Genomic DNA, 52,174 nt, shown 5'->3' on the forward strand with positions numbered 1-52,174 from the left:
GAACAAAGCCCTCACCAAGGTTGGCCTCCCCACCTCCAGGCTCCAGCCCTGCCCCAGCCCTGCTTTTTGCCTCTTCCTCACGCTGGTGGAGAAGCCTGAGGCCCCCTCCCTTAACCCCTGCATGGTTGCCTTTTAAGATTCAGGCTCTGTCTCTAGAAAGGTCAGGGGAGAGCTGCTCAAGGAAACAAAACCCCTCAGAGCTCCCGTGCGTGGGAATCCAAGTGGATGCCAAGAACAGAACGGGGGAATTGGGGTGGTCGGGGGCACAGGGGGGTTGAATGGGGGGGTGAGGGCTGGGGCAGGGCCATGACTCTGCTCTCTGCTCCTCGGCCCTTTATCCTGCTCTGCCTTCTGCAGCTTCTTCAGGCTTGGTGTTTCCTTTCCCTGACCTTGGGTCACCCAGCCCGGCTCAGCCCGGCCCTGTCATTTCCTCTGGTGCTGAGAGTAGCCATTTGGGCTGATTTTTCACTTCTCTATTTGGCACACATTTCCTTTCCCTCGACCTTGGGGTTCCTCGCTGAGCCACTTGTAAGCCAGTCCTGGGTGGACACAGGTGGTCCCTCCAGACTGTGAGCCCTCTAACCAGACGTGGTAGGCCTTGACTGACTAGGGTGGTTAGATTTTTTTCTTTTTTTAGCATTTTAAAAATTGTTAAGATATAAAAATAACATAAACTTCACCATTTTAATTTGTACAGTTCAGAGGTTTTTGGTATATTCAAAATATTGTGCAAATATCACCACTAGCTAATTCCAGAATATTTTCATCACCCCAAAAAGAAACCCCATATCCATTTGCAGTCACTCACCATCTCCTCTCCAACTCCCACGGCCTGGAAACCAGGGGTCTACTTTCTGTCTGCATTTGCTTATTCTGGTCATATCATATACATGGAATCATACAATACGTGGTCTCATGTCTGGCTTCTTTCACTCCATTATCATGTTTCCAAGGTTCATCCATGTTGTAGCATGTGTCAGCACTTCATTTCTTTCTTTTTATTTTATTTTATTTTATTGGGGAATATTGGGGAACAGTGTGTTTCTCCAGGCCCATCAGCTCCAAGTCGTTGTCCTTCAATCTAGTTGTGGAGGGCGCAGCTCACTGGCCCATGTACAAATCGAACTGGCAAATCTGTTGTTCAGAGCTCGCTCTCTAACCAACTGAGCCATCCGGCTGCCCCAGTACTTCATTTCTTTTTATGGAGTAATATTCCATTGTACAGATAGATATACCATATCTTATTTATCCATTCATTAATGGATGGACATTGGGGTTATTTTCGCTATTGTCAATAACGCTGCTATACAAACTTATGTGCAAGTTTTTGTGTGAGCATGTTTTCACTTCTCGGGTGTATACCTACGAGTAGTGAGGGGAGGGGCTTTAGATTTATAAAGGAAGGAAATGCAAGGGACAGGAGGGAAGAGGAGAGGGAGGAGAGACAGAAGGAGAGAAGGACAGAGGGAGAGAGGGAAGGATAGAATGAGGGACCTGGAATGGTGCTTTGGAGCCAGACTGAGGAGTCTAGAGTCTCGCAAAGGAGTTTGGACTTCATCTGTACACTCCAGCAAATCTCTGAAGGTTTCTGAGTAGCAGAGGGACAATATCCAAGCAGCATCTTAGGAAAGGACTGGCGGTGGACAAAGGGCAAAGTGAAGCCAGGAGAGGCAGGAGACCAGAGAAGACACTTTAGGAGCCATCAGGGGACAGAGACTCCCTGCAGCCATGCTCCGTTCCTATGAAAACAGTACCCCAAGAACCACCCCTCTTCTACATTCCTCCCTTGCCTAAACCCAACAGCGCATTGCATCTCCCTGTCCTCAGTAACTAGCCAGGAATAGGCATGACCTAGCAAAATCTAAGCACAATGACTACAAGGCTTGTGCTTGAGTGGTCAAAAAGACACAGCTGCAAGGGTGGAGCTGCTGCAGCCATCTTGCCGCCATGAGGGAAAAACCATCCTGAGTATGGACTAAACCAGAAAACACAGAGCCAAGAGCTGGAAAGAGAGAGGTCAGCGCCAGGCCATGTTGTCTGAACTCTGCTGAAGCTGGCCCCCACCCCCAAACCTAAACCACAAATACCATCTCCACATTTTTTTTTTCTTAAACCAGTTTGAGTTGAATTTTCTGTCACTTACAACCAAAATGATGAGGCCCTGAACAAGGGCAGCAAGACTGGTATGACTGCCAGGGAACAGACAGAGAAAACACAGCTAGGTAGGAAGAAAAGGGAATTAACCTTTCGGAAGACCTACTATGTGCACTTTCATGTAGAGATCACAATTTACCCTCCCAGCAAACCCTGCTGGCAGGCTCCAAGAGGTTCAAGGTTACTGGCCTAAGTAAATGATGGGGCTGGGATTTAAACTCCAAAGCTCTTGTCTCTCCAACCTGCCATGCTGCCCAACTTGGCCACCCACCAAGGACAGACTGTAAGAGGAGTCTCAGGGCCGCCCATGTGTCTGGGAGCACGAGGGAGGTGGGATGGTTTGAGAAGAGGTGCTCCAGGAGGTGTCTGAGTCTGTTGGGACGGGGGGGGGTTAAGGGGGGCACCCAAGTGGGTACAGCCTCCTGTGGGCTGTTGGGATGACAGGCGTAGCCCTCTGGCGAGGAGGGGGAATGGAGAGGTTGATCTGGGAGTCGCCTGCATAAAGCTCATTACGTTAAAAGCTACAGAACTGGGAAGCACTGGGGGGCCAGCTGAGGAGAGGAGAGACCAGAGGTGAAGCTGACATTCCTGGCCTTGCAGTCTGGAGTCACAAAGGTGGCCGTCACTGAGGGACTCAATCATCTGTGCTCAGGCATTTGGGCCCCTCTGTCACCTTGGCCTCTGTCATTTTGGGTTTTCTTTCCCTGAGCGGCCAGGCTTATCTCTGCTCCCTCTGGGGCTGTCCTGGAAATGCCAGGGCCCCAGGGGCCTAGGGACTGGCGTGACCTTGGATCCATCTGGGCCCACGGCCAGCTTCAGCTTCCCCCACCCAGACCCACCCTCCTCCTCAGGCTCCAGGCTTCCGCCTGGCCAGAGCCCGCCTGACAGCTGAGAGCCCTGCAGCTGCCCTGGTCCAGGGGCCTCTCAGAGGTCTCAGGGACAGCTGCTGCTCCGTGACCCCACTGACCCCTGATCCCTGCACACGGCTCCCTGAGAGCCCAGGCGTTTGCCCAGCAGCCTGCGTGGCCCAGGGCCCAGCCGACCCGTCTCCTCTGTCTGCTCCCAACACTCCCAGACCCCCCAGGCCCAGTCAGCAGGCCCCACCCCTGAGGAGTGGGAAAGAGGAGAAGCCTGGTGGCCAAGGGGGACTCCAGGCCCTGCAGCCCTGCAGAGGCAATGGCGGTCCCTGGTCCCGGCACGAAGCAGGGAGCAGTGGGAGGAGCACTGAGCCAGAGGTTAGAAGGCATGGCCATTCTTGATCCCAACAGACTCCCCGCAAGGCCCACTTTCCCCAAGATGACCTAAGTACCCTTCCAGGGTTCTGCCCCTTGGAATATTTTTGGTAACAGTGATTTACCTCTGGGGATCATTGTCAAAAGGCTAGAAATCAGGAGCTGGAGGGCGTGGAGAATTCTTTGCCATGTCCACTCTCATAACCTGTTTGAAATATTGCCATGAGCATAGATTACTTTTTTTTTAACTTCTTTTTATTTAAGTGTGTTTTTCCAGAACCCATCAGCTCCAAGTCAAGTCAATTAGTTGTTTCAATCTAGTTGTGGAGGGTGCAGCTCACAGTGGCCCATGTGAGGATCAAATCAGCAACCTTGTTTTTAAGAGCACCACACTGTAACAAACTGAACTAACCGACCGCCCCTGGATTACTTTCTTTTTTATATAAATTTTATTGAGGAATATTGGGGAACAGTGTGTTTCTCCAGGGCTCATCAGCTCCAAGTTGTTGCCCTTCAATCTAGTTGTGGAGGGCGCAGCTCAGCTCCAAGTCCAGTCGCTGTTTTCCATCTTTAGTTGCTGGGGCACAGCCCACCATCCCATGTGGGAATTGAACCAGCAACCTTGTTGAGAGCTCGCACTTTAACCAGCTGAGCCATCCAGTCGCCCATCCGGAAGTTCAGGGGCAGCTTGTTGTCTTCAATCTAGTTGTGGAGGGTGCAACTCACTGGCCTGGCCCATGTGGGAATCGAACCAGCAACCCTGTTGTTCAGAGCTCACTCTCCAACCAACTGAGCCATCCGGCCGCTCTGGATTACTTTTAAAGAAAGAAAAAAGTATATACACAACTTCTGCACCCCTGTGCACCTCAGCTCTCCATGTCCTGTCACATCAGTAATGCCTTCCCTGAAAGCTGGTCTCACAAGAGCTGCGCTTTGTGCCTCAGAGAAGTTGCTGAGTCCAGGCTCTTCTACTTCTGGAACGCTTGTCTCCCATAACCCCTTTCTGGCTGTCCCCAGCATCTTGCCATTCATTCATTCATTCATTCATTCATTCATTCATTCGTTGGGTACCTACTACCTGGTACGCACTCTGGGGAGACAATGGTTGTCATGGTCCAGTGTGGGGCAGACATGAGTCAAACGACTGTGGCACAGGGAGGACAGGGTCCAGAGTTTCTCCAAGGGTATGACAAGGGAACTTGACATCGACTGGGGATCTCAGAGGCTTCCCTGAGCAGAAGACACCACAACTGAGAGCTGCAGGATGCACAGAGCGAGCACAAGGGGCCTGCCCCTGGGGCCTGGGCGTGGCTGTTGGGCCGACAGTCCAGTGTCTGAAACAGAGGGAATGAAGCGGTGGCTTGAGGCTGGAGAGGCCAGCAGGGGCCCTGCCCAGGCTTTGTGGCACTGAAGCGTGTAAGCAGGGGCACGTGGCCATCAGGTGGGTGTTTTACATCAGTCATGATGTGAGGGGGAGAAGGGGCAGGTGGCACATCATCTTCACCCCCAGAATCTTCCATCTTCCCTGGTGGCCCTACCAATCTCCCCTTCCTCTCCTGCCCCCCCACCGCCCAAGTCATCAGCCTGGACTGGGCCTGACCCCCCTGCTCCTCCCTCCGTGGCCCTTGTCTGTCACCAAATTCCAATCTTTTGACCTCATTATCTCCAACTCCGGCTTTTACACCACAGCTCAGAGTCAAGTTCTGTGTCTCTCCTGAACCAACTGTCCCCAGAGTGTCCTCTACCCCCAGTCAGGCCTCCCTCCAGGTTGCCCTCCCCAAAGCAGACTTCCTAAGTGCAATTCTGCCTCCGATTCATGGAAAAGGCAATTTGAGTGGCCCCGAAGCCTCTGAAAAGACAGTCAAACTCACTTAATCATGAGAGAAACACAAACTGAAACTACACTGAGGTTCCCTTGGCTTTGTTTAGTGTTTACCTGTCAGCCTGGCAAACATCAAAAAAGTGGAGCATGAGGTGCTTCCTGATGAGCCTGAGGCGAAATGGGCTCCATGGTTCGTGCAGGAGGCCTGGTTACCTGGCCCACCTCCTGAGAAGGACAAGCAGACAGAGCTGACCAAAGGACAACTACACATGCCATTTGACCCCCCCAGTCCCTAGGAATTTATTCCGTGAGCTATGCTCACGTGTGGGTGAAACAGCATTTGTCCAAGGTGACTCACTGTGGTACAGCTTGTCATAGGAAAGGGTGAGGAACAACCGAAATCCATCAGCTGTGATTGACTTATGTAAATTATGGCACAACCGTTAAAAAGCAAAACCCAGGACACAGTCTGTGTACTGATATGGAGTGGTCAGAAATATAATGTTAACTGAAAAAACACAGTGTTAACTGAAGAAAGCAAGGTGCAATACAGTGTGACTGCAGAGGCTCAATAAAATGTGGTTTCCTGTGGCCCCTCAGCCTCAACCCTATTGCCCCCAACAAGGGGGCCTGCCCTTCCTCCATCCCTACCAGGGCCTGCAGTACTTTGGGACTCTATCTGTCTAAACATTGCCATTTGTGTGAAAAAGATGGGAAGGGCTTTGCTTGCATTTGCAAAGACTATTACTAGAAGTGTTTATAAGAAACAGATAACACAGGTTGTCTATGGGAAGGAGAACTGGTGCCTGGGGAACAGGGGTAAGAGAAAGACTTTTTGCCTCTTATGACTTCTGGAGTTTGAACCACATGAAAACAATTACCATGTCTATAAAGTAACTTAAATGAAAAAATTCAATTCTGATCATGACACACCTCTACACCAATCCTTGACTCCCTTTCTGTGACATTCAGCAGCAGTCACGAGCTACTGCCTGCCTTGAATTATTCTTTAATGGGAAAGAGTCTCAGTGGCAAGTGACAGAAAGCCAATTCCAACTGGATTAGACAAAAATTGTAATTTGTTGGTCCATACAATGGATGTCTGCTTCAGGCGTGGCTGGATCCAGGAACACAAGCAATGTCATTGAGATTAATTCTCTTTGCTCTGATTTTCTCTGTGCTGGCTTTATTCTCAGACATGATCTTTCCTCGGGGTGGTAGAGCTGGTCACCAGCAGCCCTAGGTTCACATTTTAGCATTTGTAACCCTAAGAGTCCCAGCAAGTCCCCAAGCTGAATTTCATTAGTGTCATATGCCCACCCCTGAACCATCCCTATGACTCAGGTTGGATAGGTCAGGGTCTCAGATCTATTTTTAGAGACCTTCCTCCAGGTCTCAATCACAGGGCTCACTCACACCAGAGACTCTGGAATATTGAGGGCGGTCACCAAATAAGAGGGCTGGATGCTGGGAAAGGAAAACAGTGCTTTCCCCCTCTCCCACGCCATGGTCCACTGGACATCTGTTTTCTGATCACTTGTACTCCTCCTGACCTTTGCCTCTGCCTCTGCCTGCTCCCCCTAGAATATCCTTCCCTTCCTCTACCTGGCAAACTCCTACTCATCCATTACTACCCCGCTCAAATATCACCTCTTCCTTGAAGCCTTCCTAACTCTCCCATCTGTTTCCACAGCTCTAGTAGAACAAATCCTCACTGCTGTTCTTTTTGGTCTTCATTCAATCCCCAGTCACTGACCAAGCCTCATCCATGCTGGTCTGGGATAAATAGAGGTGAATCATAGCCGGCCTCTGCCCTCAAGGATCTCCACTGTGGACAGAATATGCTGTTTTAGAACTGGTTATTTGTTTCACTTAGGACTATCTGTTCCCTAAGAGCTGGGGCCCCAGCCTTGGCCATCTGTGTCTTCTCTAGTCCAGGACAGCCCAGGCACAAGGTAGACGCGAATATGAATTTTCAAAATGAATAATAAGGTGCCTTGAAGGGGGAGGAGAGAAGTGTTGAAAACGGCCTTTGCTGACTCTGTTTCCCAGGTCAAAGGACAGCAGTGCGGCCTGGGCACTCCAAGAGGCCCCAGGGAGGAAGTGCTGGGGCTGGTCCCTGCTAGCACAGGGCTGTCACCACTCTGGAAACCCCCATGGCCCTGGCCTGGAGCCAAAATCCAGACCCAGAGGAAAGTTCCCCCAGGGAGGCCCTGTTACCAAATTCCCAAGGAGGGGTCCAAGGCAGAGGCTGAGGGTAGTTGTGAGGGGACACCCATCTCAAATCCCAGCCTCTGACGGATCAGAGTTCTCTGAAGGGGGGTGAAGAGTGAGGAGGGCAGGGCTGGAGTTGGCGGGAGCCCAGGGAAGGAAGGAAACAAGAAACAATCAAGGAAAAATCCTGGGGTTGGCTCAGGCCACAGAGCCCTGCAGGCTGAGCTCAGGCTGGGATGGAAAAGGCTTCCTGGGGCTGGTGGCGGGTGGTGGAGCTGAGGCACCTCCAGAGAGCTTATCTCTTCTCACTGCCCTCCTCCAAATCCCCCCAAGATTACCTTCCCTTGTGACTTATCCCCAGATTCCTGGTTCCCATCATTCCACCTGCCTCCCAGGGCCCTAGGTTCCTGGTTAAGTCTGGCCATGGAGAGCTGGTTCCAGCATAAGGGACTTTCCCTGCTGGTCCCTCCATCCTCCACAGCTAACCTTGGAAGAGGGGGCTTCTGACTCTCTCCCCTGGGCCCATGAGGGCTGGGCCTGCTGACGTGGATGATTTCCAGGAAGAAGGGGCTGGGAAGGGAAGGAAGGGCTGAGTCAGTCCTTGTGTGGTGCTTACAGGGCCCTGTGTTGGGGGAGCAAACGTGGGTTTGAAGAGGACAGATTGGGCCCATCCCAGGGTGGGGAGAGGATCCAGACTGAGGAGAAGGAAGTTGAATACTTCATTCAGGGTGTTCTCCATTGCAACCTTCCTTTCCTCTAACCCCTCCCAAATGTCCTTCAGGATCCTGCCCCCTCAGCCACCAGAGTGTCCAGGAACGCTTCCAGCAAGAACAGCCCAGGTCCTGGCTGAGACATCAGACCCTGGACATGGAATGCAGGCTGGGGTGATGGTGGGGCCAGTGGGCGGGGCGATTGGCCTGAGTGTCCATTGGGTCAGAAATGCAGGACACCCCAGCTATCCCCTGGCTCAGAAACCCAACCTCCCCGCCCAAACTCAGGCCCTTACACAAAACCTGAGGAGTTGCATAAAAATGCCAGTTTTAGTAAATGAAATCCTGTTTCCTAAACGCTCATTAATTGCAGGGCTCCCATGGTAACTGGGAGTGTGCACAAAGGTCCTATCCATTCAGCAGATCCAGGAGGAGCTGGCAGCAAGCTCCCTAGGGCTTCCTCTGGCCCCAGCCAACTGACATAACCTCATCTGGGAACGGGGAGAATGAACCATCGACCTGAGTGCTTGTGAAGCCCAGAACCCACCCCAAGGCACAAATCACACCTTGGACGTGGGCTTTGTGGGGACCCCTTGCTTTGGCTGAGGGCAGGAGCATACCAAGCAGCATGGGGTGGAAACCTGTCACATCCAGGTGGGCTTAAAACAGTCCCCAGAGCACAGATGGAGATTCCTCTGGCTTTGGTCCCTGGTTGGGAGCCCTGGCCTGGCAGCCAGACTGGACAGGTCACTAGTGATTGAGCGAGGGGAGCAGGGGCTTGGGAAAGGCTGGTGGGGCCATATCAGCCGCTCTCTACCCATCACTCAGTGTTCCCCAATTGTGCCCCCAGAGCCTCTCCAAAGAGCTCTGGAGTTGGTTCCCCACTTTCTGTGGCTTTGGGTGAGTGCCTTTGCTGCTCCAAGCTTCCATTCCTGCAAATTTCTGTTTTTGTCACCAGCTGTGAATGGAGCTCCTGACCCTTCCCATGCCCTTTCCCCCAGTGGAGGACTGTCAGTAAAGGGGCAGAGTATAGGGGGCTGCGCCGCCTCCACATTCCTGAAGGCTCAGGGGGGTTCATCATGAGAGTCATTCCAGGTCAGGTAGCAAGGCCAGCCCGCCCTCCCCCAAAGCTCCGGCTAAATTGTGTCCACATTGCCGCCTGTCATGGCTGTGTGTTCCCATCAACAAAACACACGCAAGTCCCTCATCTTATTTGGGATTCCCTTAACTTCCATTTAACAGGCAGGGAGGTTCAGAAAGGGACCGTCTTTTGCCTGTGGCCACAGAACAAGTAAGCAGCAAACCAGCTCAGCACCTGGCTCAAGGCTCAGGGCCAGTGCTCAGGGCTGGGCAGAGCTGTCCCCCCTCTCCCAGGGCTGTGTTGTGGAGGGAAGGGAAAGCAGGGTTGACAACGACTGGGGGCGAGCATCCTGAGGGGGGAAGAGAGCCCAGAGCCTGCATGTCTTGACATTTTCAGGCCGAGTGGATCACTGTTAGGACCCCAAGCTTCGGTTTCCAACTCTGTAAAGGGGGATCATGATGCTGGCTCTGCCCACCTCACTGGGCTTTCGGGGACAAGCAGTACTTGAGAAGAGCCATAGGCAGGCCTGGGTGGGTGGGTGCCTGGCAGAGCCCAGGTGGCAAGAGGGGGGAGATGTACAACTCTTACCCACCCACATCACAACTTGGCCTATGGCCACCATGTCCCCTCCATCAACTATCCAGGCCAGTTTTCCTCTGGGCCACCAGGCCAGTCCTGGCGGAATCCACCTGATTGATGCTTCCTGGGGAGTTGAGGGAGGGGCCAGGAAAGCTAAAGGTTAAAACCTGAAACTTCCCTGTATTCGTTTTCTATTGCTTCCGTAACCAATTAACACAAACTTGGAGGCTTAAAACAACACAAATTTATTAAGGTGCAGTTCTGTATGTTACAAGTCCATTACGTGTCCCACTGGGCTAAGATCAAGGTGTCAGCAGGGCCATGGTCCTCTGGAAGCCCCAAGGGAGAATGTTTCCTTGTCTTTTCCATCTTCTAGAGGCTGCCTACATTCCTTTGTTTGTGGCCCCTTCCTCCACCTTCCAAGGCACCAACATAGTGTTTCTCTGGCCCATCTTCCATCATCACAGCTCCGCTCTGCCACTCCTCTTCCATTTCCTTCATCCCCCTTTAAGGACCTGTGATATTACATGGAGCCCACTTACATCATTCAGTCAGTTGATTAGCAACAGTAATTTCATCGGCAACCTTAATTATTCTTTGCCACATAACAAAACATATACACGGATCCTGGAGACAAGGCTGTGGATATCTTTCAGGGAGCCATTATTTTGCCTACCCACTCCCCTTCTCCCCATCCTTCCCTGCCTCCTGACTTGGCTGACCCCACCCCGACCCCAGCACCCTTCTCTCCTTCAGGACACCTTCCGGATCTTTCCTCCCTAGGAGTCCCTTCCATATTTACAGCATGGAAGCTTTACCATCCTAGTCACACTGTACTGTCACAGCTGTCACCCCCCAAAAAGCAACGTCCTCTCCCCATTACTATCCAACTTCCTTTGCCCTAGTAAGCTCAAGTATCTGTCGAATAGCTAAATGCAGCAAGGGCACAGTTTCTTTCAATTTATCTACAGTACCCTACGTAGGGCCTGCCCTTCAATAAAGGTTTCTAGGACTGTATACGTGAATGAATGAACGAAGGAACCAATGTTTGGAATGAATCGTAGTATGGGTCCCACCCCTGCCCGGAAGCCACCTAGCCTGACCGCAGATATCAGCGTGCTCAGGGCACTCCCACACACTCAATGCTCTCTCTTCTAGCGGGCAGTAAACTCGTGAAATCTCTCACAGTTGTAATATTTTAACGCAGGCGCCTTCAAGACCTCATTCATTCCCTCAGTAGTCAGTGAATACACTGGTGCAGGCACCTCCCCGACCCAGCCTTCCAAGGAAGGAACGCCCTAGGACGCTCTGAGAATTCTGAAGAATTCGCTCTTCCGGTTGCCATCCTCTCGGCCCTTCTAGAACAGAGAGTTTGGATTCCGACGGGCACAGCTGGAATCCGCGGAGTCCAGCCTAGGCACCTGATGCCGTCTGGCCCGCAGCCTCCCGAGCTTGGGCAGGACACCCGCTGGGCTCCTGGACACCCGCGCGGAGCCGCAGAAGGGGGAGCTTAGGCGGGGGCGGGAGTGGCACGGGCTGTGGGCGGGGCCTAGCTGGGGCGGCTTAGGCATTGGCTCCGTGGGCCGGGGGCGGGGCTTCAGGGGCCAAGGTCTGCACTGTAAGCTCACAGCCGGGTTCGGCTCCCACCGCCGTGCGGTCCAGCTTCGGAGCTTTTGCCGTCAGCTGGTCGGCTGCCTAAGCGCTTCAAGGTGAGTTCGCGCCGGGACTCTGCAGCCTGGCTGCAACTCCAAAGGGGCCCCCGGAGAAGATCATCCCTGTGGCGCCCAGTTCCATCTTGTGCCCTGGCCCGCGTCTCACCTCCACGCAGGTTCTTTCCCGGGAGCCTCGGGCTCCAACGTGTTCCCTGCCGGCGCCTCGGTCCTGGCGGCCACGCCCGCACCCCCTCCGCCTGCGGGGGCCGTGCATCCAGAGCCCGAACTCCCGGGCCCGCTCTCCACCCTGCGCCGGAGCCCCACCCCACCCCCGAGACCGGGGAGCGCACTCCCAGTGTCCTGCGTCTCGGCCCTGGATGGGGGTCGTATTTTTAGCCTATGGTGAGGTGTCCTCCTATCTTTAGCCACGGCCGTGAGCGTCCTGAAACGGATCCGGGCTGGGCTGGGCTGGGCTGGGCTGCGCTCGGGCAGAGGGCGGGGAGGAATCGGCGCCGGAACCCGAGCTGGGGCTGAGGAGCTTGACCCGCGGGAGCCAGAGGCGGGGGCTAGCACGCCCCAGCGCTGGCCTTGCGCCAGATGGACACTCGGACATCGTCCAGGCCGGGAAGCATAGGGGAGGCTCCTCCCAGAGCTTGGAGACGGGGCAGCGTCCCCAATCGCCCCTTTTTCCCCATGATTGTCTGGTTGTGATACCAGAATCCCCCAAGAGAAGAAGATCCCGCAGACAATCCGCAGCTGGTACGCTTACGTGCGGCTCCTTCGGTGCTCCTGCCTGGAACCCGCGGCGCGCTGGAGACTCCGGTGCGCGCCGGGACTCCTCCCGGGCGCGGGGCGATAGAGCAGGCGAGCGCGCCACCTAGCGGCGACGGATCCGCGCGCTGCTCTGCACCGGGACCCCGCGGGACCTTGTGAGACCCCGCAGCCGTGGGAGGGAGATTCTGCGCAGGCGGGTGGGAGGAGGACACCTGGGGCCAGGAACTATTGGCTTTTGGTCTTGTTGGGAGCATTGTCCCCAAACCACCAAAATGCTTGAGGAAAGCCCTACAGCTATTTGCTGAATGAAAGACTCGGGCCAACAGTGACATTGGTGCTGTCACTTGCACTACGGCAGTAGGATCTCCAGTAGCCCTCTAGTGATGGCTTTATTATCAGCCTATTTTATGGATGGGGAAGGTGAGGCCAGAGAGGAACAGTGTATTTCCCAAGATCAGAGTGAGTCCCAATTGGAGATGGATTCAAGGTCAGCCTCCTGTAAGGTCAGGGGGCTGCTCTTTGAACATCTCTGGTAGGGAGTGGCCTAGTATTCCTTGTGACAGAAGGGGCTCTGCCTCCTGGAAGTCATTTTCTTTGAAGGACGCCCTGGGCTCCTGGGTACCAGTCCCCACTCTTCCTTGTAACTAGCTGGGTGACCTCAGCAAAGTTACTTAACATCTCTGAGTTTGAGTTTCTCCCTCTGTAAAAGGTGGTAATGACATCCAGCATGCTGTGTCTGGGAGCATTAAGATGGAAGCTGTGCAAGAGCAGCTGGAGCTCGGGGTCTTCTGGTTGCCAAATTTGAATTCTTGGGGCTTGATGGTTGCAATTCCCAGCTCTCCCCTGGGTGGTTGACACTGGCCCAACCCTTCCCAGCTAGCCTCAGTTCTCCCCACATCTGGAATTGGGCGGTACATCTGGCTCTGAGTGAGACAGCTGTCAGGGACGCCCAATTTGTTGTGGAAACACTCAGGCTGCCTTGGCGCCCCTGTATGATGGGCGGGAGGACCTGGCCCAGGTCCTGAGCACGTCCTACCAGTCAGCCCCATTCTCTCTGAGTGAAAAGGAAGGAAAAACCACCCCAGGACGTCTTGCCTGCCAAGGGGACAGATAGAATGTGTGTCAGCATGCCCCCCACCCCTGGCATGATATGGGCACAAATGTCTGTTAGATGAATGAGTGATGGGACCCCAAGACTTCAAAACACCCAGTGTCTCACCCTCCCTTCCCCCCAGCTCCTTAAAGCTGAGCTGGAATTCTGCCACTGGAGAGAGTCATTCCTTTGTTTCCTGTTAAACTGCAGGTGCTCTGGGAGGGGCAAGATGTCCGGTCTCTGTGGCTCAGCATGACTGACCCGGGGTGTCCGGTCCTGGGGTGGAGTTTCCTGAGTGAGAGCCTGGGCTGGAGGAATGAAGAGAGTTGGGATTCTGCCACTCCTCCTGCATCCTCCTTCCTCCTTCCTGCTCCCTCCTGCCAGCCCTCCGTCTCCCCCCACTCTGCCCAGGATGGAGCAGAGCTGGCAGAAGCAACCTTGCTGCTGCTCGGCCCCTCCCTAGCCAATTTCCCACCTGTTCAGCCTCGGACAGCCTGTAGATGGCAGTGGGAGAGAGTGGGCTCCTCTGGGTCCCTGCTGGGTGACCTTGAACAGGTTTCTTTCTTTGCCTTTTGTGCTCTGATTCTACATCTGTATCCACGTGTCAGGCCAATCCCCCACCGTGGGAACTGAAAGGAGTGCTTGCAAGGCTTCCTTCTTCTGTTAAACCAGTATGACATCCCTCCAGAGTATGTTTATTATTTCCATATTAAAAATATTATTTTTTTCTGATTTCATAAAAAATATGTGCACATAAATAATACTTGCTTATTATTAAGAACTTGAGCTTATAAAAGTATGAATAAGAAAGGCAAAGTCACCGGAAATTCTCCCATCTCGAGAGAACCACCATCAACATTTTGGCAACTATCCTTTCAACTTTACACATCAGTTTACAGTAACGAGACCAAATGTTACAGATAATTTTTACTGAGGACACCTTTCCTCCCTTTCACAGACCCCATACCCTATCCCTGTCCCCCACCCCACCCCCAGTCTAGGTAGCCATACGGGGAAAGGGACGGGAGCTGGTCAATACTTTCAAAAAATAGAATTTTTCTATACTACGTACATTTTTGCATTTTGTTTCTCTCCCTCTGCAATGCCTTGTGGGAATTCCTCCAAAGTGTTTTATGGCTCTACTTTTAAAATGGGGATGATAGGAAGGTGGTTGTGATAATTAAATGAAATGTATTTGCAAAGAATTCAGCCAAATTCCAGACACAGAATAAAGTCCCCTTCCAAAAATATTTGTACCCCACTCCATCTTCCCCTCAGGGGCTGGGGCAGGGAGGGAGACAGAAACTAGCCCCTGCCCGTAAGGAACTCTTAACCAGGAAGAGGAAGAGTAAAGGGAAAGTCCGAAAAGGTGAACTCACATCCAGGTGGGACGTGATTGGGCCAAGCAGAAATATCTGTTGTTTGTCTATCTGCCTAATACCTGTGTGCAACCAGCCCTGTGCCAAGCCTGGGTGGGTGAGACTGGAGCTCTCCATCCTTGGTCAAATGGAGAACTGAGACCAATCTGTGAGACCCCCAGGCAATTTGGCACTTGTCATGTCTTGGGTCACCTTTGATGTGCAACAGGGGAGGGGTAAGCACCCCTGTGATGGTGATGAGCAGAGCTGGGGACCCAGGGCAAGAGATCAGAGCCAGGACTTTGTATGGGACTTCATGCTAGTCACTCAGGTGCTGGGTCCTCAGTTTCCCCACTTGTAAGGGAGCAGCTTGGAGCTGGTGATCCAGGCCCTAAGGTACAGCAAGTCTATGACTGAGCATGTGCTTCTTCCAGGCTCCCTGCAGCAGAGCGGCTCCACTTGGGCTCCCAGGGCTGACAGAGGGGGCCCAGAAGCCAGATGCACGCCTCTGACCTTTGTCCCATCCCTGACTTGTTCCCTTGGTGTTTCAGCTCCTCAGCCCCGGACTGGGGAGAGACACTCAGAAGGACAAGACCAGAGAGCACTGCTGCCTAGGAGATCACCTTTCTGCTTCCAGTTTTCAGAAGAGTGTTCAACCCTTCTGGAAAAGAGTGATTTTTGTTATCTCAACCCTCCGACTTCATTGATAGTTAATCTTTCTTTTTCTAATTCCTTGGACCAACTTTGGTCACGCCCTACATCCTACTCTTAGCCCTTTGGCAAGTTTTTGGTGTCTGGAAACCACCTTCTGGATGTTTCTGATTGAGTGGTGAGAGGCCGTGGTCTCGGCCAGTGGACTGTCCCCAGCCTCGGCGGCCAGGCCTGGGTAGCGAGGTCGCAATGTCCACCAAGGCGCCCATCTATCTGAAGCGCGGCAGCCACAAGGGCAAAAAGGAGAAGCTTCGAGACCTGCTGTCCTCAGACATGATCAGCCCGCCGCTGGGGGACTTCCGCCACACCATTCACATCGGCAGCGGCGGCGGCAGTGACATGTTTGGTGACATCTCCTTCCTGCAGGGCAAGTTTCACCTCCTGCCAGGGACGGCAGTTGAGGGACCTGAGGCGGACGGCACCTTTGACGTCCCCTTCCAGTTTACCCGCACTGCGACCCTGTGTGGGCGGGAGCACCCGGAGGGGCCATCCCCTCTGCTCAAGAATGCCATCTCCCTCCCGGTCATCGGTGGGCCCCAGGCCCTCACCCTGCCCACAACCCAGGCCCCACCCAAACCCCCTCGCCTGCACCTGGAGACCCCTCAGGCCTCCCCACCAGAGGCAGGAAGTGTGGACATCTGGAGAATTCCAGAGGCTGGCTCGGCCCGCAATGGGCTGACCCCTGAATCAGAAACCGAGGAGCCCTTCCTGTCTCACGCCAGCTCCCTGCTCTCCCTGCACGTGGACCTGGGGCCTTCCATCCTGGACGACGTCCTCCAGATCATGGACCAGGAACAGATGCCCACATAGGCCCCCAGGTGGGCCAGGCTGGGCGTCCAGGCTGGTGAATGCCAGAGGCAGGGGGTGGACACGATCCTGGCCTAGAAGTCGGGATCCCAAGGGCCCGCCTGTGTGGTCACTTGCCAGCAATTTCTCACTTTGAGCCTTTGTTTTCCTCCCACCCTCTCCCCATGGGCAGAATATGCCTCATTGCTTTCCCTTAAAACCCGTGAGGACACATGCAGCACTCAGCCCACGGGTTCCTGAGCCTCGTGGGACACCTGGACCCCCACTGCCAACTGCTCCCCCTCCCCTCAGATCCCTCAGACGAAGGCTATGCTGAAATGGACTCCCCTTTCAGTTCCCTTCCGCCTCAGGTCCCTCAGATGCCCTGATCAAGGCGTGGAGGAAGAGGCAGGGCACAGCCAACCAGACTTTTGGTGTCATGTCCTGGACTGGGAGCGTGGCATCAGTGATCAATGTCCCTCTACCCCATCCCCTCCCACATGACCAGGAGTTCTGGTTGCAATAAAACTTGCTGCTCATAGTTGTGCTCCCCACACCCTTATCCCTGAAGGCAGGCCAATCTCTGCCACCTGGGCTGACCCTTGGGGAGACCCCAGCCCGTCTTTCTGCCGAGCGGGCCCTGCCCTTTGGAAGGTTGTACCTGATTCTGAGGGCTGGGGGCTGGGAGGGATCCAACAGTGCTGATCAGCAGACTCATCTCATCAGCGCTGTTTATTGAGCATCTACAGTGCAGCTGGCCTGTTCCAGGGGCTGGGGATGCCAGACGGACGCCATCCCAGCTCTCCTGGGGCTTACATTCTAAGGGGGAAGGATATTAAATTTGTAAGCAAGGAAGATGATTTCCAACGGTGTTGAACTATGAAGAAAATGTGATTGGGAATACCTGGGGCAGGGGTGGGGGTGGTGTCGGGACATTCAGGGATCAGACGTGATTCTGAGCCAAACCTAGGGCTAATAGACATATGCTCAGGCATAAGCAAAGGTACTGAGGCACCAGGGTGAATGACAGAGGAGCCGCTATGTAGTGAAAAGATCTCTAAGTCCTACCTAGCCTGTGTGAGACTCAGTTTCCCCATCTTTCCAATGGAGTCAATGATACCTGCCTTGTAGGGTCGTTGAGAAAACCAGGGATAATGTTTGGTTATGGTGTGTCATGTAAAGGAACTGGGGGCTCAGGAAAGGCAGGACTGGGAAGCTGGGAAAGCATTTTGCAGTCGGAACAGGGTGCTTGCTGGCTGCAGCTGAGGCGATGGGAGCTGCTGAAAGATTTTTAAGCTACAGAGACGTGGTCAGATCCAGGTTTTATTTTTATTTTTTAAAGAGGGCACAGCTCACAATGGCTCATGAAGGGATCGAACCGGCAACCTTGGTGTTAATTAGCACCACGCTCTAACCAACTGAGCTAACTGGCCACCCCAGATCCAGGTTTTAGAAGGGTCGCCAGGGAGGCCAAGTGGAAGATGGACCAGAGATCAAAGAGGAGGAAGCCCTTGCAGGATGAGGAGGACCGGATGGGGACACTGGGGACAGAGAGGAGGGAAAAGCGTAAGATGGGGCTCGTTGCTGGCCTCAGTGGTCCCCTTTTATTCTCAGTTGGTTCTTTTCCATCCTTTTGATGCTCTGAGTCCCAGACCCCACCTCACCCACAATCTTTCCTGCCTCCAAGTAGAGATTTCATACTAGAGGCAGAGGCAGAATTAGACCAGGAGACATTTTGCTGGGCCACACAGCTTTTTTTATGCAGATGACACATTTTTTTATTGTGGTAAAATATATATAACGTGAAATCAATCATCTTAACCATTTTTATGTGTATGATTCAGTGGCATTAATTACATTCACATTATTCAGCAACCACCATCACCATCTATCTCCAGAACGTTTTTCATCTCCCCAAAGTGAAACTCCCTGTCTATTCAACAATAACGACTCATTCTCCCTCCCCCTCGGCCCCTGCAACTGTCTCTGAATTTGACTTCTCTAGGGACTTAATATGAGTGGATTCATACAGTATTTGTCTTTTTGTGACTGGCTTATTTCACTTAGCAGGATATCTTCAAGGTTCATCCATGCTGTATCCTGTACTGAAATCTCCTTCTTTTTAAAGGCTGAATAATACTCCATGGCATATATACATCCCATTTCATTTATCCATTCATCCACCGATGGACACCTGAGTTTCTTCTACCTTTTTGCTGTTGTGAAGAAAGCTGCTGTGAACATGGGTTTGAGTCCTTGCTTCAATGCTTGTGGGCTGGATTGTATCATTCTATGTTTAATTTCTTAAGGAACCACCGTATTGTTTTCTATAGCAGCTGCACCGTCTTACATCCCTACCAAACTTTGTTTTTAATCTGAAAATTTTGCCATCATTTAGAGCAGGGGTGTCCAAACTTTTTTCAACGTTTTTTACCAAGGGCCATATGCGGTAAAATACACAAACAGCTGGGCCACTCACTCGAGGTGAAGTACGTATTGCCTCACCTGGTTTATTTAAGTAAACCAAATATATTTTTGGAATTTGCTGCGGGCCAACTGACAATGGATTGCGAACCGCAGTTGGCCTGCGGGCCGCAGTTTTGACCCCCCTCATTTAGAGATTAGGGGCTTCCCTATCTGTAGTGGGATTTAAACCCAGGTCTGTGAGACCCCAAAGCCTATACTTGACTGCAACCCTCTCCCCCACAGAGGGTGAAGATAAAAGGTGAGGAGCTGAAGGGCCAGCATTTTCTTGCCTGCTGCAGGCTCCCCCTCAGCATTTGGGTGGCTTGTCCCCCACATGCCTGGGAGGGGAAGACAAGGAAAAAGGACCCCTTCCTTAGAGCTTCACCTGGCTGGAAGGCAGCACCTCACCCGAGACCTGAGCTGAAGCCAGAGTAGCCATGAAAGGGGGCCATTCTTGCCCTGCGTCCCCTGGAACTGTTCCCCACTCACCCTGCATCAAGCTCCAGTCCAAAGGCCCTGGGAAAGCACTCGTGGCTGCCATGTTGGGTGGAGAAAGGGAACTAACCAGCAAGAGACCTGAAACATCAGATTAACTTAGGATACCTGCTTACACCTGGGATGGAGAGAAACTTTCCCTCTTTAGCTTGTTCAGTGGTGTTCAGGCACCATGTCCTACAAACACCACCCACAAAAAGGAATGCCCCCAAATAGGAAAAGTTGAATAAAGTGACAAACGTCCCTACAGTCTACTGTTTTACATGCCCAACACTCATGATGTCCTTACTCTGTATTAACTCTTTAAAAATAGTATGTATCCTCCCTAGTAGAACGCATCTATTCCTGTCAAGAATACAGTCACTTTTTCCAAAGAGCGACAACTCAAAATCTTGTCAATTACTCCATCTACTTCCAAGTCCAAGATTTCTAGATGACGTCCATTCCTCCTGCCATTCCTTTACAAGCCCATCTCAATATTTTGTAAACTATGAACTGTGCTGTAAAGTTCATTACCACCAATACACCCTATAGACAAGAGTGGAGGGAAAGAATAGTGGAAAAATTAAAATACTATATAAAATATATACTTGATATGTGAAGAAAGCGACAGACTTTTTCTCCAACAAAGCTGTAACTGGTAGCAATCAATTCCCTCTTTCATTACCCAGCTTATGTTCCTTTGACCTCAGCCTCTATCGGCTGTTCAGGGATTTTTACCGGGTGACATGTTGCAGACCCTCATTTTTAAAGAATCTGATCCCTTAGTGAATCTCCCCGTATAGAATTGACTTTTTCCCCAAAACTTTTTATTTTGAAAAACTTCAAAACTACAGAAACATTGAAAGATTAGTATAATGTATATCCATCTACCTTCATCTAGATTTGCCAATTATGACCATTTTGCCTCATTTGCTTTATCTCTGCATACAAGTTGTTTCCTGACCTTTTGAAAGTAAGTTGCTGACATTGTGATACTTCATTCCAAATACTCTAGCATGTATTTCCATTAAGTCTTTAGCTAGCTTGGGCTTTATTGGGCTTCTTAAACCTCTGGCTTCATGTATTTATTTTTGGGAAATTATCATTTTCTCTTTAAATATTGCCTCTGCCCCTTTCTCTCTCCTTACCCTCTGAGACTCCAATTAAATGTACCTTAGATCTCTCTATATATCCTCTATGCTTCTACTCTAATCCTGTATTTTCTGTTCTTTTGTCTTTCTGTGATGTACTAAGGATAACTTCTTCCTACCTATTCATTGGTTCTCTCTTCAGTTCTGTGTAATATGCTTTTTAACCAACTCGTTTTCTTTGGGTTATTGTATTTTTCAGTTCAAGAAGTTCTACGTGATTCTTTAAAAATTCTGTTGTAGAAATTCTTAATAGGTGCTTGTACCCTGCAGATATTTTTATGCTTGCCTTCACCTTCTTTAAACACAGTAAGCAGTGTTATTTTATGGTTATTATCAGATAATTCCAGTTATCTTAAATCTTTGTGGATCATATTGTGTTTTCTGTGGTGTGTATCAGTTCTCGTGCAAGGTTTCTTTGTGTGCCTGATTACCTTTGACTCCAGACTGGATATCATATCTGAAAAAATAGTTTTAGAAATAATTTGAGGGGGGTGGGGGGTGGGAGATGAGGGTAAGGGGGATCAAATATATGGTGATGGAAGGAGAACTGACTCTGGGTGATGAACACACAATGGGATTTATAGATGATGTAATACAGAATTGTACACCTGAAAAAAAAAAAGAAAAGAAATAATTTGAGGCCTTGGATGGCAGTACATTCCTTCAGAAAGAATATTGCTTGGTACTAAATATGCTTGCTTTTGCCAAGTGACTAGGAGCATTATAAGGATGGGTCCAAGTTCAACCCAAGTTTAATCCAAGTTCAAGGCTTGAGTTTTCCTGAACCATCCAGATAATATGATTCTGGGATACTAGCCCATAGAAATAGGAGTCCCATCTTAATGTGTGTGTGTGTGTGTGTGTGTGTGTGTGTGTGTGTGTGTTCGTGGTGGTGGGATATCTGACTTACCTCAGGCAGGCTCTGGGTTTTGATTTTTGATCCTCCCACCAAAGACAGCTCAGTTTCACAGTTATAGCTTCCAGATCAGTAAATGTCTTCAGGACAAAAATTGCTTTGAATTCTGGGCTTACTTCTTTGGATTTTAGCCTCCTAAATGTTGGCCCAGTAATTTTTCATTATATTATTAGCTTTTGAATGGTTTTAAGATTTTTTTTTCATTTTCTCTGATATTTAGTCTGCCTTAGCGGGAAGGTTGGAGTTAAATACCTAACCAGGAGCCTGTCTCCCATTAACTACCTGAATGTAACATTAAGAAGACCCCCTAGGTTTCATTTCTATTTCTGCCTGCCCCCACTGGGGAATTGCAATCCTATTACCCCTTGATAATAAGAATCAATCACCCCAGCCAACAGTGCTACCCGATTTTCACCTTCTTGCCCAGTGGATGTGGAATGCAAAACGACCCACTGGCAGCTTCAGCTCCTAATTTAGAAAAATCCTTATTGTGCCTCTGGAGGAAGCATTTCTCTTTGGACCTCAAGGCTCTAGATCAGCAAAAGCCGAGTCGCAGGAACAGGAAACATTTTGCAAAAGGGTCATCAGTTGAGATGGCAAGCGGCTGCACCCCCACTTCCACTCCTTGGTTCCCGTCTGTAAGAGAAACACTATATACTCGTCACTGGTCACTGCTCAGAACATGTAGAGTATCTACTGTTCAGTGATTTCTTAAAAAAGAATCCTACAAGACCTGAAAGCCATTGATGCTGGGCTCATAAACTGCCTTTCCGATTGTACAGAACTAGCCTACTTAGTATTACTAATTTTTTATTTTAAAATTTTTACTGACTGTACATACAGAGAAGTGCACAAATCTTGTGTAGTTCAATTCATTTTTACAAAGTGAACAAACCTATGTAACCACTACCCAGGTGAATAAAAAAAATATTACTAGCACCTCAGCAGCCACCTCCCGCCCTCTCCTTGTCACTGTCCTCTAAAGGTAACCACTCTGCTGACTTCTATCCCCGTAGATTAGTGTGTCTGTGTATGTGACTTTATATAAATGGAATCATACAAGATGTCCTCTTTTAAAACTGACTTCTTTGACTCAATATTCAGTTTTTAAGATTCATTCATGTTCTGTAGCAATAGTTTATTCTCTTCATTGTTGTTTAATCCATTCTAACTGTCATGGGCATTTGGGATGTTTCCAGTTTGGGGTTATTACAATTAAGGTGAACATTCTTGTACGTGCTTTTTGGTATATAGATCCACACATGGAAATTCTGGATCAGAGTATGTGAATGTTCAGCTTTAGTGCTAGACACTGCTTTTGCTGGCTCAGGCTGCCGTAACAACATACCATAGACTAGGTGGCTTCAACAATAGACATTTATTCCTCCCAGTTCTGGAGGCTCAAGATCAAGGTGCCAACAGATTCAGTTCCTGGTGAGAGCCCACTTCCTGCCTTGTAGACATCTGCATTCTGTTCTGGCTGTGTCCTTGTGAAGAGAGATCTGTCTTCTTATAGGACACTAATCCCATCATGAGGGCCCCACCCTCATGACCTCACCTCACCCTAATTACCTCCCAAAGGCCCCACCTCCAAAAACCATCACATTGGGGGTTAGGGCTTCAATATGAATTTTTTTTTTGGGGGGAAGACATTTAGACCATAACACATACTTCTGACTCTTGCATTGGAGTCACCTCTGACACCTTTTGTCCTCACAATCACTCAGTTCCCAGGGGTAAACGAGTGCACCAGTATTATCTCTGGTTTTTCTTCCAGGCTGCTGACGCCTATTCTGCAAGTTTGATGGAAGGCAGACAATGACAAATACCTCACAACTGTCATCTGCCAAACACAATTTTAAGGCACAGTGATGGTAAGATGTGCTGATTCTGAATTATTAAAATGGGGGGGAGAGGACATGGAATATGTGCATCTTGGAAATGATGAAATAAGGTATATGATAGGGACAAAAGACCAAGCCCTGGAGACTCTGACAGTTACAGGTGGAACAGACGTCGGAGAGCCAGAAGAGGCTGAAGGAACTGACAGTGTGATAGGAGGACAGCCAGGTGCATGTCTCAGAAACGTGATAAGGGAGGGACTGGTGGTCACTTGGGTCATGGGATTGACAGGCTGTTGGGGACAGAGGAGATCTTTAAGTCTGTTGATTTTTGTTAGGAGCTATTTCAAGTGAACTGGTGGGGGGAAACATCCCCATTAAATTGGGCAGAAAGACTTGGACATAAGTCAACAGAGACAGGGAGTATAAACAGAACATTTGCTATGAAAAGGTAAAAAGAAATAGGGTGATAATTGAAGGCAGACGTGGACTTAAGGAAGAGCTTTGCTTTTTTAAAAAATATTAAGCCATGCGTGTACACGAATTTGCATGGCTCAACAGTGAAGGAGAAATAAATTGTACAGATGACAGAGGAACAGTTGCAGGAAGGAAATTCTTCAAAACCTAAGTGGAGGGAACGAGCTTAGATAGGCGTAGGAAGCAAGGGAGAAGAGATGGGTACCAGTAAAGTTGGTGGCTGAGTTTGGTGGCAGGAAGGTAACTTTTACCAGACTCCAATATTTAGGCCAAAGAACTGCCCAGTTCTAGGCATTAGTTTTCCTCTCCCTAAAATGGGAATAGTATGTTTGGCGGCCCAAGTGGACTATGCACTACTCTTATCTTCCGCTACCCACCTGTGACTGTGAGCAAAGAGTTAAGCACAAGATTGAAGGTCGGCGAGGTTGCAGGACGCATGCACTCCATCTAGCCCATCTCTGGGCCTGCCAGTTTTCACCACCCTCTCGCCTTCTCCCTTCTGGATCAGGGTAAATCCTGCTCCCGCTCCTCCACTTGGAAGACGCAGGGCTCAAGCAGGAGGCTCAGGGCGCGCGCCCGTACCCATCGCGCCTGCGCGCCGGGCTCCTCGGCTCTGGCCGCGGGGGCAGGCTCGAAGCTGGTTCTCCGTCGCGCGCTCCGGAACGCGCGCGCGCTCGGGCGGCGCCTGCGCAGAGGGACAAGGGAACTAGGTCCCCCCGGTTAGGTCCCGGCGCCTGCGCGCTGCAGGCTCCGGGCCTCCCGGCCTAAGGGAAAGGAGCAGGGAAGATGGCGGCCGTGGTGGAAAATGTAGTGAAGCTGTGAGTGGTCATTTCTTTCTCTCCTAGGCCGGGAGGTCTCGTAAGGGGCCTGGGAGGAGGGGGCTGGGCGGAAATGGACGAGGCGAAGAGAGGGACGTGCCGGGGAAGGTCTTGTTGCGACTCCTACGGTGGAGGGCAACAGGAGACTCCGGAGAAGACGTTGCGCTTCTTTGGAAACTTGTGGAGGCCCTGAGGGGGGCACACGGGAGCTCCTGACTGGCAGCTTCCCTGGGCTCGTGGGGCTTACGGTTTCCAGATTATGGCTCCCTTGTTGCGTACGAGAGACACAGTCCCGGGGTCCCTTCCGAGACGCCGCAGCCCGGAGGAACCCGGCCGAGGGCGGACCTGGGAACGGCCAGTGTCCCCGCGAAGGCCGACCAGCGACCCCTCCCTGTCGACTAAGCGGCCCTGGAGCAACAGGCGCGGCACCTCCACGCGGTTAAGCACCGCGGGGCAGCCCCGTGGCGTGTGTGTGTGTGTGGGGGGGGTGTCTTAGGTATCAGGTATTCAAGCCCAAAAATATTCTCGGGAAGAATTTGTTGAGCAGATACAGAAGGGAAAGAACTTCAGGGGAGAAGGCCTTTGAGCTGGCCAGTCCCAGACATCAAAACACGGGAGCTGGACGGCAGGACGCCTTTGCAGCCTGGACGGGCATCTAGGTCCGCAATACTCTCGTGCTGGGCAGATTTCGAGCAAAGTTAAAGTTAATGGTTGTTGGGGAAATGGCCTGTTAGCTATGAGTTAGAGATGCTTTGGGAGTTGATTTAACACAGCCTCCTTCCTAACGAAGAATCCGAATGGGTTTTGAAATGGGTTCATGCCCCGTTGGGCAATTAGAACAAGCTCCTTTTAATTGGGCTTGGTGCAGGGGTAGGTACGCTGAGAGGTGTCTAGTTGTCCAGCCAGGGCTATTGGATTTTGACTGGATGACAATGTAAAGGTTTGGGAACTATTCTAAAGCTTCTCATTTGTCTTTGTGGTGGGCTGAGTCCCACTCTTCCCAGGAGCCTTTTATAAGGGTACATTGCTTCTCCCCGCCCCCCTCCCCGCCTGGAGCCTTTTCTTTGAGAATGCTTTCCCACTTCCATTAAGCTAAGTGCCTTCTCCTCCTCTTGTGGTTTTTTTCTTTTTTTTTTAAATTTGCTTTCAGCTCTATCCTGCTGCCTTTTTTCAGCCATCCCTCCTCCCAACACTATTATCTTTCTCTGTGATCTGCCCACTCCAGTTTCCTCAGCTCTCTCTTCAGGCTGACATTTCCCTCAATTTAGAAATAATCTACCATTTATATAGTTATTCTTCCTGACTCAGATGTTCTTTCTTTGTTTCCCTGCCTTTCTCTTTGTTGACTCCCCCCATCCCATTGTAAGGGAAGGTTTTACACAGGTTTCACGCTTCCTGAAAAAGAATCAAAGCTTCTACCTCGCAAATCGTACTATACTGGAAGAATGTCAGATTGGCCTAGGTTTTGAGAGTGTTATGTAATGAGATTTTTTTATGAAGGAAGACTTTCTTCCTGGAAATAGGATTGCCAGCCCTTTTGTGTAGTGTTAGAAGTGGGGAGTTGCCCGTTTAAATAGAGCATGATTTCTTATTTCTCTTTAAAGAGCTATAAGAGATTGTGAGGGTCACCAGCCACTGGTTCCTGAGTACCAGTAACGAGAAACCAACTTTCTCCTCAGTTGTAGTTACAGAGGGCTGTGGATCACAATGAATACATTTTCCTACAGAACTTTCCCTTTAAGAAGGGGCTTTCATTCTTCCTGTACCACTCTCACCCTGTGAGATGTGTTTCTGTTGCTCTCTTGATCATGGTGTGTCTAGTCTTCTGACAGCTGAGGTTATATTCATCAAGGTCAGGACTACCAGCTCATCTTTCTGACTTCCATCCGTTTTGGGAGAAGAATTGTCCTATTTGTAAATTCTCTGTCCCTCCCACATGTGGTATCAGAATTGAAACAGTCTTTAAGGTGTCTTACTAAGGTAAGACAATAGCACTAAATAGCTGTGGCTGCTGACTAATTTTGATACTTTCTGATTAGATAAGATCTGGAGAATAATGTTAGCTTGAAATTTTTGGGGATAGGATCCTTAATTTCTTTAAGAGCTCTCTCATTCTCTCTTGCTCTCTCCTCATCAGATCCTCTCTCCCCCCAATTTGTGTATCAGTCCCAGCTCTCTCACTCACGGGACAGTTTGCCTCACCTTCTGAAATTCCACTTAACTCACAAGAACTTTACTATCCATTCCCCCCAAGCTGTTCCTTGCAGCTCTCAGCCCATGTGGCCCTTCCTTCCTTTTGACTTCCAATGTCAGTATCAATTCCCATCAGCAGAAACAAAGGAGCTGCTGCGCTCAACCTTGTTTGTCCAATTTTTCTGTGTTACGAGGACATGGCTGCCTCCTAAAGGCAAGCAAATGTGAGCCTGTTCTGTGCTCTCCACTCGCCAACACAGGATTCATGTCTCCCTCAAATCACAGGCATTACAGCTCATTGAATCAAACCAGGCTGTCTTGTGGTGTCACCAGCTTGTGTGTGGTGTGTCTTTTTCATTTGCTAGGAACTTGCTAAGCTGTACCTAAGTGATCTGTTGTGGCTGCTCAATGAAAGCTCCCCTCAGATTCCAGAGAAGAGTTTGTTGGTGTAGCTCAAGTTACGTACATAAGCCACACAGACTTACTCTGTCCAGCTTCTCATGCACGGGGTCGCCCTCTCATAGAATATGTTAGAATTTATCTAATCCACCCTCCCCAGTCTATACCTGTGCATGTTTATTTGGTGACTTCCATCCAAGCCAGGTCTTTTTACTCCTAAGTCAAATCAAGATGCCCCAGACACCTTACGTTCATGGGTACTGGAAATTCTGTGGGAAAGAAATTGCCTCTGCCCTCTGTTTAAGATTATCAAATATATAAATACGAATTGTTATAGTTTAAGCACCAGTGCTAAAGTGTTTGTTAAACCCCGAGAACAAGATTGGTTCTATATACACACTTAGAACCAGATAACTCCTGGCACTGTGCAGTTTTCCAGCTTCTTAGAGCACTTAAAGATTTACCCTTGATTAAGATTTCAAATTGAGTCTTTTGAGTCCAAAATTCTTTGCTATATACAGTGGTACCTCGGTTTTCAAACGTCTCCGTTGACGAACATTTCGGTTTACGAACGCTGTAAATTTTATGGATCCATGGTATCATTAGTAAAAAAAAAAAAAAAAAAAACTGCTAAATTTTTCTAAATTCATTTTTCTAAATTCATCTAAATTCATTTTTACTATCATCAGATACTAAAAAAACTGCTAAATTTGCAGTTTTAGGGGTTGATTTTAAAGGTCTGGAACGGATTAATCCATTTTGCATTACTTTCTTTGGGGAAACCGCACCTCAGTTTTCCAACGTTAGAGAACTTGAATGGTCTTCCGGAACGGATTACGTTCGAAAACCGAGGTACCACTGTAATTTGATGGTGTGAAAACGAAGAGCCTGGGATGGGCCTTTGAGTAAACAGCTTTAGTATTGGCTTCCCTGCAGCCTTGGGGAGCAGTACTACAAAGATGCCATGGAGCATGTAGTCTTTAAAGAGTAGTCAAGGAATTCCAGGTATTTTCAGATGTTTTCCATTGACTATAAAATTAGTATATAGAATTAATTAGTTGGCTAAGTACCTAGTTCAAAATTCAAAAGACATAAAAGCATGTAGGAGAAAGTACCCATGTCACCGGTTTTTTTCTCCCTGGAGGCCTATAGTTCCTTTTCCACCTCTTTGTTCCATAAATGGTAGTATTTTCAGCACTGTACTGCTTTTTTTTTTCCTAGATATCTTGGATATTATTTAATATCAGTACATGAAGAGCTTCCTCCTTTTTTATGGCTAAATAGAATTTCATTGTATGGATATACTGTAGTCTGCTGACTATTTCAGTAAAGTCCCCCAGACCCTGTTGAATGCTTCTTCTGTTGTAAATAGGAGCTAACCACTGTCTCTCCGAGTCACGAGGGTTAAGCGAAATAGCATCTCGAGTAGCCAGAGTTTGAACTCAGGAGAGACACAGAATGAACATTCGTTTCTTCTTTGTGGGTTAGACTTAACGTCTGATTAGACAAATGATGACGTCATGTGTTCCTGATGGTAATTTATTTGTAAAGTATCTTTTCTCATAATGGCTTAGTGAAGGGGCTTGGTGTCCCATGAGGCAGAAATGGAGGTAACTAGAGCCAAAGCAGCAGTCTCGCGGTCCCTTGAGACTAGTAGAGAAGCAGATGGCAAAGGAGTGGGATAGTTCAGCACCCTGTGCCCTGCCCCCACCCCCAGCACGTGTACACACACACACACACACACACACACCTGGTTTTTGTCTTCCCTGCAGCCTTGGGGAGCAGTACTACAAAGATGCCATGGAGCAGTGCCACAATTACAATGCCCGCCTCTGTGCTGAGCGCAGTGTGCGCCTGCCCTTCTTGGACTCGCAGACCGGAGTAGCTCAGAGCAACTGTTACATCTGGATGGAAAAGCGACACCGGGGTCCAGGTGAGGTTCCTGACTCAGGAGCACCAGGAGGAAGCAGCGTCCTCGTACTAGGGGTGAGGCAGCTGAGAGGGTTTTCCCTACTGCTTTCCACCTGTGGATGGATATGATCGTCCCATGATTAGAAGCCCAGGGAGGAAGAGGCAGATTCATACCAGCATTTTGGTTTTCTGCAGGGCTGCCCTTCTGAGGTTATTTTGGGGCTTCGAAAAGCTGTGTGTTAGCCAAGGCCCCTGAGTTCATTTTTCTTTCCATAAACTATCCCACCCACACCCCCACCCCCAGCACTGCCCATATTCCTCTTTTGCTCTAGAACTCAAGTGGGGCCTACTCATCTAGAAAGTGTTTGATACTATTTTCTAGCTGGCTTATGGCTTAACTTCCCTCTCCTCTTTCCGCAGGTTTGGCCTCTGGGCAGCTGTACTCCTACCCTGCCCGGCGCTGGCGGAAAAAGCGGCGAGCTCACCCTCCTGAGGACCCCAGACTTTCTTTCCCATCTATTAAACCAGGTAAAGCACACGCCTCCCTGAGCAGCTGCATGGCCTGCTGCATGGTCAGAGGCCTGCTAATCTTCAGAGCTAGAGCCTGAAGATACTAAAATGAATCAGATGTGATCCTTTCTTCAAAGAACTCAGTCTAATAAAAGAGAGCGGTCAACAGATAAGTTGTGGCGCCAGGTGAACGAGGGCCTCTTGGTTCCTGGGCAGCCAGAGACCAGAAGACGGTGGCTGGCCTAGCACGGTGCAGACCCCTCTGAGCCTCGCCTCACCCTGACCTTGCCTGCAGACACAGAACAGACCCTGAAGAAGGAGGGGCTCATTTCTCAAGACGGCAGTAGCTTAGAGGCTCTGTTGCGCACCGACCCCCTGGAGAAGCGAGGCGCCCCAGATCCCCGAGTTGATGATGACAGCCTGGGCGAGTTTCCTGTGACCAACAGTCGAGCACGGAAGGTACAAGGTTAACACTCTGGCTAAGGGAGCTTTGATGAAATCCAGCCTCCTCTTCGTCAGAGGCCACCCAGTAATCAGAATGGCAGCAGACGCTGCGGGCCAGGAGGCTGGCCCCTGGAGTTCTGTTCCTGCCTCATTCCCTCATTAGTGCTGGGTGCTAGCTGGCGTCACTGTTACCATCCAGCCTTTCCCTCTTCTTTCCTCCTAAGTACAGACTCTCATTCATTCATCTTTGTCACAAAAGGTGTTTGGTACCTGGGGTTACATAGATGAAGCAGACCTTGGTCCCTGCCAACAGGGACGATAAAACTATACATAAAAATAACCAGCGGAAAATACTCCAGGCGCTGTACTCGCTTTTCCGTCATTTTCTCCAGTCTGTACAGCAGGGAGACTGAAGCAGAGCAATTAACAGAAACTTCCCCCAAGGCCACACAATTAAGCAGCAAACTCCAAATCTAGGAAGTGAGCTGCCGGAAGGGAAGCACTGCTGCGCATGCAGCAGATCAGAGGCAGGAGAAATGCGGCTACTTGGGCTGTCCAGGAGAGCTGCCTGGCGACCTGGCATCTGACTCAGCGTGGGGAGGTGGTGGGAAAGGCATTCCAGGCGAGGGAACCACACGAAGAGCAGCACAGGAAGGCGAGCCCAAAACGGAAGGAGCAGGATTCTAGGGTGTTGAAGCGCAGCAGTGGGGAATGAGGATGGAGCAGAGGCCCGGTCACAAAGGAGGTTGTGGGTGGCCTTGCCAGGGAGTCACTTCTGCCCCCCCATCCTCCTGTCCACTCAGCGGATCCTAGAGCCGGATGACTTCCTGGATGACCTGGACGACGAGGACTATGAAGAAGACACGCCCAAGCGTCGGGGCAAGGGGAAGTCCAAGGTGAGGGCCGGGCGCTGCCTGAGGCCGGAGAGCCTGCAGATGCTGCGAGATTAGCAGCCACTTCCAGGAGAACTTCCCTCATGGCCTAGACACCTTAGTGAGAGCCTCTTTTTGCTCTTCTTGGCAGGGTAAAGGTGTGGGCAGTGCCCGTAAGAAGCTGGACGCTTCCATCCTGGAGGACCGGGACAAACCCTATGCCTGTGACAGTGAGTGCCTCCCAAGTGGGTGGGTAGCCTTGCCTTGGACCCAGCTCCCGCTCAGGAGATGAGAGGAAGGAGGGCTGTGTTCTTGCTCAGAGTGGTAAAACAAGCCTGGCCACGTCCTGCCTGCCGACTGGTTCCCTCTGAGACCCCTGGGAGGCCCCGGCCTCTGCTACCTGCTGGGCGGGACCTGCATGCTCTGGGAGAGGCTTCTGCTGTCCCCTGGGGTGGGGGTGCCAGTGAGGGGGCACACAGCAGGCAGTCACCCGCTCGATAGACGGCACCCAGGTCTGCTGGCCCCGATCAAGCCAGGGCCCCAGGAGTCCAACACCGAGTGTTTCAATGTCTGTTCTCTCTCCCCCTTTTCTCTGACTCCCCACTTCTGTCCCTCCACCCTGGGAGCATCATCGCCGCTGGGGTTTCTCTCTCGTTTGCTCTGCTTTCCTGCTGCTGCTGCTCCTGTCTCAAGTGTATCAAGGCCTTCTTCTCATGACTTTTCTTTCTGTCTTTCAGATAGTTTCAAACAAAAGCATACCTCGAAAGCGCCCCAGAGAGGTAGCTCTCTCAACTTTTCAGACTTTTGGTTTTCCTGTCCCTTTTTCCCTCCTCCCGTGTCCCTCCTGCCTCTCTCATCTCCTGTGATGCTAGTTTCAAAGTCTGGAATGGCATGGAGATAGGAGCAGTGGCCCTTCTGTTGTGCTCCACTCCTCACAGTCCTAGAGCTGCTGTTACCACTGCTTGTCTCCCACAAACTTGCTCCTAGGGCTGCTCGGGCCCACTGCATGGGGTGGCTTCAGAAGCATTATAAGGAACCCATTCCAAACAGATCCCTCTCCTCCCCCTTCCCCAAATCAGACACTTGGTGGTCAGCTCCTGTTCCCCAATACCCTCCTCCCATCCTCTCCCATCCTCTCCTCATCCTCTCCTGCTGGCCCCCTTGCTCTTCTCAGTATCACTGCTCCGCAGTACAAGATGCCTTGTGGGGATCCGCTGTCCTTGCTGGTTGGTGGGGTTGGGCAGGGCACTGATTGGTTGGGAGTGTCTTTGAATTTCTTTGGGGGCCAGCTACCACAAAGACTCAGTTGATAGGTTAGCCCCAAGAGATCCAGCCCGTACTCCCTTATCCACATTGGGCAGAGACGGGCTTTGTGGTATATATGGCGTAGCATGAACCTCCCACATTTACTGAGACGGAAAAAAAATTGGGGTTCTCTTTCCTACCTTTCCTTGCTCCTGCCATATTGCAAGACTATAAATATTCCCTTTCCTCTCTGACCTGGAGCTCCCCAGACTATTCTCAGAGCCAGTGGAGATGGGGCCAGGGCTCAGCCTCCCAGCTAGCCAGTGTGGAGAGGTGACCGTGGGCTGGCCTTTAGCAGGGAAAAGCGCCCCGGAAGCTGGAGAGCCTGCTGCTCCTGGCCAAGGGGAGACAGCTGTCGCCAAAAGCCGGTCCTGGAACAGCTGTTGCGGGCGGGGGTGGTTGCCTCTGCCTCAGGTGGTGCCCCACAGCTTAGAGGGGCAGGGATGTGGCACTCTTGGAGCCTGACACTTTCTCTGCAATCTTCTCTCCCATCAGTTTGTGGGAAACGTTACAAGAACCGGCCCGGCCTCAGTTACCACTACGCACACTCCCACTTGGCCGAGGAGGAGGGCGAGGAGAAGGAGGACTCGCAGCCGCCCACCCCCGTGTCCCAGAGGTCGGAGGAGCAGAAGTGTAAGCCGGGCTGTCGGGGGGCAGCCTGGGACCCGCCAGGCTGTGCAGAACCCCCTCTGGGGACATGGACAGGCCCTAACGCCCCACGGCGGCATCGCATCAAAGGCCTTCTCTGTCTCCCTGTAGCCAAGAAGGGTCCCGATGGATTGGCCCTGCCCAACAACTACTGCGACTTCTGCCTGGGGGACTCAAAGATCAACAAGAAGACGGGACAGCCCGAGGAGCTGGTGTCCTGCTCTGACTGTGGCCGCTCAGGTACTTCCGACCCAAGGGGCCAGGGCTACCACAGCCAGCACCCAGCCCCAGTTCCCAAGGGGCTCTTGGCTCCCCAGCGTCCCACGGCTGTCACAGTCAAGCAGGTCACGTCGCTTCGCCCCCATGGCCAGCTCCCGATTCACTCGCCCCTCCCCCTCAGGGCATCCGTCGTGCCTCCAGTTCACCCCCGTGATGATGGCAGCAGTGAAGACCTACCGCTGGCAGTGCATTGAGTGCAAGTGCTGCAACATCTGTGGCACCTCCGAGAATGACGTGCGTGTCCCCACCCCCTCCCGGCATGCGCCTTCGCAGCGCTTACTGTTTTTCCAGTTTCCTCTAAAAGGAGCTTTCTTCTAAAAGGGAGCGAGGCCCCTCCTGCCTGCCCGTCCCCAGCAGCCCAGGTGGGACTTTGATTGGCAGGTGTTGATCGAGTAGCTCCTTTTGCCAGGCACTGTTCTAGGCACTGAGGGCACTAAACAAGGCAAACTAGGCCCTGCTTTCATGGAATTGACATTCTGTGGGAACAAGCAATAAGCAGGGAAACGAGTGACATTCTTACCATGTGCCGTGACGAAAGGGAAACCAATCACGTGGCAGAGGGTAACCGGATAACGGGCTTAGGTAATGAGAGGTGGCTTTTCCAAGGAGGTGAAGTTACTGTTGAGGTTTGGACGGTATGAAGGAGCCAGTCCAAGATGCTTTGGAGGTAGAGCATTCTCAGGAAAGGAGCGGCGAGGGCAGGGGCCTTAGGGCGGACCAGCCAGGTGTATGGAGGCCAGTGTGGCCGGCTGGAGCCTTGCAGCATGGGGAGAGCAGGTAGAAGATGAGCTTGGAAGGCAGGCACCACCAGGTCTGAGGGTTCAATCAGGAACGGTGTGGCCTATCACTTTTCACATTTTAAAAAGATAACTTTGGCTGCTCTGTGAAGAATAGATTGTAGGGGGACACAGTGGAGGCCATGAGATAAGTTGGGCAGTTGGTAGGGTCCAGGGGGGACGACAGTGACTCGGTCTGGGAGGAGATGGACAGCAGGGGTGTTCCATGCAGAGATGCCCACATCTGTTCTTACTTGCCCCCTGTCTCACTGCTTCTGGGAGTACTTGCAGTGTCTACAGAAGCCCTCTTTTCTGCCTGTCCCCAGCAGCCTAACCGAGGCCCGTTAGTCACTCACCTCCCCTCTTTTCCTGTCTTGCCTTCTCTAGGACCAGCTGCTCTTCTGTGACGACTGCGATCGCGGCTACCACATGTACTGTCTTACTCCATCCATGTCTGAGCCTCCTGAAGGTAGGTGGCCTGGATCTCTTAACCCAGAACGATTATTATTAGAAACTTGGACCGTACAGTAAATGAGTTCTCTCATCAGTGATACATCCTTCCAAATCATGGAGTAGGCATTTGCCTTCACTCAGTTCAGAGTGCTTTCCTAGGATTTCAGCTTCAAGGGTTTAATGTTTGTACATTGTCACCAGATACATTTGCAAACACAGAATATCAGCCGGAGAGAAAGCAGATACTGAGCAGAGAACAATGACCAGATGGAGTGTTTGGTTTTCCTGCAGCCAGTCCAGGAAACTCAGTGCATAGGTTGTGTGATGGGAAGCTTTGGCATCAGCTCCTCGAACTTGTCAAAACTGAGTGTTCCTTTCTGCCCAGTCTGGAAGGGTGTTGAACCTGGAGCCTGAATGGGTCACTCCGCACCTCCAGTAGTTTGCTTAATAATGCTCCAATTTTATGGAAGGTCTGAGGAAACCAGTGGTGGCCTCTCCACAAGTCCCCTTCCAGCCAGTCAGATTTCTGTGCTAAACCCCTTCCTATGTAGAAATTCGGGAGCTTACTCAGGAGTTTGCAAATGCCCCAGTACAAAGGATGTGGGCCAGCACCCCAGGCAAGAGAAAGTGGCTCATTGTGTGATGCAAGTTGACTTGTACCATATTTCCCCGAAAATAAGACCTAACCGGCAAATAAGCCCTAGCATGATTTTTCAGAATGCTCGTAATATAAACCCTACCCCAAAAATAAGCCCAGTTAAGATCGTCAGCCAGGGGGCCGGCCCGGTGGCTCAGGCGGTTAGAGCTCCGTGCTCCTAACTCCGAAGGCTGCCGGTTCGATTCCCACATGGGCCAGTGGGCTCTCAACCACAAGGTTGCCAGTTCAATTCCTCGAGTCCCGCAAGGGATGGTGGGCTCTGCCCCCTGCAACTAAGATTGAACACGGCACCTTGAGCTGAGCTGCCTCCCGGATGGCTCAGTTGTTGGTTGGAGCATGGGCTCTCAACCACAAGGTTGCCAGTTCAATTCCTCGAGTCCCACAAGGGATGGTGGGCAGCGCCCCCTGCAACTAAAATTGAACACGGCACCTTGAGCTGAGCTGCCGCTGAGCTCCCGGATGGCTCAGTTGGTTGGAGTGCGTCCTCTCAACCACAAGGTTGCCGGTTCGACTCCCGCAAGGGATGGTGGGCTGTGCCCCCTGCAACTAGCAACGGCAACTGGACCTGGAGCTGAGCTGCGCCCTCCACAACTAAGACTGAAAGAACAACAACTTGAAGCTGAACAGAACCCTCCACAACTAAGATTGAAAGGACAACAATTTGACCATTGTTTCCCAATAAAGTCCTGTTCCCCTTCCCCAATAAAATCTTTAAAAAAAAAAAAAAAAAGAAAAAAAAAGATCGTCAGCCAGATGGACGCATTTAGTACGTCCGTTGCAACACAAAACAGACGAATTATAAAGTAATACATATAATTAAATATAAAATAATATAGTTTACATTAATACTTAAAAATATATGATAATATAAATTATAATTAAGTATTTGTAAATACCCATGCGGCCGCCTTTGGATGAGAGGTAAACGCCTATGTAAACAGATGAATTTGAGACTTATTGCCGAATGACCAATCAGAGTACAGACACAACACATGAATAACCAAATAACGTGCGCACTTGATAATGAATGGACGTGGTTGTGTCTAATATGAATCTTCTTCATAATTCAATACGTTGTGTGTTGTAACGGATGAACTTAATGCACTCGTGAAATAAACGTTTTCTGAATTTTGGAGCCTGCAATTTTTCATCGCTTTTGTGTGGACCATCGTTCTTAACTGTCATCATTTTTGTTGCCACTCCTGTCTCGTAAGTCTTCAATTAACACTTGATTTAATGGTAGATTTAAAGGGCATAATATTTTGACCCCCAGACAAGATGAGTGCAAAAAGAAAGAGCTGTTCCGTCGAGTACAAGAAAGGAATTGTGGAGGATTGCCAGGGCAAGAATCTTATGTCTTTCTGCAAAGAGAAGAAGTTGGATCTCCGAATGGTCCGAAAATGGCGAGCAGAGTACGATAACCTCAGTCAACAGGTGGATGAGGGAAATGTTAAGAGGGTGGATCAGGTCGGCAACCATTATTTCCTGAGCTGGAAGACATCATCTGAATGGATTGCTGACGGGAGAGCAAAGGCTTTGGTTGTGTGCAGGGCTGATATTCAAGCATTTGCCGTTGCAATGGCACCACAGTTAGAAATATTCCCAGAAGAATTCAAAGCGTCACAACACTGGCTGGATGGCTTCCTTCAGCGATATGAACTGTCTCTAAGATCGACAACACTGTTCAAGCTGGAAGATACTGAAGTTATTAAACGTGCACTTGCATTCAAGTCTTTTGTTGATGGCATCGACTTTTCTAGATACCAACTCTCCAACATGATTACTATGGGTGAAATTGCAGTGTTTGTGGGCCAAGGATCTCAAACGACAATTGATCAGAGGGGTGCCTCGTCAATCTACATTCCCTCCACTGGTTACGAAAGTGCACGTGTTACTTGTATTTTGGCAGTTTGGATAGAAGGAAAGCCCCACCTCTAATCATCACTAAGGGCAAGAAAGATAAGGTTGAACGTGTTTCAGGCATTTATGTTCTTGAAACCGAAAAAGCCTGGTGCACACAAGCAGTTTTAAGGAAGTGGGTCAATTTAATGCCAATTGTTTTGCGAGGTAACCAAAGACGTCTGCTAGTCTGGGATTCAGCCAGCACTCACCGCGCTAAAGACATGAAGAACTTCCTTGCAGAGAGAAGAATAGATCAAATAATGATTCCTGGGAATGACTGCCTATCTCCAAACTCTTGATACTGCAATAAACAAGCCATTCAAGGACCATTTGCACATGGAAATCAAAGACTACATTGAAAATAGAATCGAGAGAAATCAGTGTGGAAACTTTGTGAAGCCTCGCCTGCAAGAGGTCGTGACTTGGGTGAAGAATTCCTGGGATAAGATCACTGACAGCTGTGTTGCCAATGCACTATGAGCAGCTACATGGACAAGAAGTGCTCATTTAAGGAGAGCTCTATTGCTGGAAGTGAGAGACTGGGGCCAATGGTTCTACAGGAAATGGAGTCGCAAGAAATTCAAGCCAGAATTTGGGATTTGGAGAGTTATGACAATGTTCCAGAAGAAGATGACGTGACTATATTTGAGTAAATATAGATTTTTGTACATGAATAAATGTAGATTGTTGTACATGAAAAAATAAGACATCCCCTGAAAATAAGCCCTAATGCACCTTTTGGAGCAAAAATTAATATAAGACCCGGTCTTATTTTTGGGAAAATACGGTAATACAGGTCAGACTGCTGTCACCCTCCTGCCCCCAGAAGGAGGCCACTAACAAAGGCTGAGAGTCCTTTAGCAGCTATGGGGAGCGCTCAGCTCTTGTCATCTGTCATGCCGAGTTTATAAATCTACTTTGGGGAGAAGTAGTGAGTTTGTGTTTTATTTTTTTAACCATAAAATACCAACTTACAGACAAAATTCTACATTAATTATAGAAGGGCTTGCCTCTTGAAGTACTGTCGTACACTGAGGTAGTAGAGAGCTGTGGGGAGCTGAGGAGGGACCCCTAGAAGCCATCAGATGGCGTAGGCTCTAGGTCAGAGGTTGGCAAACTGCGCCCCATGGCCAAACCCAGTCGCACTAGTTTGTCTAGCTCTGAAGCGAAGAATGATGTTCACATTTTTTAAGGGAGTTTAAAGAAATAACCAAGACTACACGTGGCTCACAAAGCCTAAAATATTTAACTCTGCCTGACTGTTAACAGAAAAGCTTGTCAACCCTTTCCTGTGTCTTAACCTTTTGGTTAGAAAGGACCTTCTTATATTAGGTTGGTGCAAAAGTAATTGCGGATTTGCAATTATTTTTAACCTTTTAAACCCCAATAACTTTTGCACCAACCTAATATTTTTGAGAGTCACCTATCTTTGAAGAGCTGACAAAAGCTAATGATTCTTTTCCCCAGAGTAATGTCCAAATACACATATATACAATTATGCTTATAATTTCAAGGCATGAAGGGCTAATTCTGTTGCTCAAAAAAAGCATAGAAGAATCCAATCATAGTAAATATTAATAAACAAGATACAAGCTATTTTTCTTATAAGGGACATTATTTCCTGTTTATCTGTGAAACTAGACATGGGTCTTAACAAATTGGGTCTTCCAAGTTCACCCCTTTTCCTCTGATTGGTCCTCAGCCTTTGTTCAAACACCTAGTGATAATGGGGAGCCCATCTCATCTTTCCGTGGTTGTCACAGAAAGCTGTCTTGTGTGGAATCGCAATTGATTTCTCTAGAGCCCCTATTCATGACCTTTATTCTAACCTTTGGGGCCATGAGAACAAAGTTGGGTCCTTCTGTAATCACGAGTCTATAAAGCTGGGATGCTTTAAATAATTGTATCTGCCCAGGCCCTCCTCCTAGAGATTCTGATTTGATGGGGGCCAAGAGGGCCTGGGAATCTGTATTCTGAATTGGAGGACCAAGAATTATTGGTCCTCCAATAATTCTTTCTATTGAGAATTACTTTTCATGATACTTGAAAACCTAGTAGGTTCTCCCAGCTCAGGGTGACTGTAAAACTTTGCTACTACAGAAGGTCTCCCATCCTACCTGTAGCTGATCCTATTACTAGAGATGCGGTGTGGGGAGTAGAAGGACAGATTGGGGTTGTGTGGGGCCCATCTGACCCCATTGTGCTTCTCTGCAGGAAGTTGGAGCTGCCACTTGTGTCTGGACCTGCTGAAGGAGAAAGCTTCAATCTACCAGAACCAGAACTCTTCTTGATGTGGTCACCCCCCTGCGCCCCCCATACACCTAGGGCTGTTTCTCTCTTGTTTTTCATACACGCCTTTCCCTCCCTCCTCTCTTTCACAAGTCCAGAGAACCTGGGGGTGGTCATGCCCACCTGCCTTTGGCAGCAGCAGGCTGAGGTGGCGGCTCTGTCTGCCTCTGGCCCCAGGCCCTCAGGGAGAACGGACCAGCACACTGCCCCAAGGCGTACCTGTGGGCCCAGCTTCTCACGGCTCTCCATGAACTGCATTCACTCTGCCTGCCTTGGGCCCCGGCCCTGGTGACCACAGGGTTCAAACGGTGTCCTCCAAGAAAGAGTGGGGGTGCATCTCACTTTTCTCTCAGCTTTGCCTCCACTCTGCCCCCACAGAGGTGGGCCACACTGAGGCCACTTTACCGGGGGCAGCGGGGAGTGCGACTGAGCAAGCTGAGGTGGCGCTTGCAAGGAGCTTTCCGTGCCCTTCCTGCTGTTTAGCCTCACCGCCTCCTTCCCCAAGTGGCTCCCTGCAGCCCTCTGTTCCTGCTACCCAGGATCCTTTGCCCGAGCCAGGATGCTCTTGGTCACCCTCTGGGCCCTGCCCTGTTCCACCCCAGGGGGAGCAGCAGCTTCACCCTGAATCTTCCTTGTGCTCGCCTGGCTCACTCTCACATGTGGTCTCTGGTGACCGCAGCATTCCCCACCCTTGAAATTTCCTATTTGCCTCCTCTCCTTATTCCCTTTGGTTTTATGGGGAGGGGGAGCATCAGGGCCAGGCCAGCCGCTTGGGGGTCACAGGGAGACGTTGGATAATGTGCCTGTTTTTTAACTCGATGAAAAAGCCTACCTCCGAAATCCCCGTTTTGTTCTTCCTGGACCTGGGCGTTCAGCTCCTGCCCTTAACTGAACTGGGGGCCCCTGCCTCCTGCTGTGCGAATCCTGGCTCCTGGGTCACCAGGGAAGCCACACAGATGTCCCTTTCTTCCCTTGCACGCTCGCTAGCAGCTGGTGAGGTCTTCACACCCTGATTCCTAAGTTTTCTGCCTAGTGACACTGACATTAAGTACTGGGAGGGACACTCCAGGCCAGGACACCCTGGAGTGGCCTTCCCCTTGGCCATGGGCAGGCCCTAATTCACTGTCACTTTAGAGCGCTCTCTCTCTCTCTCTCTCTCTCTCTGTCTCTCTCTCTCTCTCTCTCTCTCTCTCTCTGTCCCCATTCCTGTATCTGAACATTAGTACAAATAAACGTTTTTACACAGAGCCCTCTGCTGGGTGGTTTATCTCGTGACTCCTTTTCCTGGTTATGAAGGTCACTTCATCCTAAAACTTTCTTAGGACAGTGGTCTTAAAGTATTTTGAAATAGAATTTTTCCCCCAAGTCAAAACTTTTGCTGAACCCCAAATCTGTAAAGCAGATATAAAACTAGGTGCTTTGTTAGTTTTAAATTCTCGTGTAAAGTCAAGTTATAACAATTCCTTATTATAAAAACAATGAAGTTGTTTGGGTTAATACAGAATTTGGATTAAAATCAACTTTAGCATCCTGTTTATTTCTGTATTTTGGTTGATTTGGAGGAAATTTTGCTAGGCTCATGCAAGTAGTGGCAGGTTTGTAACAGTTGACCTTGCAATTTGAGATACTTAAAATGGCTTCAGAAGCTTCAAGTACATAAATATAAAAGGACACAGGGAAACTAATGACATCACGATGGGACACGTGGTGATGAGCATGAGGTGCAGAGACTCAGGCAACTAGCTAGCTGGGTGTTCATTGAGTGCAGTGTGCGTGCACCCAGCCCCTAGCGCAGCCTCGGTATGGTTGCTTGCACAAAAAGGAGTTTACTTCAAATATGTGGTGATGGAAGGAGAACTGACTCTGGGTGGTGAACACACAATGGGATTTATAGATGATGTAATACAGAATTGTACACCTGAAATCTATGTAACTTTACTAACAATTGTCACCCCAATAAATTTAAAAGTTTACTTTCCCAGCAGCCAACACTGTGACAGCTTTCGCAGTGGATCTTACGTATCTCACTTGAATGTGTTCTGAATTAAGTTTTTTAAAGATTCGAATCAGTTAAGAACCCCCTGAAATCTCTTTAGGGTTTTCTGGAACAGTCTGAAAACCCGTTACCTAATGGAAGGCAGTGGCCTGAGCCATTACCTCCAGTAAGTAAGAGTGCTCTGGGTGGGGAATTGTGTTAGGAACAGAACGCAGCCTCTGTCCTCATGCTTTTACATGGAAGTAGGCCAGGAGTAGAGGGAGTAAAGCAATGATACTTGGTGGCCAAAAAAGAAATGTGAAAAATGGGAACGCGGCAGCAAGCATAAGCGAGAGGAAACTAGGAAAGGGTTTGCAGGAGGTGGGCTTTAGCACAGGACGCCTGAGAATGGAGCACAGCAGGGGGCAGGATTGGGGTGGGGAGGCAAGCGGATGGGAAAAGCAGAGAAATGGGGATGGGGACTCTGGCTCCAGACTTCCAGTCAGAGCTGTGAGGGGATAAGGAAGTGAGGCTGCAAAGCAGGTGAAGTTGGGGGTAAGGAGCCCTGGACCCCAGGTTAAGATACCTACATTGAATTGCAAAGAAGCACAGGCAGAACTGAAGATTACTAAGGAGGGAATATTACATCTTGGGTTTAGGAACTTGAGGCTTGCCAACAGATACCAAAACATAATTAGTCCTTGCCCTAAGTCAGAACCGGCCCCAGGCACGTAGTTTCTCCGTAGCTGGCTGCTACGTGAGGCCAGCGCTGTCCATGGTAACGGCTTTTGTGTAGCGTAACGCTGGCTTCCATTTTCTCAAACCCACGTCTTGAGGGGTATTAGCCCTCTGGTAGATGAGGAAGCTGAGGCTGCCTAGCGTCACGGCCAGGAAGGCCTTGGGACACCGAATCTGCTCTCCGGCCCCCACGCTGCCCCGAGGCTCGTCAGGCCCGGAGGGCAGGATCCGCAGCAACTGGAGGCGCTTAGGGGGACACTCACGGGGTCCTGGCTCCGCCTGGTTCCCCTAGCGCGCTGGAAGCCCCGCCCACCGGAGGAACCGACGAACCGCCACTTTCACGACGTCCAATGAGACTTAGCCGGGGGAGGGACGGGACGCCGCTGAGGGCCAATCTGATTGGGCCGGGGCGGGGCTGCGGCGGAGGTGGGCGGGGGAGCCGAGCGGTCGCTCCGCGGTCTTCCCAGCCCGGAGAACCCGGCGCGGGCTGCGTGCACGGGTACCTGCTGTGCGCGCGCCCGCCGCCCGCGCAGCCCCTCGTCCCGCTCCGCCCTCCGGGTCGTGGCGCCCGTCTTTCCCCTGCTCTCCCGTCGCCGCCCGTACCCGGGCTCGGGAATTGGGCCGGGGTAGGGCGGGAGCCGCGGGACTAGCGCCTGAGGTGGGTGCGGAGCGGGAGGCCGGGAGGCGGGGAGGCCGGGCGGACGGACTGGGCGTCGTGGTGGGGAGAGGCCGGCCAGGCTTTGGAGCTTGGGTCCCAGGCGCTCGTGCCCGCGCCGTGATACCCGTCTCAAGCCACCCTCCCCTCCAGGGACATCCCGCCCCTCTCGCTGCCCGTGGCCTCCTCACCCCTCTTGCCCTTTGTCACCTGTGCACCTGCCCTCTCGGCCTTGTGCTCCCATTCGCCCTCCAGATAGGACACTCGCCCAGCCTTACCTCCTTGGGACGCAGCACCAAATTAGACTCGTTCCTTCAGACTCATTCGTCCCTCTTTGTCGTCTGCACACTTGTCATCTCAACTCTTCATCCGCTCCATCACCCCATCCGCTAACATCTTTATCTAAATCCAGCCCAAGTCGTCATCCCCCTCTTCCTCCCAGGGATTCCTCCCCCTGCCCTGATTATCCCTACAATTGTCCCACTCAGCCCCAGGCTTATGTCCTTCCCCATCCCTGCTCTTTTGTTGTCTCTGCAGCTGTCCCCTCGGCTCTATTCATCCTCTCCCCAGTTATGCCAAACCCCAGCCGGGACTCCCCTCTGACCAGTGAGCCACCCTCCCCTTCTCTGTTCTGGCGTTCCGCGGGATCAGTGCGCCGCCCGCTGCTCACCCAGCCTGGCCATTTCCTTTTCTTTCAGTCCAGCCTTCAGTCTCCTACCCAGTGTACCCTCTCACCCTCTCCCTGTTGATCCAGTCTCCCCTGGTCTCTCCCACACACCAGCTGATTTCCCTGTGCTGATAGATTCTCTTTTCCTTACTGTGCTCCTCTCCCATGCCCCCTGGCCGCCGCCGTCTGCACCCCCTCACTATTTCTCCTCCCCCCGCCCCCAGGAGAAGCCATGGAGCTGAGCAGCAAGAAGAAGCTTCATGCCCTTTCCCTGGCTGAGAAGATCCAGGTGCTGGAACTCCTGGATGAGTCCAAGATGTCCCAGTCGGAGGTGGCCCGGCGCTTCCGGGTCTCCCAGCCTCAGATCTCACGCATCTGCAAGAATAAGGAGAAGCTGCTGGCGGACTGGTGCAGCGGCACAGCCAACCGGGAGCGCAAGCGCAAGCGGGAGTCCAAGTACAGCAGCATCGACGAGGCTCTGCTCTGCTGGTACCACATTGCTCGGACCAAGGCCTGGGATGTGACAGGGCCCATGCTGCTCCACAAAGCCAAGGAGCTGGCCGACATCATGGGCCAGGATTTTGTGCCCAGCATCGGCTGGCTGGTCCGCTGGAAACGCCGAAACAATGTGGGCTTTGGAGCCCGCCATGTACTCTCACCTCCGTTCCCCTCTGAGCCACCTCCCCCAGGCCTCACGTCCCAGACCCAGCCACCTCTTTCCCTTAAAGACTTTTCCCCAGAGGACGTTTTTGGCTGTGCTGAAGTGCCCTTGCTGTATCGGGCAGTGCCCGGTAGAGTGGGTGCGTGTGATCAAGTTCAGGTACTGCTGTGTGCCAACAGCAGGGGCATAGAGAAGCGGCGGGTGTTAGTCAGTGGACTCCACGCTGCGCCAAGGTGCTTCTTTGGGGTCAGCAGTGAGGCTCTGCCTGCCTCCTACCACCCTGACCTGGGCATCCCCTGGTCTGAGTGGCTGGCACAGTTTGACGAGGACATGGGGAGGCAGGGCCGACGGGTAGCTTTGCTGCTGGCTGCCCGAGTGGTGGAGGAGCTGGCAGGACTGCCTGGCCTCTGCCACGTGAGGCTCCTGCCTCTGTCTGCTGCTAGCACCACCCCTTCCCTGCCCAGCTCTGTGGTCCGAGCCTTTAAGGCCCATTACCGGCACCGTCTGTTGGGCAAGCTGGCGGCTGTCCAGAGTGAGAGGGCTGGCACATCGCTGGCTGAGGCTGGGGCGGGCATCACAGTGCTGGATGCTCTGCATATGGCAGCGGCGGCCTGGGCCAAGGTGCCTCCGCAGCTCATTGTCAGCAGCTTCATTCAGGAAGGGCTGGCTCCCTGCAAAATGCCCCTGTCCCCGGACAAAGCCTTTGAGATGCCACCAGTCCCCCGTGGCCTGAGCCACGAGGAGTTTTCCCGCTTTGTGGACCTGGAGGGTGAGGAGCCCATGTCTGGAGTGTGCAAAGAGGAGATGGGCACCGAAGACGAGCAGGAGGCCAGCGAGGATGGCTTTGAGCCCCTGCCCACCAAAGCTGATGCCCTCCGGGCCCTGGGCACGCTGAGGAGGTGGTTTGAGTGCAATGGCACTTCTCCTGAGCTATTTGGAAAATTCTATGCCTGTGAGGAGGAGGTGGAGCGGCTCTGCTGCCTGTGAAGGGCCCCTGCTGCTCAGAGCCCCTCTCCTGTTTCCCATGGAAACGCCCTCTGCAGAAGGCAGGTTGGGGGCTGGTCTCTTTCCCATGGAAATGGAGCTTTTGTGAAAGGTGTAGAAGGGAGGCAAGTTGGGAGACCAAGTCTAGTCTCTGAGCAAAGTCCTCCCAGCCCGGAGAAGAAGGGTGCAAAGGGGGCGGGAGGGGGTGGAGCTAGGCTAGGTACTTCTGAACCTCTAGGGAGGCTGGGACTTGGGAAGGTGGAATTGGGGCTTTACAGAAAGGCCGATCCCTGGAACTCTGTTAAAAATCCTCCTTCTGGAAATAAAGTTTTTAACCAGAAAAGACGCCAGGGTGTTATTTTCAGGGGAGAAGGGTGGAAACTCAACTCAGATTTTTAGCTTAATAGCTGAGGGTGGCTGCACTGCAGCTGTCGGGAGCTGTCTGCGGATGACCAGGGGAAGCCCCTTCTTACAGAATTCCAGCAGGAAAGACTCCCAGGGGATGGGAGTCCTCATCAGCTACCAGACAGATCCCAAATATTGCCCCAGACATTCTGCTGCTCTGCTAAATTCACTCTCATTGCGGTGACGGGTGGTGGCAGGAAAGAGGGCGATAGGCTAGGGACATTCTAAGGAAACAGCAGCCAGAACTTGGAATAGTCATTGGTTTTTTGTTTTGGTTTTTTTTTCATTCATTTGATCATTTCACAACCTCTCTCCAGCGAGGCCTCCTGTGTGATGAGGTTACAAAGATGTGTCCCTGCTGGGCAGGACCTTGCAGACAGTGACAGTGGAGTGTGATATGCAAAGTGCTGTGGCCCTGTAGAGCCTGGGAGACTCCTGGAGAGGTAAGTTTTGAGCTGCAGCTTAAAGGACAGACGGAGGGGTGGGAAGGACAACAGTCCAGGCCAAGGGGCTGCAGGCGTGAGGCCGGCTGCGAGTGAAGGAGCAGCAGTGCGGCTGACGGAGGGAGGCAGATGGTCCCACCAGAGCCACCGGGAGGCCGGGGAGCAGGAGGGGCTGGGCCATTAGCCCTCCTAGCTTGGTGGTGGGGCACCCCCAAAGAGTTTCAGTCAGGGCAGGGACAGGTCACTTGTGGGGTTCCAGAAAACTGATATGTGGAGGGTGGGTGGAAGATGTGGGAGTGGAATGGTTTTACCTGGGAAGGACAGAGGCCTTGGACACAGACTTTGGCTGGTGAGGAGTCCGGCTCCAGGCCAAAATCCTACGTGTTCAGGCTGACCACGGGCTGTCACAAACTAGTGTAGGCAGTTTTGTGGAGGGCGTTGCAGTGAAGGACTCAGGCGACCCAGGGCAGCCCCTCTCATGCCTGCGTTTCTAGCCCAGGTGCCTCTGTTGAGCCGCTGTCTCCACTTTGATGCAGTACCTTTCACTCTAAACTAGCCCTTATCTCCCCCCCCTGTCCACTTCACAAAGAGGCAGGAGCCTTTTATTCGGGGGGGCTCCTGACAGGGAGACTCCTCCTGGTGTGCCTGGCGTGTCATCTGACCCTCACTCATGTCGTCCTGTTGGGGAAAGAGGAACGCTCGGGAGGTTGTGGCTCTTTACTGCCTCTAGCTTGCACTGTCCCAGGAAGTGAATAACGGCTGGTTGATACTTTCAGTGTGACTTGTCCTAATTGATCATCACAATACTTGGCAGTGATGGTGAGTCACTTTGAAACAGTTCTGAAGCCACCTGCTGACTTTCCTTTTCTAGCCTAAGATCCCAAATCATTTAGCCTTTCCTCACAGGTTCTATTTTTCCTACCCTGTATTCATTTATATTGTCCTTCTTCTGAAATCATCCCAGTTCGGACATACCTTTTGAAATGTTGAAACCAAAATTACACGATGGCATGCAGGGTCTCAGTTCCCGCTCCCTGCGCAAGAACGCAGGACATGGTGAGGCCAAAAAGGAACACCCACGGAGCCATAGATAGGGGTCATACAATTTTATTCTTGTTGGGTTGGAGACACAGGAAGCAGGAGCCACACGATCCACAATCTGCCATCTGCTTCTCTGGCAACCAACCAACCAACCAACCAACCAACGTACCCACGGCAGTTATATCAACGGCCAATGGCTAACTGGTAACAGCTGACGGCCAACTAGTCAAAGCTGATGACCATCTACTACCCGAGCCAGCACCTTTCCATGTGAGGCCAAGAGCCTGGAAACTGTTCTCTGGGACTCTGTCCCCACACGATCACGAAAGGCTTGACCAAAGAAACAGAGGGGGCAGATTAGCTTCCTGTTCTCAGGTGTCAGATTCCTGTTAGGGCAGAAGAATGAAACATAGCCTTTCATTACTGACTTCTTGCCAGAGCTTTCTTTTTAAACCACAAGTAATCTCTCCCTTTGTTGCATTGTTATCACATGACACACTTTGCCTCTTTGTAGATGACTTCATTGGCTCATTCAAGCCAGCTGAACACCTTGCTTGTGGGACAGGCCCAAAGCTAGTGCTGAACAAGACAGAGGACCCCTCCTCTCAAAACCTTACTTTCTAGTAAAGGGACATAAAGATGGACAGGCAAACAAATAACTGCAGTGGTTTTTATAGCGATACGTGCCAGGATGAAAAGGAGTCATGTCACAGAGAGTGACTGAGGGTGGAGACATGAATGTTAAGAAGGAAACATTCATTTTTCTGAAGAGTGTCTTCTGCAAAAGAAACAGTAGGTAACAAACATCTAAAGTTAGGAAAGCTTGACTGGTTTAAGGAACAGAAAGCCGTCCCTGTGGCTGAAAGAGAGAGAGGGCCAAGTAGAGGAGGAGGGTGGAGAAGTAAGCAGCGGCCTTGGAACCAGCAGCATTTCAATTTCATGCTAAGAGAGACAGGAGGTGTTATTTGGGGGATGGGGAGATTTAGAGAAAGGAAGGACATGTTTTTATGTTTTAAAATTTTTAATTCTAGTTGCTGTGAAAAACATAGGATGAGGTGGGGAGCAAAAGTGGAACCCAGAAACCCAAGTTAGGAAGCTACTGAGTTGACGGGACTCCCTCATGGATAGCGTATAAGGTACGAAGGAGTGAGAAGAATCAAAGACCATGTGTGCGATTCCCAACAGATCTCTTTTTTTTTCAAGATCAGGCAGCCCTATCCAATTCTGCAGGTATTGCCACATGCAACGTAAGGGGTGGGGGTGGAGGGCAAAAGAAGTGTGTCCATTGTTTCTGTCTACTTCTCAGCCTGTAATGAACACCCTCTCGGTTCAGAAGAACGCAAGGCTCCAGGGCAGCAAAGGTGAGTAAGCACAGTCCCCCTGTTCCTTAGGTGCTCACAAACCAGAGGGAGAAACAGCGAAGTGACTAATGATACAGGTTGCTAGTGAGGATTGCACAAATTGATCTTTACACAGTGTGTTCTCCTTGCCAGGCACTATTTTAAATACTATACATATGTTACTCATCATCATCATCATCCTCAGACTTGGGACGATGACGAACTGGATGCAGAGCCCAGAAGCAGCAAGATGAGATCCCCACCTTATATCTCTGCATTGCACTCTGAGCGGTTTCTTCCCGTCCACCTTCCAGTTCTCTTCAGCTAGTTCTTTGGGGGTTTTTTCCAAATATACCAGGGGTGCCAAAAAAAATGTATACAAGTGGATACTTTTGTCAATGTTGCTCATGCAGTAGTTCGCTGTAATCAGAAGTGTCTGGGCGCGGATAGTAACCACTTTGACCACTTCCTGTAATTGCACAAGTCAAACATGACTTGTGTTCATCTTTTATCATCGATATATATTAAGTATTCCAATTTTAATAGCTTTTTCCTTTCTTAAAATGTGTATACATTTTTTGGCACCCCCTGTATACAATCCTTTTTATAGTCTCTTGTTTCTTTTCTTTTAATTCTTTTATGCGTTTAAATATTTCATGCATGGTTATTTTATATTCTATATCTGATAAATCTAATATCTGAAATCCTGGGGGGGGGCACATCTGTTGCTTTTGTTTCTACTGATGCTTTAATTCATGGTGGCTTTTTTCCTCGTGGATCTGATAATTTCTGTTGTGAGAATTTTTTCATTGGTTGTACTTAATCTCCAGAAAACTTGAAAATCCTGATTTAGGATGCTATCCTTTAGAAAAATTTGTAGTTACTCCTACCAGGCACGAGGGGGCGCTGATACCATGATAAATTAATTTCTGGGAGGACAGTGTCCCAGACCTGAAGGAGAACAAGCATGTGGTTCCTGGTTCACAGGGGAACCGATCTTACTCCTAATTTTTTCCACCACAGGGAGAGAGACAGGTTTCTTTGTAGGTTTGCTTTACTATTGGGTGGAGGTTTTCTGGTCTACGCTTTTACTAAAGGTGGAGCCCCTTCCAGGATCTTGACTTAAGTTATGAGACGGGTTCAGCTTGGACTCAAGGTCTATCAAGTCTTCTGCTCCATGTGGTTCTTTAATGTCCAAGGTCATGGTGTTAGTGTTTGCTCCAAAGGCAGCTTTAGTTCCAACACCCTGGTTTATACCCACTTCCTTGTTTTGAAGGGGTCCTTGAGAAGTTCTCTTACTGTTTGCAAAGTTAGCAATGTTTCTTAAATTATGTTTGTTAGAATGGATCTGGAATCTAGTTGCTTCACAATAGGAGGGCTCTACATAAAGTCTAGAGCACCCGTCTGACAGAGGAGAAGTTGGGAAGACCAGTTTTCATTCATTCATTCATTCACTCACTTTTTCAAAACGATGTATTGAGCACCTCTGTGTGCCAAGTGGAGTTTTGATGATGAGCAAAAACCACCAAGGTCTCTGCCTCATGGAGCTCACAGTTTAGAGGAGAAACAATTATAATCAAAGAGTCACACAAATGAAAATATATAATTACAGACTAGAAGGGGGAAGCATGAAAGCATAAGTCAGTGGTTCTCAGACTGGCCCGCACCAGCACTTGGGAAGTTACTGAAACACAACTTCTCTGACCCTCCCCAAACGTATTGAATCAGAAACTCAGGTGGGACTCAGCAACCCGTACGTTAACAAGCTTTTTCAGGTGAATCACTGGTGTAAGCCAAAGGAACCTGACCTAAACAGAGGGACTGGGGAAGGTGTAGCTGAGGAAATGATACTGAAGCGAGAGCTGAAGGATGAGCCAGAGGTACACAGGCAGTGAGAAGAACATGTGCAAATGTCCTGTGGTGAGAAGGAATCTGGTATGCTTAATGAACCAAGAGAAGGTAAATGTCTGTGGGCCTTAGGCTGTGAGAGGCGCTTGCCCTGATTCCTCAGAGTAATGGGAAGCCACTGAAGGGGACAGAGGAGTAGGGGGACTTGATCAGAACTGCATTTGAAAAAGTTGAGTTCTTTGTCCAGATTCAGGACAGGACCAGGGCTGTAGTACAGGCATCACTTGCTTTATTGCACTTCACAGATACTGCACTTGTTACAAATTGAAGGTAAGACCCTCCACCAGCAAAAAGATTACGCTTTGCTGAAGACTCAGATGATGGTTAGCATTTTTTAGCAGTATTTTTAAATTAAGGTATGTACATTGTTTTTCAGACATAATGTTATTGCACACAATGGACTGCAGTATCGTGTAAACATTTTATTCGCACTGGGAAGCCAAAAGCTCATGTGACTCTCTTTATTGAGATACTCATTTTACTGCGGAGGTCTGGAACCAAACCTGCAATATCTCGAGATACCCATTGCTACGAAAATAAGACATAGCTGGACCATCAGCGCAAAAGTGAATATAAGACCCGGTATTGTATATTATATAATATTACATATTATATTATATTATATTATATTATATTATATTATATTATACCCAGTCTTATATCATAGTAAAATAAGCCTGGGTCTTATATTAAGTTTTGCTCCAAAAGACGCATTAGAGCTGATTGTCCGGCTAGGTCTTATTTTCGGGGAAACATTATATGCCTGTAGTAGGATCGGAAAAGGAGGCAGTGAGTCCTAGGAAACTAGAAGCTGGGTTAACAGGGGTTGGGGATTCCTTTGAAGTGAGAGGAAGGACGAGGGAGAGCTTCCTTGAGACTGAGAGCGTATGTGTGCCACAGGGCACTGCAGCAGGACCAGGTCGGTGACTGGGATGCTCTATGACCAGACACAGTTGGCCTTGCGGGCCTGGAGCTCAGGACAGTGGTCAGGCTAGAGACAGACACCAATTAAGAGTGACTTATCTAGGGGCGGCAGGTTAGTTCAGTTGGTCAGAGCACAGTGCTCTTAACAAGAAGGTTGCCAGTTCGATCCCCGCATGGGCCACTGTGAGCTGCACCCCCCACAACTAGACTGAAACAACCACTTGACTTGGAGCTGATGGGTCCTGGAAAAACACACTTAAAAAAAAAGAGTGACTTATCTAAATGAAACTAAACTAAAACTAAACTCACTGTTCCATGAGTCTGGCAAAAGTGATTTAAACAAGACTCACCCCCAGATTGTGTCATTTTCCCCTTGACCTGCACATTGCTGTCACTATACACATAAGTCGGTCCCGTCATTTCTCCTACTGTGACCACTGCTGTGAAAAAATAAGTACACATGATGTTTGACAATGCGAATCCAATGAGACAGTAGTTAACACATTGCTGTTATGAGCCTTCAGACACCACCCTCGTTTTCACCCTCAAAGTAGTTCACTGACTACTTCTTAGTTCTTGGGGAGTCCTTCCAGCTAAATGAGTCTCAAGAATAATGATGACTTCCAAAATAATAATAATAAAAATCACCTCTAATATCTGTTCATTCCTTAAGGAATTTAACATGCATATTATGTAAATGACCCTGCTGATGTGAAAACATCTAGCTTTTAAAAGTGTCTTCCAGCCGTCTCCTGTCTGATCTTTGTCTGTCTTTCCACCCTGCTTTCCAACATTGTCAGGTCCGCTCCCTGGGCCTCTTGAAGGACTGAGCTGTTTGTCACAGCTCTGCTCACACCATGCCTAGCCCGAGCCTCTCCTCAGCGCTGTTCTGCAGCCCAGGAAGGAGCGATTGCCTTGGGCGAGTGGAAGGGACTGCAGAGACCGGGTGTGAGGCCTGCCATTCTCTCTGGTTCTAAAGAGGGGATTAGAGGAAAGGAGCTTCAGCCCCCTCCAGAGATGCCTCTGGAGAGAACCAGAGAGGGAAAACGGAAGCGCATGCCCAGGCACTGCAAAGGCAGGCAATGGGTGTAATTACTACCCCAAAAAGGATTTTTATATTTTGTTCCCTTGCTAACTGGTAATGTGGTGAGAGACAGCAAACTACAGAGGACCACCCTGACCTCCTGCTCCGTTTATAAAAGCCACTTCCTCTTTCACATGGGTGATCTTGGCTCCCTCCCAGCCACCAACTACGTCACTGACGCATCTGGCCCCAAATCTCTGGCATGGCAGCTATGCTGGACAGCCAGTGGGGCTCACAGGCCACTGGGGTTCACAGGCCGACCAGTCGGAAGGGATCTGAGGAAAGTGAGGCACAGAAAGGGCAGTGACAGGCTCAAGCAAGACCCTGTTTTTCCATACGAGGAACGTAGGCTTCCTGAACCTGTGTGCGAGTGGGGGCCCTAGCACTAGTTCAAGTCG

The 52,174-nt window shown here is 50.3% G+C and overlaps 3 protein-coding genes and 1 long non-coding RNA gene across 7 annotated transcripts; 3 read left to right on the forward strand and 1 right to left on the reverse strand.

Moving 5' to 3' along the window:
• Positions 1–10,013: 10,013 nt before the first annotated feature.
• Positions 10,014–12,458, reverse strand: LOC141572288 (uncharacterized). Its single transcript, XR_012497633.2, has 2 exons — positions 11,611–12,458; positions 10,014–10,307 (listed from the first exon to the last, which is right to left on the reverse strand). It is a non-coding gene; the product is annotated as an uncharacterized LOC141572288 (long non-coding RNA).
• On the forward strand, positions 11,219–16,707 carry CDC42EP2 (CDC42 effector protein 2). 2 transcript variants are annotated; one of them, XM_074336669.2, is made up of 2 exons: positions 11,219–11,501; positions 15,104–16,707. In XM_074336669.2, the coding sequence occupies exon 2, from the start codon at positions 15,570–15,572 to the stop codon at positions 16,188–16,190; it is 621 nt and encodes a 206-aa protein (XP_074192770.1). In that variant the 5' UTR covers positions 11,219–11,501; positions 15,104–15,569; the 3' UTR covers positions 16,191–16,707. The 2 variants fall into 2 exon arrangements, with proteins under 2 accessions (XP_074192770.1, XP_019593487.2); XM_019737928.3 differs by having other exon boundaries at positions 15,221–16,707.
• A 7,473-nt stretch (positions 16,708–24,180) lies between these two features.
• DPF2 (double PHD fingers 2) lies at positions 24,181–40,198 on the forward strand. 3 transcript variants are annotated; one of them, XM_019737846.3, is made up of 12 exons: positions 24,181–24,312; positions 28,677–28,837; positions 29,236–29,343; positions 29,621–29,784; positions 30,573–30,665; positions 30,793–30,871; positions 31,379–31,420; positions 32,442–32,579; positions 32,706–32,834; positions 32,995–33,107; positions 34,037–34,118; positions 38,877–40,198. In XM_019737846.3, the coding sequence occupies exons 1-12, from the start codon at positions 24,281–24,283 to the stop codon at positions 38,951–38,953; spliced, it is 1,218 nt and encodes a 405-aa protein (XP_019593405.1). In that variant the 5' UTR covers positions 24,181–24,280; the 3' UTR covers positions 38,954–40,198. The 3 variants fall into 3 exon arrangements, with proteins under 3 accessions (XP_019593405.1, XP_019593406.1, XP_019593404.3); XM_019737847.3 differs by lacking the exon at positions 31,379–31,420; XM_019737845.3 differs by lacking the exon at positions 31,379–31,420 and having other exon boundaries at positions 32,442–32,834.
• A 1,802-nt stretch (positions 40,199–42,000) lies between these two features.
• TIGD3 (tigger transposable element derived 3) lies at positions 42,001–44,954 on the forward strand. The gene is made up of 2 exons (XM_019737844.3): positions 42,001–42,322; positions 43,211–44,954. Exon 2 carries the CDS (start codon positions 43,219–43,221, stop codon positions 44,632–44,634), a length of 1,416 nt encoding a protein of 471 aa, XP_019593403.2. The 5' UTR covers positions 42,001–42,322; positions 43,211–43,218; the 3' UTR covers positions 44,635–44,954.
• The last annotated feature ends 7,220 nt before the right edge of the window (positions 44,955–52,174 follow it).

The sequence above is a fragment of the Rhinolophus sinicus genome, chromosome 14 (assembly GCF_057876585.1).
Source record: "Rhinolophus sinicus isolate RSI-liver-muscle chromosome 14, RSI-T2T, whole genome shotgun sequence".
NCBI classification, from domain to species: Eukaryota; Metazoa; Chordata; class Mammalia; order Chiroptera; family Rhinolophidae; genus Rhinolophus; species Rhinolophus sinicus.

Coding starts and splice junctions, on each gene's coding strand:
- DPF2 (XM_019737845.3), top strand. CDS start 24,281: ATGGCGGCCGTGGTGGAAAATGTAGTGAAGCT. Junction 28,838..29,235: donor AAAGCGACACCGGGGTCCAG/GTGAGGTTCCTG, acceptor CTCTTTCCGCAG/GTTTGGCCTCTGGGCAGCTG. Junction 33,108..34,036: donor GTGGCACCTCCGAGAATGAC/GTGCGTGTCCCC, acceptor TGCCTTCTCTAG/GACCAGCTGCTCTTCTGTGA.
- CDC42EP2 (XM_074336669.2), top strand. CDS start 15,570: ATGTCCACCAAGGCGCCCATCTATCTGAAGCGCGGCAGCCACAAGGGC.
- TIGD3 (XM_019737844.3), top strand. CDS start 43,219: ATGGAGCTGAGCAGCAAGAAGAAGCTTCATGCCCTTTCCCTGGCTGAG.